This window comes from Ostrea edulis, chromosome 9, assembly GCF_947568905.1.
Source record: "Ostrea edulis chromosome 9, xbOstEdul1.1, whole genome shotgun sequence".
In the NCBI taxonomy this organism is placed as follows: domain Eukaryota; kingdom Metazoa; phylum Mollusca; class Bivalvia; order Ostreida; family Ostreidae; genus Ostrea; species Ostrea edulis.
In genome coordinates this window covers 28,537,368-28,609,456 of record NC_079172.1, presented here as the reverse complement: position 1 = coordinate 28,609,456, position 72,089 = coordinate 28,537,368, and the positions used below count along the sequence as shown (strand labels likewise).

The following is a 72,089-nucleotide window of genomic DNA, read 5'->3' as shown; positions in this document are numbered from 1 at the left end:
GTTTGGTTGAAATTGGCCCAGTGGTTATGGAGAAGTTGAAACGTGAAAAGTTTTACAGACAGACAGATGGGCTGGTGAACAGATGGATGATGGACAATGGGTGATCAGAAAAGCCCACTTGAGCTGAAAGCTCAGGTAAGCTAAAAATGGCTGCTTATGGTGTAACATGCTGATCCACAGAAGTCCATGACCTTATGTTTTGACCAATGAAATGCTCTGAAAAATAAGCTCCTCCCATCAATACAAGGGGCAGACAAATATTGATTGCATGTATATTGCTTAACGTCCCTTTCGAGAATTTTCACTCATATGGAGACGTCACCAAGACCGGTGAGGGACTTCAAATTTGGGCCTTTGCTCGGCGCTTACAGCCATTGAGCAGTGAGGTTTCTTTAGCGTGCCACACCTACTGTGACATGGGACATCCATCTTTAAGGCCATCTCCGAGGAACCGTGACATTCACACCCGATTCCGAGCGTTTGGCGATGGAACTGTAGTACCTGTTTTAACAACTTAGGTGACAAATATTGGACACCCGCCACAGAAATGTATCTACTCGTACTGTATGTACATATAATTCTGTATGAGGAATCTGTAAATCAGATATCAGGGATAGAGCCAAATTATTCATATCATTTTCCTAAACCAATGACAGACTTGCAGCTAGAAGTCTGTAATGCCTTGAATTGTCTTGTGTCACAGGCCTTAAAATCACTTACAGCCTTTGAGCAGGGAGGGATCTTTATCATGCCACACCTGCTGTGACACGGGACCTCGGTTTTTGCGGTCTCATCCAAAGGACTGCTCCATTTAGTCGCCTCTTACAACAAACAAAGGGTACGGAGGACTTATTCTAACCCGGATCCCCACGGTCTGGTATTTTATGTTGTATGTTGTTACATCATTATGGCATGTGTAAATATCATATTGTTATAATAAACTTTCAAGTGATCGAGATTTATACAGATCAAAAATGGTGCGCTCAAATTCAGTCGGTGTGATTTCAGAATTATCAAATGAAATTGAGCTGATTTGTGCCATTTTACAATTTGTCGTCTTTTTGTTACTTCGAGGCAAAAAGACAATGGGGAAAAAACAAGAGGTCCATGGGCCATATCGCTCACCTGAGTCACCTTGTCCTACATCTGAAGACTTTCCATATATATTTGCATGTAAAACCTTAGTCCCTATTGTGGCCCCAACCTACCCCTGGAGGCCATGATTTTTAGGACTTGAATCTGCACTATGTCAGAAAGCTTTCATGTAAATGTCAACTTCTTTGGCCCAATGGTTCTTGAGAAGAAAATCGATTTTTAAAGATTTTACCTATATATTTGTATGTAAAACTTTGATACCCTATTGTGGCCCCATCATACCCCCGAGGGCCATGATTTGAACAAACTTAAATCTGCACTATGTTAGGGATCTTTCATGTAAATCTCAGCTTTTCTGGCTCAGTGGTTCTTGAGAAGAACATTTTAAAAGATTTCCCCTATATATTAGTATGTAAAACTTTGCTCCCCTCCCCCTTGTGGCCCCATCCTACCCCCAGGGGCCATGATTTTAACAAACTGGAATCTGCACTATATCAGGAAGCTTTCATGTAAATCTCAGCTTTTCTGGCTCAGTGGTTCTTGAGAAGAACATTTTTAAAGATTTTTCCTATATATTTGTATGTAAAACTTTGATCCCTTATTGTGGCCCCATCCAACCCCTTGGGGCCATGAATTTAACAAACTTGAATCTGCACTATGTCAGGAAGTTTTCATGTAAATATCAGCTTTTCTGGCCCAGTGGCTCTTGAGAAGAATTTTTGTGATTATCTCTTCTTTGAAAGTGACATGGCCCTTCATTTGAGCAAACTTGAAAGCCCTTCACCCAGGGATACTTTTGGCCAAGTTTGGTTGAAATTGGCCCAGTGTTTCTTGAGAAGAAGTCGAAAATGTAAAATGTTTACAGACGGACAACACGTTACAGGCGATCAGAAAAGCTCACTTGAGCTTTCAGCTCAGGTGAGCTAAAATGAAAATTAGGAAGTATTCGCCTCAAAATAATGACAAAACGAAAAGTCAACAAAATACAGGTGAAAAGACAGCAAAAGAAACCTGCAAAACAGCGACCAATTTTGTAGCCTAAAAGTTTCGCTTGGCATTTTGTCATCTTTTCAAGACGAAAAAGTGAAAGACAACAAAACAATAATTAGCGACTTTTATTTGCACACCCCTAATCATTATTCATTATCATGAATAAATTACAAATTCGAGAAGATTCTTACCAATTGATGTGTCCCCATATCTGATGACTTCTTTACAAGGACAAGGGCATTCTTTCTTCTTTTTCATGCTATGGTTATCCAAAACATATGCTTCTGACAATGAAAGGGGTGAGAAAAAATGAATGGCAAGTTTTGCTGCCCAGTCGGTTTCATTTCTTCCTGTTCCTTCTGATTCTTGTGTCTCTACTTGAAGTGCCTTGCTTGCTTCTGAAATAAAAGTAACAATATGGTTTAGGTCTGAACTTAAAGAAACTAATAGAAAGCAATGAATATTATTTTTTTTTTTTACTCAGGGTTCTAGGGATAACATGCATTTTTTATAATCTACCAATTTAATATGTCTAAGGATGTGGAACATTAAAACTATTCTGAACATAACAGTATAAAACAAGATCTGTAATTCATATAACTTCAATGCCCTCAAAAGTGCATACACTGATGAAAGGCTTCACATAATATATATGTATTAACATTAAGGCCATAGTTTTTTAATTTATTGGTTTACGGATTTTTGTTTTAAGAATTAGGGTCGGTCGGGAGAAAAAAAAATTAAATTAAAATAAACATTTTTGATATCCAACGTTTTATTTTCAATAAATCATTAAAATCATTTCGTGAGTGTTCAACGAAGATTTTACATTTACAAATTGTAAATATAATGAAAAAAATTTAATATGCTAGGAAGCATTATTACAATTTTATGTACCAATTCCATTTTTAATTTCAGAATGTTCATACCCCATGAAATAATTTTAACCCCATTTTTCCCACATAGATATATGCGCTTAGAATATTCTCTACCACTTTTTTTGAAAAGTGTTTTCAGTTTTTCATTTTTATTTGGTACTCAAATTCTCTCCACCACTACACAAGGTATACTAATTTTCGGGAAATATGCATACCTTTCCGAGTTTCATCTGGGAATTGGTCATATTTTTTACGGGCATTCATTATAGTATCAAAAGCGTCTAACAATTTCTCACACTGTTGTATTCCCTGTTCGGATTTTTGACGGCAGAAATGCACGTACATGTATTCAAATACGTTTATTATGGCATGTACTGCTGTGGTATAAAGTCACTATAGTTTGAATAATCTAACTGTATCTCGGGACAGACCCTCACCACACTCAAACAGGGTCCGTAGGACATTATCACTTTAACGATAGAACATCCTATCTAGTAAAGTCGCTAATAACTGCACCTTTCCCTTGAATTCCCTCATCCTTAAACACCAAATAGTACTGCAAAAATACCGCCAATTGTATGAGAAATATTTATTTCTATCAATTCCCTTTTTTGGGGTGACGAAATGCCATCTGGCATATATTTTGTCGACAAGAACGATATACAGGTATCATTACTGTCATCGTGGCCATATTTGTTTACATGGTTTTTAAAAATACGGAATAAAGATATTTCGCAAAACGAATAGTGATTACCAAATACATATCAATAGGTTTGCGTTTCACGATTTTCTATTCGTAAAATTTAAAATGCATTTTATTTTTATTTTCTGTTTGACTCGTTGGGTAGAATCGACGGAATTTTAAAAAAGTAGAAATTTGCATTTTATTTTTCTCTCGATTTCCCAGAAATTAGGGTCGGCAGATCCGTAAACCAAGAAATAAAAAAACTGTGGCCTAAACAACATGACCCATCCTAGAGTTAAACTAAAGATTGTTGAAACCTCCTCCCCTTAATGTACTGAATGGAGCATAAGCGGGAACATAGCTAGATAATATGAACTCCGATAAACCACATAAGAGAAGTGTTCACAAACTATTTTACACTATCCAACCCTCAAATCCACTATAATATGACAACAATTGAATTCTCCTGTCCCTGCAATATGCACATCTGCAAATGGCATTGAAGTTTTAAGTCTATCTGACAAGCCATATAGGAGGAGAAGCATTAACAAGATTTTGCGACAGACAGACAGATGGAAAGTACAAAAACAGTATGTCTCCCCCCTGAAAGAGGGGAGACATAAACCCTGGGGTTGCAAAATTGACCATTTTTTGTCCATGTATCCTTTTCTGCTATTCCTAAATATACATTTTAGATTTTGTACGGTATGAAGTCCTTCAAATCATTATAATAATTTTGAAACCACCCTGGAACCAAACCCCTAGGGTCATGAAATTCACTGTTTTGGTAAATGATTACCTACTCCTTCTAAATATCCATTTAGTTTCAATTCAGTATCAATAGCATTAAAGCGGATATCATACATGTATATATGTTTTGCACATGTACACTATATATCATTATATATACCAAGTTTGATCAACCCTGGAGTCAGAAACCCTACCCCGGGATCATGAAATTTACAATTTACAATTTTGTTAGAGGCCATCCTGCTCTACATCACCATGATCACTATATGCATTTAGTTTTTCTTACACATGTGCGGTTGTACAGAAGATTTTTGAAAATTGGTAAATTTTTGGCAGTTTTTGCCCCACCCCTAGGTTCCCAATTTGAAAGGAATTGGAATAGTAGTTATCAAGAAGTTAAAAATGTTCAATTGGTAATGCACAACGGACGATAACGGATGAAAACCAATTGCAATAGCTAGGTCACCTAAGTTTACTCAGGTGACCTATTAAAGGACACTACGCATGTTTCTAAACTTTTTCATTTTTTTAGCAAAATTAATTCTTTTCATGCCTAAAACTACTTTAAATGTGTTTTAAACTGAAATATTCTGCATAGTTTTCAAGATTGAATTCAAATCTTGTGATATGCATATTTTCTTTTGCTATTTTACGCGCCATTATGTGTGACGTCATATGTGCCCTTGGGTTTGAAAACATCTATTAGCCATTTCATAAACATACAAGATTTAATCCACAAAAAAACAATTATCACGTTAATGGCTTGTAATTAATATTGCATTAAGATGTTTTGTGCCCTGCTCGGTTGTACTATTTGTCGGTAGAAATTAAGGATTTTTAATTTTTCGAAGGAAGGTAGGAGAAAAAAGATGTGGATGATTTTTTTTGTTAGAGCAAGAACTTTACCTTGAAAAACACACAGTCACCTTTTCAAAAACCACTTGGACAAAGACCCTGATAAAATGCGAGAAAATGGATAAATCGAATCTAAGCACTATATAATTCTGTTCTGGTCTTCAAATTCAATACACACTCGGATCAACTGACCTTCACCTTGTAACAATTAACATACCCAATATAACTTGTGCTTCCAGTTTCTACCAACTTGTAGATTTACAAAAATTTGAAAGATAAAATAATTGAACTTTTAATTATATGAATAATAGAATATTGTATTTCCAAACTTTAAATTGAATTATAAAATTATTTCCTCATTGAACTCGTAACATCTTGAGTGCGTCAGTAGAATCTATAACACCGTGCTCCCACTTCCTAACGACATGCAGATCACAATTCAAAAATAATAACATTGCTTTATCAAAATAAACTAATGTGATTTCCACTTTAAATTTGATTATGTTTATTGATTTATTGTTTTTTCTTTTCCTTTCTTTCCGAAATGCACCTATGACAGTAGCTAGACCTATAGTTGTCAACAATGTACGTATTATAATATGTCTAATCCAAAAATAGATAATAATTGCACTGTTTATTTTAGAAAAACAGCACCAATTACAGGTGTATAAAGGAATAGCATCACCCAATAGAGTGTAGACAGCAACCCACATAAATATTATTTACTCGCAATATTGCTGATTTCATACACACTTTCCTCGCTATATTTGGGTATTTACATTGCTATATGTCAATTGGATCACGCGCTCGTCCTTTTCCATAACCGGTAAGAAGACTCGGACGTGGATTGGCGCAAGGATTGCATCAAATCGATACATTTCTTCGTTGGAAGTGCGCCTGTGGATGAGATTAAAAAGCCAGAACTGAATCCCTGTATAATATGTTATTTATATTTTCGCCACAGATTCAGTTTTGGTATCATTAACGTCTTATTTAGTGTTGCAAAATCGGGAAAATTTCAAAATCGATCATAAGTGGAAGAACTGTTTCGATCAATGATCGATATAATCAGTATTTACATGTAGTTAATAATGTTTATTATTTTTGGAGTTATTTCTATTTAGTTTTATGGATATGTTCAGTAAATACACATTAGCTGGTGTCACTGAATTCCCAATTTTCAATGTGGAGTCCGATTCGTGTTAAAGTATGAAATAAAAAGACGTATCTTTATAGAGTTAAAAGTGTAAATTTTTGTACAATTACACACACCACACACAACAAAATGCACAATGAAAATAAAATGTGATAATATATTTATATATAATATTGGGGGGGCAAGTTGTCTCAAGAAAAGGGGCGACTTGTCCTGAGAGAGGGCGAATGAGGAACCGGAGTCGGTTATCTTATCTTGTATTGATAGAGAGCGCCACAGGCAAATCCGGCCCTGAACAAAAAAAAAAGATAAATGTTGAGAAGATGGGTTATCAGCAACCATTCTCGAATGCGATTTCAGAAAACACAAACACTACCTTTTACTTACGATGGCATCCAGTTGTGGTCATATGACAATACCTGAACTTAGGAAAGAGTTAGAAAAGTTTGGAGCAAAGAAATTGGGAAGAAAGTGGTAACTTGTAAGAAGGTAAATAAACATTCAATGTTTTTATGTTCATCCAAGTAAAATATGATTAACGCAGTAAATAACTATCAATGGTGTTTAGATATTATCTAAATATATTATAACAACGTATAATGAAACTAGGTGTTATCAGAAAGGAATGCTTGTAAAAGTTTGCAGATTTACCGAACTAAACTAAACTTGAATTTCCTCAGCAATTCCAACATCGTTGCTATATTGCTTCATGTCTGCAACAAAATAGAAACGCATTTTTATATTGAATAAAACGATACAGTGTTATAATCATTTGATTATTGCCACTATGTTTTACATTATAATGATCACCTGATAAGTATTATTTGATTACAGACTTAATTGAAGCATATAGAAGAAATGAACATCGTGCAAGGACCGATATTTCTGGACCTTAATTTATTATGATGTCACCCGATCCACAACTCTACAGGGACCTTCATTGTGATAAGAGCTTTTCAAATGAAAAGGAATGACAAATTCATTGACGAGATGAAGAGAAATTTTAATGAATTTTATGAAAGATATTTTAAGTCTGCTCTGTTAGAGAAAACGTTTTTCAAGACATACCATGGTAAATGTACATGGAATAAATGTTTAAAAAATTAAATAAAGGTTTATTCTTTAATCACATAAATTTTTAATGGTGAATTATGCATAAGACGGCACTATGCAATTCTTAAAATTGTACAACATGAAACAGACATAAATAATTTTACAGGAAAGCTTTGTTTCAGAGCTATTCATAGGTTCTGTCAGTATTTTGAAAGTTTTGGCAAGTCCAAAAATTCTTTCAATGTGTACACGTTTGCTGGATATCTTTCTGTCCTCTATCACATTAGCACAGGAGTCATTCCTAAAAATTGTATGAATTGTATCAATGATGCTTTGAATCAATTACTGAATTAGTAAGGGTTATACATACATGTACTAAAATATGTTTTAGAACTTGCAGTATAATTTATCAAAGAGTAGCAAATAATATAACTACAAACATCTGCATCATTATGAACTTAATATATATATACAAAAGGATCGCATTTGTTTTTTGATTTAACTGAAACCTGTAAAACTTGTAAACTATGTTTTAAGTAGACATCAATGTCAAAACACAGAATCCCATGATAGCAGGTATATGCATAAATTATCAACAGGGTGGATACTTTTGGACATATTTTGTGATTATATAGTAGTTATGAAATTGATCACTGTTCTTTATCTTCACTTTTTCATTATGGTGTTAAGAGATAATGGGTAGTAATAGTGGGGATTCCTCGTGTGAGAGTGTTTGTAACCTTATCAGATTATTTTGCATGTGTAGTAAATTGCCGATCCCATTAGCGGGTTTTTCTCAGTAAATGCGATATAAGTACTACACAAAATACTATATATCAACATTACTTTGTATATGTATATTATAAACAAAAATTCAAGATAAGCAATAGTTACCATGTTCAGTTTCAGTCAAATAGTCGTCCGATATAAAATGCGCTCTGCAAACAAGTTGACGGAGTACAGCTTTGAAAACGAGTTTCACCACGTTGAATTGCGCGAATCCAGGCTTTTCTTCTTAACGAGTCTGATGGAAATACATGATGATCACCCCTATTACAACAATACGGCACACAACAGCAAGTTCCGAGCATGTTTCAAAAGGATGTGTTTGACAGCAGATTGTTTACGTTTTTCTTCGATCGGTAACTACAGATAAAGCGCGAGGGTATTCCGATTCAGGGCCGAGTTTGTCTGTGGCGCCCCCTAATGAAAAGATAACCGGAGCCGGTTACTCAATGTCCTAAGACGGGGCGAGTTGTCTTGGGGGCAAGTTGTCCAGCATTCCCATCAACAGGTGTTTTGGTGTTCCCAAGAGAATGCGCCTACTAGCCTAACAAAAACCCAAGGTTACGTTCTCTTACCTTCAATACGAGATATAAACGACAACAAAGCATCCAAAGCCCGTAGTTCAGGTCCATTTGGTTTTTTCCCCAATTTTATATAATCCATCAAAATTGAGTTTCCTTTCTCGAATATGTCAGTAAATCCGTATTCTTTACTGAAAGTATACCCTTCCGTATGATACTTGAAGTCAACGAGCACACTTGCTTGGCTAAAACTAATTCCTTCTCCGACCCCTCCGTTGCATACTTTTAGATTCATACTTGAAAGCGCATGATTTATATTTTTCAAAATAGAAAGAGAAAGCGCTAGTTCTTTTCTGGTGGTCGAAGCGCCCGCCATCGCCATTTTGCAGGGAATAACTGCTTATCGTCCCGATTCGCCCCAAAGACGTTTCGCACCTGCTAAAAATTATCTATGGTGTGGCTTACAATGACGCCGTAACCACATGTACACACAATATTTTCCATATTGGTAAAATTGCAAACGTATGTTCAATCACAGGTTTATATCTGAATTTTGATTAATAAATTCAATTAAATATTGATTCACCAAACATGTTGGCATACAATCACGTTAAACAATGAGATATATGATAATACAAGTACAAACAGTTCATATATATACATATTTGAATATATATACATACACACACATTCATATACATATACACATACATACCCCACATGTACATGTGACATATATTTTAAAAACTGTATGTCATTGGATGCAATTTAGTATTGTATATATTAAATTATAATATTAGTAATATAATTATAGCTAGGACTCGGTCTACTTTTCTTGCGCAATTCAAAACATTCAAATAAAAATTCACATAACCTTCTAGCATGAACAGCATTGACAGGGTTGCATAGTATTTTACAACTGTTTTCCTTTGATATATATATATTATCATCATGCATTTGAATTATAGATGCTTAATTAAAGGGTAATATTTCTTTCTTATATCTTCATATGGATCAACCATTTTAGAAATTTGCACTCTAATACTGATAACACATTTCAGAATCGACTTAATGAGCTAGAACATATTCTACAGGGAAAAGAAAAGAAAACCATATTTAATGAACTTGATTTTGAAATTAAAGATAAAGAAATAATAAATGCACTTGCAAACACAGGTGTTTGTGGACAGGACTTCCGGTACCCCCCTTCTTTTATTTTTGAATGTTCAATTCCTTGGGTATTTCGGACGTATTTTGGATAAAATATGTAACTTCAGAGTTTATCTATTTATGATCGGTGATATGACATTTTTAAAAACGGTTTCTATGCGAGATTTGTGTATTCCATTGAAATAGATAAACTCTGAAGTTACATATTTTATCCAAAATACGTCGGAAATACCCAAGGAATTGAACATTTAAAAATAAAAGAAGGGGGGTACCGGAAGTCCTGTCCACAAGCACCTGTGCTTGCAAAGCTCAAGTTAGGTAAAGCAGTTGGGCTTGATCTAATTTCAAATGAAATGCTAAAATGTAGTCAAAATTACTTAATCCCATGTTTGAGAAAACTATTCAATACCTGTTTTAAAAATGGGGTTTACCCAAAGATATGGGCCGATGGCTATATCTCTCCAATTTATAAATCCGAGGACCCCAACGACCCAGCAAACTACAGAGGCATAACTATAACAAGCTGCATTGGTAAATTATTTAACTCTATACTTAATAACAGATTAGATTTGTACTTGTGGAAGAATAATATAATTCATAATTCCCAAATAGGATTTACAAAACATGCATAAACTGCCGATCATGTCTTTATCTTAAAAAACCTTGATAGATAAATATTGCAATACCAAAGAAGGTAGGCTTTATACATGTTTCATTGACTTTCGTAAGGCTTTTGATAGTGTAATACACACTGGTTTGAAACTAAAACTGTTGAATATGAATATTGGCAGTTATTTTTACAACATTATCAAGGATATGTACAGGAATTCTAAAGCATGTGTTAGAATTGGAGATAGTCTTACTGATCCATTTTTGATTAACCTTGGTGTAAGACAGGGGAACAATTTAAGTCCCTCTCTGTTCAAAATCATCATTAATGACTTTCCATTATATCTCGAAAAATGTATAGATACTGTATCACTTCAAAAAGAAAATTTAAATTGTTTAATGTATGCAGACGATATAGTAATAATGTCAACATCAGCAGAGGGTTTACAACAGAGAATAGATATTTTAGAAACATACTGTAATGATTGGTGTTTGAATGTCAATGTTAAGAAAACAAAAGTTATTGTCTTTAACAAGGCTGGGAGAATACTGCAGTGTAAATTTAAATTTCAGAACAAACATATTGAATGTACACCTTATTATAAATACTTGGGTACCTTTTTTCTGCATCTGGCAGTTTTAGTACCGCTAAATCTGAACTATATAACACAGCCCTCAAAGGATTTTATAAATTGAAAAAAGACTTTTTATGTTTAGCACCAGGAATTAAAACAAGTACTCATCTCTTTGACCACACAATAAAACCAATTTTATTATATAATTCTGAAATATGGGGTGGATACATAGGTTCATGGAATAAATTAAAATCATCACCATTTGATCCAGACAAACTTTTTAAATCACTTCACTGTGAGAAGCTTCATCATAAATATTCTAAATGTATTTTTTGTGTACATAAGAAAAGTGCTGTACTATTAGAATTGGGGAGATTTCCTCTACATCATGATATTTTGAAATCAATCATTTGTTATTGGTACAGGCTTGAAAACCAAAATGAATTTAAACTACTTAAGGATGCTTATCTATGTAGTAAATCTTTACATTTAAACAGCAAATTGTCATGGTACTCACTAGTAGAAAAAGCTTTAGAATATATTAAAATTGGATATCCGTTAAGAGATTTTAGTCAGTATAGATTTAAGAAAATTGTAAAGAAATTACTCTGTGATAAATACACTGAAACCTGGTACAATAATCGAAATAAATTAATTGATGGGAAACTGTGCACTTATTTTAAGCTTAAGGAACACTTTGGTTTTGAGAACTATCTTAATAAAATTAAAAATTTTGATATTAGACGATCTATTTGTAATTAAGTTACGGATATCAGCTCATAAATTAATGATTGAAGTTGGTAGATATTCTGGTATTACTAGGAATGAACGAATATGTAACTCCGGTTTATTAGGTGATGAGATCCATTTTTTGATTAAATGTGAAAAGTTTGCTGATAAAAGAAAATCTTTGTGTGGTGCTATAGAAAAAACAGTTAAATTTTTTACCAAACTCAATGATGAACAAAAATTCATTTACATACTATGTTCTGAAGAGCCATCCATTCTAAATATAACTGGAAAATTTATTTTGAACAATATATGACACTGTGTTTGTATATAACTATGTGTTATGTAATCACTTCTTTCTTTACTTGTATATGTATATGTACATTATTTGCATGTATTTTCATGCTGCCCCTTGAGGGCCCTTGATTGGAAATAAATATAGTTATAGTTATATGGAGAAATTCTTACCATTTGGCTAATTTGCATGCCGCCATCTTGGAATTCGAACTATCAGTCATTACGTAAAGCAATTAATAGAGAAAAATATGTAAAATCACGATTGTAAACTAACCTCTGCATAAACACACGGTTCCAGCATCATACCCCATTCTTCATGTTCGTATCTTTTCAATGAAACAACTTTCAATGTATAACTGATACAAAATTCGGAGTTCCATTTATAGTTAAAGTTTTGAATCGAAGAGCCCCATTTAATCCATTATAAGCATTTCAAGAATTTCTGTGTATTGTTAATTCTTTATTATTGTTTGTGTACTGCTGTCATTGTACATTTGTCTGTGTATTGTTAATTGTTTCTTACTGTTTGTGTACTGCTGTCTTTGTACAGTTGTTTGTGTATTGTTGATTGTTTATTATTGTTTGTGTACTGCTGTCATTGTACCATTATCTATGTATTGTTAATTATTTATTACTGTCTTTGTACAGTTGTTTGTGTATTGTTACTTCTTTATTATTGTTTGTGTACTGCTGTTTTTGTACAGTTGTTTGTGTATTGTTGATTGTTTATTATTGTTTGTGTACTGCTGTCATTGTACCATTATCTATGTATTGTTAATTGTTTATTACTGTTTGTGTACTGCTGTCTTTGTACAGTTGTTTGTGTATTGTTGATTGTTTATTATTGTTTGTGTACTGCTGTCATTGTACCATTATCTATGTATTGTTAATTGTTTATTACTGATTGTGTACAGCTGTCTTTGTACAGTTGTTTGTGTATTGTTAATTCTTTATTATTGTTTGTGTACTACTGTCATTTTACATTTGTCTGTGTATTGTTAATTGTTTATTACTGTTTGTGTACAGCTGTCTTTGTACAGTTATTTGTGTATTGTTGATTGTTTATTATTGTTTGTGTACTGCTGTCATTGTACCATTATCTATCTATTGTTAATTGTTTATTACTGTTTGTGTACTGCTGTCTTTGTACAGTTGTTTGTGTATTGTTGAATGTTTATTATTGTCTGTGTACTGCTGTCATTGTACCATTATCTATCTATTGTTAATTGTTTTTTACTGTTTATGTACAGCTGTCTTTGTACAGTTGTTTGTGTATTGTTAATTCTTTATTATTGTTTGTGTACTGCTGTCATTGTACATTTGTCTGTGTATTGTTAATTGTTTATTACTGTTTGTGCACTGCTGTCATTGTACTGTTGTTTGTGTATTGTTAATTGTTTATAACTGTTTGTGTACTGCTGTCATTGTACCATTGTCTGTGTATTGTTAATTGTGTATTACTGTTTGTGTACTGATGTCATTGTACCATAGTCTGTGTATTGTCAATTGTTCATTACTGTTTGTGTACTGCTATCATTGTACCATTGTCTGTGTACTGTTAATTGTTTATTACTGTTTGTGTACTGCTGTCATTGTACCATTGTCTGTGTATTGTTCATTGCTTATTACTGTTTGTGTAGAGCTGTCTTTGTACAGTTGTTTGTTTATTGTTAATTGTTTATTATTGTTTGTGTACTGTTGTCATTGTACATTTGTCTGTGTATTGTTAATTGCATGTTTATTACTGCTTGTGTACTGCTGTCATTGTACATTTGTCTATGTATTGTGAGTTCCTTATTACTGTTTGTGTACTGTTGTCATTGTGCCATTGTCTGTATATTGTTAATTGTTTATTACTGTTTGTGTACAGCTGTCAATGTACATGTGTTTGTATTGTGAATTGTTTATTAATGTTTGTGCACTGCTGTCATTGTACAGTTGTTTCTGTATTATTAATTGTTTATTACTGATTGTGCACTGATGTCATTGTACAGTTGTCTGTGTATTGTTAATTGTTTATTATTGTTTGTGTACTGCTGTAATTGTACAGTTGTCTGTGTATTGTTAATTACTGTTTGTGTACTGCTGTCATTGTACCATTGCCTGTGTATTGTTAATTGTTTATTACTGTTTGTGTACAGCTGTCATTGTACAGTTGTCTGTGTATTGTTAATTACTGTTTGTGTACTGCTATCATTGTACCATTGCCTGTGTATTGTTAATTGTTTATTACTGTTTGTGTACAGCTGTCATTGTACAAGTGTGTGTATTATGAATTGTTTATTACTGTTTGTGCACTGCTGTCATTGTTCAGTTGTTTGTGTATTGTTGATTGTTTATTACTGTTTATATACTACTGTCATTGTACAGTTGTCTGTGTATTGTTAATTGTTTATTAATATTTGTGTACTGCTGTAATTGTACAGTAGGTTGTGTATTTTTAATTGTTTATTATTGGTTGTGTACAGCTGGCATAGTACAGTTGTCTGTGTATTATTAATTGTTTATTTCTCTTTGTGTACTGCTGTCATTGAACCATTGTCAGTGTATTATTAATTGTTTATAATTGTTTGTTTACTGCTGTAATTGTACAGTTGTTTGTGTATTGTTAATTGTATATTATTGTTTGTGTACTGCTGTCGTTGTATCATTCGCTGTGTATTGTTAATTATTGTTTGTGTAGTGCGGTAATTGTACAGTTGTCTGTGTATTGTTAATTTTATATTAATGTTTGTGTACTGCTGTCATTGTACCATTATCTGTGTATTGTTAATCGTTTATTATTGTTTGTGTACTGCTATCATTGTACTGTTGTCTGTGTATTGTTATTTGTTTATTACTGTTTGTGTACTGCTGTCTTTGTACAGTTGTTTGTGTATTGTTGATTGTTTATTATTGTTTGTGTACTGCTGTCATTGTACCATTATCTATGTATTGTTAATTGTTTATTACTGTTTGTGTACTGCTGTCTTTGTACAGTTGTTTGTGTATTGTTGATTGTTTATTATTGTTTGTGTACTGCTGTCATTGTACCATTATCTATGTATTGTTAATTGTTTATTACTGATTGTGTACAGCTGTCTTTGTACAGTTGTTTGTGTATTGTTAATTCTTTATTATTGTTTGTGTACTACTGTCATTTTACATTTGTCTGTGTATTGTTAATTGTTTATTACTGTTTGTGTACAGCTGTCTTTATACAGTTGTTTGTGTATTGTTGATTGTTTATTATTGTTTGTGTACTGCTGTCATTGTACCATTATCTATCTATTGTTAATTGTTTATTACTGTTTGTGTACTGCTGTCTTTGTACAGTTGTTTGTGTATTGTTGATTGTTTATTATTGTTTGTATACTGCTGTCATTGTACCATTATCTATCTATTGTTAATTGTTTTTTACTGTTTGTGTACAGCTGTCTTTGTACAGTTGTTTGTGTATTGTTAATTCTTTATTATTGTTTGTGTACTGCTGTCATTGTACATTTGTATGTGTATTGTTAATTGTTTATTATTGTTTGTGTACTGCTGTCATTGCACTGTTGTCTGTGTATTGTTAATTGTTGATCACTGTTTTTGTATTGTTAATTGTTTATTATTGTTTGTGTACTGCTTTCATTGTACTACTGTCTGTGTATTTTTAATTGTTTATCACTGTTTGTGTATTATTAATTGTTTATTATTGTTTGTGTACTGTTGTCATTGTACAGTTGTCTGTGTATAACAATTAACAATACATAAACAACAGTACAATGCCAGCAGTACACAAACAGTAATAAACAATTAACAATGCACAGAGAACTGTACAATGCCAGCAGTACACAAACAGCAATGAACAATTAACAATACACAAACAAGTGTACAATGACAGCAATATACAAACTGTGATAGTGTACTGCTGTCATTGTACAGTTATCTGTGTATTGTTAATTGTTTACTACTGTTTGTATACTGCTGTCATTGTGCTGTTGTCTGTGTATTGTTAATTCTTTAGTAATGTTTGCGTACTTCTGTCATTGAACTGTTGTCTGGGTAATTTTTATTACTGTTTCTGTACTGCTGTCGTTTTACTGTTGTCTGTGTATTGTTAATTGTTTAGTAATGTTTATCTACTGCTGTCATTGTACAGTTGTCTGTGTATTGTTAATTGTTTATTACTGTTTGTGTATTGTTAATTGTTTATTACTGTTTGTGTATTGTTAATTGTTTATTATTGTTTGTGTATTGCTGTCATTGTACAGTTGTCTGTGTATTGTTAATTCTTTATTACTATTTGTATACTGCTGTCATTATACAGTTGTCTGTGTATTGTTAATTGTTTATTATTGTTTGTGTACTGCTGTCATTTTACAGTTGTCTGTGTGTTGTTAATTGTTTATCACTGCTTGTGTATTGTTAATTATTTATTACTGTTTGTGTACTGCTATCATTGTAATGTTGCCTGTGTGTTGTTAATTGTTCATCATTGTTTGTGTATTGTTAATTGTTTATTATTGTTTGTGTACTGCTGTCATTGTACAGTTGTCTGTGTATTGTTAATTGTTTATTACTGTTTGTGTACTGCTGGCATTGTACCGTTGTCTGTGTATTGTTAATTACTGTTTGTGTACAGCTGTCTTTGTACCGTTGTCTGTGTATTGTTAATTGTTTATCACTGTTTGTATACTGCTGTCATTGTACTGTTGTCTGTGTATTGTTAATTGTTTATTACTGTTTGTATACTGCTGTCATTGTAGTATTGTCTGTGTATTGTTAATTGTTTATTAATGTTTGTGTTTTGTTAATTGTTTATTGCTGTTTGTATACTGCTGTCATTGTACTGTTGTCTGTGTATTGTTAATTGTTTATTACTGTTTGTGTATTGTCAATTGTTTATTACTGTTTGTGTACTGCTGTCATTGTAGAGTTGTCTGTGTATTGTTAATTATGTATTACTGTTTGTGTACTGCTGTCATTGTACTGTTGTCTATGTGTTGTTAATTGTTTATTATTGTTTGGGTACTGCTGTTATTGTACTGTTGTCTGTGTATATATATTGTTTATTACTGTTCGTATACCGCTGTCATTGTACAGTTGTTTGTATGTTATTAATTGTTTATTACTGTTTGTATACTGCTGTCATTCTACTGTTGTCTCTCACCCAAAGTCAATAAAAGCGTGCAATTGAGGGTTTCAAAATCATAGTTTATCGACCATTCAATATATATATATGGTAACATGCGTTTATTAATGGTAAATATCTGTTGAACACTCACCTCAAATTGTTTCAAGTTAAGTATGACAGATTTTTTTTTTACAGTCGGTCAAAGTATGGTATATTTTTCGAGATTTTTCTCACATGTAACCTTCGTTACCGAGTCCTTGACATGATAATATATAAGATAAACATTAATTTTCCATGTATTATTCCATAACTTGTATTGGAATTGACTGAGCATATATTTTTCTAATTTGCGAAAGACAATAAATACAGGTTTTCAAAGAAAATATTTTATCAACACAACAAGAAATTATCTGCTGTAAAAGTCAGCAATAAGATTTTAAGAGCGCAAAATAAACAACTAGATGTCACTTTCAATATCTTTGAAATGGCAAAAAATAAAATTGATTAACAAATATTCTCGAACAGTTCAATATGTATGAAACATGAAAACAAAAGACTAGCAATAGATATAGAACGATAGCTTTTTTGTATGTAAATGAAGTAGCGCTATAATTATGTAACGTATGTTTCAACACTTACACAACAGTACATCCATGAAAATATTATGCCAAACGATGTCACCATCAGTTATTCTTTACGATTGATGTTGCAAAATCATAACGACATCACTTAATTCAATGGAAATACCAATTTTAATAGAAATATAACGTAGACAAGCAATTTTTTTTTTTACCAAATGTGTCTTTTCTTCTGAATTTATTAATTTGCAATAAATGTGCGATTAAAACAAAGTGATAGATTGATGTTTCGCTATATAAATGCCCATGATTCTTATAGAAATAACAGACACATATTTTGAAACCTGGATTGCTCTTTGTTATAATAAACAATGAAAGTAACGTATGTTTCTTATTTTTCCTTTCATTACTATAAACACATCATTTCTATTCAAAAAATGGAAAGAATCATATGTACCCATTTCTAACAATCTGTTTACAATAATAATATAAAGAAAATGTTTAATTTCCCAACATTTTGATTAAATGTATACCGAATCTCATGTTTTTGTTGCTTATTTTGGAATACCTTTCCATAGAAACTGTCAGTATAATCCACCACGCGGTGTTATGAATGAATATTTAACGTGAACCTTAAGACATAGATGTCCCCTATTAATTTTGAGGTCAAAAGGACAACGGTTAAACTACTCTGGACATACGCTATTGTCCGTTGAGAAATCTTTCCTTGATAGACATCAAACTTGAAACACTGGTGCCCCTTATGAATAGATGACCCCCATTGGATTCCAAGTCACAAGGTCAAAGGTCATACAAAATTACTCAAATGACCAGTTGCTTATAAGTATTTTGAGAGACAAAACTTACATGTATCATTATGGTAGCCTTTGACCGGTAGTTAAACCTTTATTTTCACTGTCTATACAGACATTCTACCTTTTCAGTATTGCCACAAGGGGAGGATATAATATTATTTCTAAATCATTTTTTCATGGTTCTTATGTTTTAATACATTTTTTTCATGGTAGTTAGTCTGTACTTCTACTCTCACAAGCGCCATTTCTGAAAAAAATAAATTAAAAACAAGTAGAATAATATTACGTAACGGAATTTCTGGTAACATATGTTACACTCAGATAAAATATTTTTGAATGATTTCTCTATAAGATTGCATAGAACAATCATCAGAGATTAGTTCCTCCATTTCTAAGATATATTATGAAAAGATGCTGAATTCTAGCAAATTGATAAATGTAGAGTTGCATAGTTACATGTATCACAAATAGGACAGTAGCAGAGGAAAACATGGCCTGTATTTCTTGCAGAGGATATCTGTATATGCTAGTGAATACGGGAACAATAACACATTTGTTTCTTCATAACATAGTTGATATTCAACAAACATATCATTAATGATGATATTTTGTCAATATGTAGTTCAATATTTGATGTCTAATCAAGCATTTCATTAAGTAGCATACGTTACTTTGAGTAACGTATGTTACCAGCATTCTACTCAATGTAATTCTTACACCAGAAGAATTTCGAGATATTTGGAATACGATATACATTCTTTGATATCAGAAGAACAAATTCAGACCAAAACATTCCATCTGCTTAATCAATATTGTATATCAAACATTGCAGTTGTTGTAACAGTACTTACCGTAAGAGAAAATTAATCCTAATTCTCAAAGTTTAACACGTATTGACTTTCAAACTCAAATGTTCATAGTAGACGTTCATGTCGTATACAACACCATGCAGAGAGAAAGCAAAAATACGCCGGAAATTGTTCTATCATTCCCTTTAATTAATTTCTCGGTAACGAATGTTACATCACGAATGTTACATCTTGACAGGTTTGTCAAATTTCAGACCAACCAATGACTTCTGCAAAGAAATGTTTATATTTTCATTCTCTGTACACTACGAGATTTTCATAAAAGGGGTAACATTTGCTCTGCAAATACGTTTTCATAAAAAGTTTATTGTATCGTATGTTACATTTCTAAAATCAGAATGCAAAATTTTGAGAATATGATGACTTCTTCTCAATGCCATATCCAAATATCGCTTGATGAATATTTTTCCACAGTTTTTGAATATTTTAGCGCCAAAATAGATCAAAAACATAAAGATAATACGAAATCTTTGTCCATACATTGGGTGTTTAATTGACCCTATGATCACATAATATAATCTGGCGACATGGAGTAATATATACACCACTGCTTAAAATCATAGGCAAAAGTTGTTTAACGTTTATTGAATGAAAATTTAGGAAATACAAATGATATTAACGCAAAGAAAATTTAAAAACACGCTCTCAGATTTTTATATTTGCTTGTTCAATTTTAAAAATTGAGTCGGCGACAGTCACGTACGTTACAAAATTAGGGTATCTACGCTTCCTACCAAGTTTATAAGTAAAGGGGAAATAAAACGTATACCATGTCTAGGGGGGCTATGCGTCCATGAATGTATAGCACGCAAAATATATGATTTGGTATAGCTTATTTTCTAATAAAGTGCCGGCGACATCGATTGCACGCTTTTATTGACTTTGAGTGTCTGTATTGTTAATTGTTTATCTCTGTTTGTGTATTGTTAATTGTTTATTATTGTTTGTGTACTGCTGTCATTGCAATGTTGTCTGTGTATTGTTAATTGTTGATCACTGTTTTTGTATTGTAAATTGTTTATTTTTGTTTGTGTACTGCTTTCATTGTACTGTTGTCTGTGTATTTTTAATTGTTTATCACTGTTTGTGTATTATTAATTGTTTATTATTGTTTGTGTACTGTTGTCATTGTACAGTTGTCTGTGTATAACAATTAACAATACATAAACAACAGTACAATGCCAGCAGTACACAAACAGTAATAAACAATTAACAATGCACAGAGAATTGTACAATGCCAGCAGTACACAAACAGCAATGAACAATTAACAATACACAAACAAGTGTACAATGACAGCAATATACAAACTGTGATAGTGTACTGCTGTCATTGTACAGTTATCTGTGTATTGTTAATTGTTTATTACTGTTTGTATACTGCTGTCATTGTAGAGTTGTTTGTGTATTGTTAATTGTTTATCACTATTTGTGTATTGTTAATTGTTTATTATTGTTTGTGTATTGTTAATTGTTTATTATTGTTTGTGTACTGTTGTCATTGTACAGTTATCTGTGTATTGTTGATTGTTTATTACTGTTTGTATACTGCTGTCATTGTGCTGTTCTCTGTGTATTGTTAATTCTTAAGTAATGTTTGCGGACTTCTGTCATTGAACTGTTGTCTGGGTAATTTTCATTACTGTTTCTGTACTGCTGTTGTTTTACTGTTGTCTATGTGTTGTTAATTGTTGAGTAATGTTTATCTACTGCTGTCATTGTACAGTTGTCTGTGTATTGTTAATTGTTTATTACTGTTTGTGTATTGTTAATTGTTTATTACTGCTGTCATTATACTGTTGTCTGTGTATTGTTAATTGTTTACCATTGTTTGTGTACTACAATTATTGTACTGTTTTCTCTGTACTTTTAATTGTCTATCACTGTTTGTGTATTGTTAATTTTTTATTATTGTTTGTGTACTGTTGTCATTGTACAATTGTCTGTGTATTGTTGTTTATTACTGTTTGTGTACTGCTGTCATTGTACAGTTGTCTGTGTATAGTTGATTGTTGATTACTGTTTGTATACTGCTGTCATTGTACCATTGTCTGTGTATTGTTAATTGTTTATTATTGTTTGTGTACTGCTGTCATTGTACAGTTGTCTGTGTGTTGTTAATTGTTTATCACTGCTTGTGTATTGTTAATTATTTATTACTGTTTGTGTACTGCTATCATTGTACTGTTGCCTGTGTGTTGTTAATTGTTCATCATTGTTTGTGTATTCTTAATTGTTTATTATTGTTTGTGTACTGCTGTCATTGTACAGTTGTCGGTGTATTGTTAATTGTTTATTACTGTTTGTGTAGTGCTGGCATTGTACCGTTGTCTGTGTATTGTTAATTACTGTTTGTGTACAGTTGTCTTTGTACCGTTGTCTGTGTATTGTTAATTGTTTATCACTATTTGTATACTGCTGTCATTGTACTGTTGTTTGTGTATTGTTAATTGTTTATTACTGTTTGTATACTGATGTCATTGTAGTATTGTCTGTGTATTGTTAATTGTTTATTACTGTTTGTGTTTTGTTAATTGTTTATTACTGTTTGTATATTGTTAATTGTTTATTACTGTTTGTATACTGCTGTCATTGTACAGTTGTCTGTGTATTGTTAATTGTTTATTATTGTTTGTGTACTGCTATAATTGTACAGTTTTCTGTGTACTTTATTTGTTTATCACTGTTTGTGTGTTGTTAATTGTTTATTATTGTTTGTGTATTGTTGTCATTGTACAGTTGTCTGTGTATTGTTGATTGTTGATTACTGTTTGTATACTGCTGTCATTGTACCATTGTCTGTGTATTGTTAATTATTGTTTGTGTACTGCTGTCATTGTACAGTTGTGTGTGTATTAATGATTATTTAATACTGGTTGTGTACTGCTATAATTGTACAGTTGTCTGTGTATTGTTAATTGTTTATTATTGTTTGTGTACTGCTGTCACTGTACAGTTATCTGTGTAATGTTAATTGTTTATTACTGTTTGTGTATTGTTAATTGTTTATTACTGTTTGTGTACTGCTGTCATTGTCCAGTTGTCTGTGTATTGTTAATTGTTTATTATTGTTTGTGTACTGCTGTCATTGTACATTTGTCTATGTATTGTTAATTGTTTATCACTGTTTGTGTACTTCTGTCAATGTACAGTTATCTGTGTAATGTTAATTGTTTATTACTGTTTGTGTACTGCTGTCATTCTACAGTTTTCTGTGTAATGTTAATTGTTTATTACTGTTTGTGTATTGTTAATTGTTTATTACTGTTTGTGTACTGCTGTCATTGTACAGTTATCTGTGTAATGTTAATTGTTTTTTACTGTTTGTGTATTGTTAATTGTTTATTACTGTTTGTGTACTGCTGTCATTGTACCATTGTCTGTGTATTGTTAATTGTATATTACTGTTTGTGTACTGCTGTCATTGTACAGTTATCTGCGTAATGTTAATTGTTTATTACTGTTTGTGTATTGTTAATTGTTTATTAGTGTTTGTGTACTGCTGCCATTGTACCATTGTCTGTGTATTGTTAATTGTTTATCACTGTTTGTATACTGCTGTCATTGTAGTATTGTCTGTGTATTGTTAATTGTTTATTACTGTTTGTGTTTTGTTAATTGTTCATTACTGTTTGTATGTTGCTAATTGTTTATTCCTGTTTGTATACTGCTGTTATTGTACAGTTGTCTGTGTATTGTTTTTTATTGTTTGTGTACTGCTATAATTGTACAGTTTTCTGTGTACTTTTAATTGTTTATCACTGTTTGTGTATTGTTAATTGTTTATTATTGTGTGTGTACTGTTGTCATTGTACATTTGTCTGTGTATTGTTAATTGTTTATTATTGTTTGTGTACTGCTGTCATTGTACAGTTGTGTGTGTATTAATAATTATTTAATACTGCTTGTGTACTGCTATCATTGTACAGTTGTCTGTGTATTGTTAATTGTTTATTATTGTTTGTGTACTGCTGTCATTGTACAGTTGTCTGTGTATTGTTAATTTTTATTATTGTTTGTGTACTGCTGTCATTGTGCAGTTGTCTGTGTATTGTTAATTGTTTATTACTGTTTGTGTACTGCTATTATTGTACTGTTTTTTGTGTTTTGTTAATTGTTCATTACTGTTTGTATGTTGCTAATTGTTTATTCCTGTTTGTATACTGCTGTTATTGTACAGTTGTCTGTGTATTGTTTTTTATTGTTTGTGTACTGCTATAATTGTACAGTTTTCTGTGTACTTTTAATTGTTTATCACTGTTTGTGTATTGTTAATTGTTTATTATTGTGTGTGTACTGTTGTCATTGTACATTTGTCTGTGTATTGTTAATTGTTTATTATTGTTTGTGTACTGTTGTCATTGTACAGTTGTGTGTGTATTAATAATTATTTAATACTGCTTGTGTACTGCTATCATTGTACAATTGTCTGTGTATTGTTAATTGTTTATTATTGTTTGTGTACTGCTGTCATTGTACAGTTGTCTGTGTATTGTTAATTTTTATTATTGTTTGTGTACTGCTGTCATTGTACAGTTGTCTGTGTATTGTTAATTGTTTATTACTGTTTGTGTACTGCTATTATTGTACTGTTTTTTGTGTATTGTTAATTGTTTATTACTGATTGTGTATTGTTAATTGTTTATTACTGTTTGGGTACTGCTATAATTATACTGTTGTTTGTGTATTGTTAATTGTTTAATACTGTTTGTGTACTGCTGTCATTGCACTGTTGTCTGTGTATTGTTAATTGTTGATCACTGTTTGTGTATTGTTAATTGTTTATTATTATTTGTGTACTGTTGTCATTGTACAGTTATCTGTGTATAAAAATTAAGAATACATAGACAATAGTAGAAAGACAGACAAAGGTCAAAATTAAACGTTTTTAAAATGGATTCGTGTCATGGCCATAACTTCTTTGTTCTTTGACATAAGCATACCATATTTGACACATGAATGTATCACAATGAGACGATGTGTCATGTACCTTCATGACCTCCATATGACCTTGACCTCAAGGTCAAAATTAAACGTTTTTACAATGGATTCGTGTCAGGGCAATAACTTCTTTGTTCTTTGACATAGGTATACCATATTTAACACATGAGTGTATCACCATGAGACGATGTGTCATGTACCTTCATGACCTCCATATGACCTTGACCCCAAGGTGAAAATTAAAGGTTTTTACAATGGATTTGTGTCAGGGCCATGGCTTCTTTGTTCTTTGACATAGGCATACCATATTTGACACATGAATGTATCACCATGAGACAATGTGTCAGGTACGTTCATTACCTCTATATGACCTTGAAGTTTGACCTCAAGGTCAAAATTGATTATAAGGTTTTGACATAATAGTCATACCATAAGACATGGGTGTATCACCATGAGACTATGTGTCATGTACAGTCATGACCTCTTTATGACCTTGACCTTTGATCTCAAGGTCAAAATTATAGGTTTATACCATGGATTTGTGTTCGGACTATATCTTCCATTTTCTTCTACAAAGGCATACTATATTTTTACACGCAGGAAAGAGGTAATTTATGCCTATTAACAACACCCTTTGGAAGATTGGGGGTAAGCCGGGGGTATTCTTAGTGAGCATTGCTCACAGTACCTCTTGTTAATTTTAATTTCTTCTTCACCAAGTGTATATTTATTCTCATACTATTTTACTACCCATTCAATGATTTTTTTTATCAATGTGCAAACATCATCTGCTTGAGATGAAACACCATCAATCTTAAAAGTTTCTAGTCATCTTCAATCGCTTTGCACCCTCTTATTTCAATCAGTTAGATGAACGGCTATTGGTACTTTGCGGAACGGAACGGAACCGATTGTGGGGTACCCTAAGGGGGAATTCACTGTAAAAAGAAGTTGGTTGTAAAAATAAAATACCGGACTTTAAATTTCTAGTTATATACATAATTGTGTCCACTGATGCTGGCCTATGAAAAGTAGAGAGTTGTAAAGGAGAATACCGGGCTTTAAAGTTTTATTTTTTTAAATATACAATTGTGTTCAATTATTTGAGCTTTACTTCTGCGTTGATATCTGTAGTTAATGTATAAACTATGTTTAATTTTCGATTTGCATTTATTACTGATATAAAATGGATATTTTCTTCGCTGGTTCCGTTCCGTTCCGCAAAATACCAATATCCGTGTGGATATTAGTATTTAACGGAACGGAACGAAACATCGAAATTCAAGTGTTATTCTACAAGTGCAAGTAGTCTGTTATTATTCAAGTGTTCTCATTCTTTTTAATCGTATCTTAAGACACCGAATTCTCTCCTTTTTCTTCTTTTTTTTCGGGAGTAGGGGTGGTTTTTTTTTTGTAAATTAATGCCACGTTATTTCTTCTTGTTTTTGCTGAAGCTTGTTTTTGAACATGCCCGAAATTTTTAATTGAAATTTGTTTCGGTTTTGAAGACGCATTTTCACACGTGTTCAATCGCATCTTAATACACCAAATTCTCTCTTTTCTTTTGTGTTTATATATATATATATATATATATATATATATATATATATATATATATATATATATTATTCTGCCCTTTCGTTCGCAGATAGTATAACCATAATACTGTACATGTATAAAACTTCACAAAAATCTCGGTGGAATTCTGTAGACTTTATTCCTTTCTAAGTGGTACTAGTCCTAAACCATGTACATATATGCGTGTGAGTGTGTGTGGTAAAAGACTGAAACAAAGAAACATGTTCTAATTACTAATTGATTCACAGAACATAAATAATAGCTATTGAATACAATGAAACATATGACAAATTGGTAATTGTAATAATAAAGGCTGAAGGACTATCAAAAGTAACAATATAAGTCCAAACTATGTATTTATAACACAAATGGCTTTCCATAGAAAATTGTTAGAACCGTACTTTTATACATATAAAGTTTATGACAATAATGGTTTTCCATACTTTTAAGAGTGAATGAGAGAATTACTGATACAGTCTAAATTCCTAATTATAGCAAATAATAAACATTGTAATGATATATACAACAATAAATATGCACAAATATCACAATGTACTTCCACTGTGTGCCTGCATACGGATGAAAATCTGAGGAGCTCAGAGTGAACGGTGAGTGGTGTGGGTCACACCCAAAACAAGTAAACAGGAAGTAAGGAACATTAACTCTTTTAAAAAAGAAAAATAACTAATTCACATTATCAGGGAAAATAACTCTTGTAGATGTAAAGTAAAATAACTCTAAGGAAAACTTAGCATAAAAATGTAAATAAATACAAGAACAGTACAATATATATATATATATATATATATATATATATATATATATATATATATATATATATATATGTATATATATATATATATATATAAGATATAATATATATATATATATATATATATATATATATATATATATATATATAAAGCACTAAATAATCACAACTAGGTACTGAAAATTTTCGCCCCAGCTCGGGGTCGAACCAGCGACGTACGGCACCCCCGAGTGGACTTACGCACTGGTTTGACAATCTTGCTAGGCGGTGGGTGCTGTACGTCGCTGGTTCGACCCCGGGCTGGGGCGAACATTTTCAGTACCTAGTTGTGATTATTTAGTGCTTCACATATTAATTAATTGATTATGTGTGTGTGTGTTGTTATTTTTGTTGTTTAGTAATTTGCGTGGGAGTTTTATTACCAATATAGAAAAAGAAGCCTATTTTGGACTTGCAAGCTTTCAAACCCTGTATTATTTCATATTCAGAAGATAGTGCTATTTCATATCGTATTGAATAAGTTGAAGTTGATCTTTTTGTGATAGAATAATGAAGACTCCTTTATATTTTACTGGTTTATCTAATCAGAAATAATGGACAGCATTGAAAATGAGAAATAATTGCTGGCCTTTAAAAACACATCCAGTGTTGATTTAAAACCACAGCGACAATCACCAAAGAAATCATCTTCATAGATGTAATCATTTCATTTTTATGTTAATCTAAATACCACTGAATGATTTATCGTCATGGAATTCACTGTTCAGTTGACTAAAAAAGACTTAATACTTTAAAAATAAGATTAAGGCATAATCTTGGGAAATTTAGTGTAATGCGCTGGTACTTTATATACATATGTAGTTAAATTTGATTGGGATCAAACGGTAAACTGTAATTCAAAATATTTTCTAAATATAATGAAAACAAACACAATATATTCCAGATATATATTTATAAGGTTAAACTAAAGTAAGAACACCTACAAACAGCAGTTAAATTGCATTAAATTATGAAATTTTACCAGCGTACTCTAAAGTACTCTAACGTACTCTGTTTAGTAGGACCGCGTAAAAGGCGACTAAATGGAGTGGGGATCCTTCGGATGAGACTACAAAAACTGAGGCCTCTGTATCACAGCGGGTGTGTCACGTTAAAGGCCATACACGCCGAGCGTAGGCCTAAATTGTGTAGCCCTTCATCAGCAATGGTCAGGTTACTATCAGTGAAAATCTTCGAGCGGGACGTTAAATATCTCGCTTATTTCGTGTTGAAATTCTGTGGATTGTCAGTAGGCATGCTTTTCTTAAAATATGCGCTAGGAGAGTTTTAAAAATATATCAAAATCTTACTAAGTATTTCCTAACTATCATCTTAATGCCATTTGGGTAAAAACTAAAACATTTTCCATTTAACATTGTTCAAGATACACACTTTTTAAAATACAATAAATAGTCGTGTTTTTCATTACTTTTTCAGATATTAGTGGGATCATTTTCATGTCATCCGGTCTGAGGGCACATGATTTGAAGGCTCGTGTTCACATAAAAATCAATTGAATTAATACAATATGTGCATTACAGTATCTAGCCAAGATTTCCCTTTTGTAGCCAAAGCTTTTGAATACATTAAGTTAATGTATTTTTGTACCCCAGACCTGGAAGTTTTTCACTTCACTTTGAAAGTGCTCAGTAAGCGACTGATTAGATGAGTCCACTTTTCGTTATGACAGAACACAATCCAGTACTACATTTTAAGGGTTAAACTAGAACAACTAGAACAACTAGAGCGCATGCTCACTGCAAATTATTTTATGAGGGTTTTTTGTCTGTATTTTACAGAGACAGGCATGGTAATTGTCTCATTTTCTACTAACGATGAGACGGTTCCCTTTATATCTTTCCTGTCATCCAAATTGCACGCACTTGATTTGATAGCTGATGTTCTCTTTCAACTCAAAACGTCTTCCCTGAGAATAGATTTCGATCTGTCTCATGTGATAGACAACCAGGATACCGTTAAATAAAAACAAAGACGTAAATTATTTTCATGAATCAGGTATCTTTTGCGTATACACAGTTCTTAAAATAATTGTTAAAAGAAGAATTTGCTCTCTAAATTGTGTACCGCGAAACGAGCTATTCTAACATTTTAAAAATATCCCAATACTAAGTCTGGATATGTATAACATGATGATAATCCAGAAAAAAGTGAGACGTGATTACATTAGTATTTTTTGTCAAGATGTCCCTGTTATCAGTGGAAGTGACTACGTAACGTATCTATCTTGTCGATGTTTATACTTGAATTCATAGATAGTGAAAGGTAAAAAAGTGTCAGTTTCTTGATTAGATCTAGTTAATCAACATGATAAAGTCTTTTCAGTGTTGTTTATCCATTGGATACAAACAGTGTTTCCACGCCGCCCATTTCTTCGATTTCGAGGTACTCTATTCAATTCCGTTTGTAAAGTAATAATTGTTTGATCTTGCAAATCTTTCAGCCATAACCATAGTATCCACACTGTTGTTGAGATTTTCGGCGTCATAGCGTGGGACTGCTTTTATCTTGCTTTGGGTGGTAAATATTTCGCTAGTAGTTTCGGTTTGATTAATACCACGCTCACACGTGATATGTGTTTAATATTTTGGTTTGAGTTTTGCACGTAATTGATTGTGATTGTATCATATTAATTATCTAAAATTTATCTGTCTCATCGTATCGGTCACTGACAATCAAGTGTTATTTGACCGAATTTGAATTATACAGCATCGATAAAAATAATGGGTTACAAATAATACCTTCAATTGTTCCTGTATCGTGGAATATGATAAGGAAGCGGAGTTGCACATGTTTTTTCTTTCTTATAACAAGACATTTGAAGACAATCTAGTGTAATTAAGAAAATCGCAGTGCTAGGCACAGACAATTCACAATTATCTTCACATCCGAAATTCCTCTCAGTGAAAATGTGATCTGAAATTCGAGGATATAATCGGACTCGGACAAACATTTGTGTCAAGACACGCCATTCGACGTATGGAAAAGAACGAAACGCCATCAAAAGCAACATCCATACTAATTATCGAATTAAGAAATATTAATCGAAGGTAGAGTACTATGGATTTTACTTGACGTACAGTCGTTTACAAACATAACGGAGTTATAGAACTTGTCGTGAATGGGGTAGTATATATATGTGTTCTATCTAATGTTTCTTGTGAGGAGAAAACAGGAAGGGTAGCCATGACATGGGTTTCATAACGTGACGAAAGATATATCCACATAACTAATGGATGTTCGTGATTTCAGATCTTGACCTAAAATGCCATAATACAACTTCATAGAAATACATAACTTAAACATTATATTATAGAAGTATTTGTTAATCACCAATCTTAAATTGTCCTCTCCGACTTCCAAAACGTTACTGATACAAATTTATCTCAGGAACTTTTAAAACTTTGTCAATTTCAATTTTAAACATTTCAACGTATACATTTCGTAACTTTTACAAATATTCGACTACTTGATAACCTTAAACCCATCAACAAACTATGCTTAAATCGATAGTTTGTAACAGATGGAATACTGAACACATGGCAGTGGGTGGACACGAGGTCGTATTTGGATGTTGCAAAATGTCTGTGGGGGAAAATCTGTATTGAAGTCAAAATATATGAATCAAAATATATATCGATATTACACATTCACATTTATGGGGATGTCTTTCAATGCACATCGCCATTTATATAAATCTAGTACGTATTATATTGCACTTAAAAGCAATACGTCGATTAATGTTAATGAATAATATAAAATTTATTATGTTTGTAGTGACCTATGGTATCTATAATCCACAGTTCAGTATACTGATTTTCATTAAAAAAAAAAAAGATCAAAGAATCAATCTGTATTTTAAATTTTATCATCATCTGTACTATGCCTGGATCTGATGGAGTATGTATTTTTAAATACTTAATTCAGTTTAGCTAGTGCGTGTTACATGTAGATCATATCTCACATTAAGTGTTTGAAGAGAGGATGATGTAAAATAAAAACATTCAAACTTACGATCAAATATTGTAGGAGTCAAACAAACATACTTTACATGGGCGGATCCAGAAAATTCGAATTTGGAGTGGCAGGTGCAATTTTTTGGGTACTATCAGTGATAGCTTAGGTAAAGTCACTCTATTGATTCTCCTGAAAGTTCTTGATTTGAAATATTAACTATGAACAGTTTATACGATAATATCAAGAAAAAAAGGTTCAGTAAAACATATTATATTGCTGCTAAACATATGAAACTTTGAATTACAATGCAAATCAGCTGTATATTTTGATTTACTATGGTAAAGATTTTAAGCCTATAGCACAAACATTAATACCCTGATTGTGTGTTGGTTTAAACTATATTTATTAAATGAAGCATTATATAAAACATACAAACAGATGCAAAATGAATTGGATTCGGAAACAAGTGCTAGCACTAAATCCGTCTCCTATTTTACATTAATAAATCAGAATCGTGTTATGGTTATAGCATAAACATATATGCGATTCGTCATTTACATGTACATACAAAATAATGATAAAACAATGGTGATGATAATGTGTGATGGGGTTGTGTGAATATTTCAACATCATTATTGTGTGTTGTGAAACGTGTTTATGTTGATTCGCTGTAGTAAAACTATTGTTGTTTTGACCTACTATGGATGTAACTTTCATACTGTGATATGTGTGTCTAAAAATAATAAGGGTAGCTATATTTTCACCATATATCTCGCTTAGTTTTGGAGTATAAATTTCCTTATTTTATATTGATATTCTGAAACCGTCTTCAGATGGGTTCAGAAGCCTCCCTATGGTTGTTTAGCGTCATCATATCATTAATAATTGTATTGTAGTATTGGATACAAATCACTAGCAAAAGGGATCTAAGAAGAAAATCCCTGTGTAGAGTCTTGAGTGTAGCAAAGGAACCTATGACAAGGAATTAATTATTTGTATTTCGTGCTTTCAGAAGACTTTTGGCACTATGAATGTCATTGCTTAGCATTATAAAGGTCACGTTGAAAATCTCTATTCGTCATTTTTTATAACAAATGGTTTTCCACTAAACTTTATCAAATCCTTTTTGATACAAGTTTTGAAGAAGTTGATTGATTTGATTATTGTTTAACACCCTCTCGAGAATATTTCACTCATGGAGACGTCATCATTGCCGGTAAAGGGCTGCAAAACCCAGGCCTATGCTCGGCACCTATGACCTTTGATCAGGGATGGATCTTTATCGTGCCACACCTGCTGTCACACGATACCTCGGGTTTAGTAGTCTCATTACAAGGACCGCCCCATTTAGTCGCCTCTCATGACAAGCAAGGGGTACTGAGGACCTATTCTAACCCGCATCACCACATAATTTGAAGAAGGTGATATAAAAAGCAGTTCACATCAAAAGGTCGATTCTTGACCTGTGACTCAAGGGCAAATATTTGGCCTAAGGGCTATGGAGGGTAATAGTGTTCAAGTATTGTTTGAATTAGACACTAGATTTTGTAGCTTAATATATCATATTCAATCATATCTTGAGCTGATCAAAATAAATCAAAATAGATATACTTTTTTCAGTATATATGCAAGAAAGTTGTCAGACATTTGACTGAACATCATATTTGTATCACATAAAACTGAAAAAGAGTATCAATTACATATCATAGCTTTTCTGAGGTGTCGGATCAGAGAGGAAATCGTCTAAAATTCTTGACAATCAAACAAAAATAAATAAACAGGACCCAAGAAAATCCAAACTAAAAGCACAGGCTGAGGGGTTGGGGTGGTAAACATCCTCCTTCAATTCATTATTTACTAAAATATACATGATGGTGGGGTAAACAATTTTACTTTGCATGGGAAACTAACTCTGCACGTAAAAATAGCGAAAATCAACTTTATGAAAAATTAAAAGTGCCCCCTCTCTGGTTTAACATGCCTGACTTGGACGAAATCAAATATATCAAATGTAAATAACCATTAAAAAGCTTCTCATATACTAATAACATCTTTCTTTTAAGTCATGTTATGTGGTTGTATGGAAGGGGAATATAACGAATGGTGATAAATGTCATAACTCGTAAATAAAGAGTTGGGCAAACAAGGTCTACTGGACATACCAGAGGTGGGATCAGGTGTCCAGGAGGAGTAAGTGTCCAATTTCAAAGAAAAATGCTCAACAGTTAAATGAAAGAGTGCAGATACCATGAATTAAATATGTACATAAGTAAAAAAAAAATAATCAAAATTAAGAGGCACTCTTGAAAACACCAGATGTGGGATCTCGTGCCTAGGAGAAGTAAGAATTTCCTGTTAACCGGTCCCATAGTTAATTAGGTAAATGGAGTAATTTTTCGTCCACATCAGTGTGTAAAGAACCGACTAACAATTAGTATATGACAAGTCAGATAGCATAAAACCCAATGACAGGTTATTTCCTTAATTACATCAGTGCAGCCCCAAGGAAATATCACATTGCTTTAAAAGGTAACTTAGCAAAATATGTAATGAAATGCAGAAATCATGTGCTACTTTCAGAAACATAATGTAGCTATTGCTATTGAAATAGAAAGTTAAACATGCGGGTTTATTTTACTTTCTCAGTGAAAATGACTGCTGCAGTTTCATTTGCACCAGGACAATTGCCTGCCTCTAATCAAAGAAACCGGGAAAATAGAGCTTTTTAGCAATTTTAAAGTATTTCAATATCAATCCTATTTGAGGAATGAAATATCTACTTCGTAGTTCTCTTTGTTTCGTAACAGTTTTGGAACATATCATCACCCGTATATCAACAATGTCACAAAATGATTATTACCAAGATAGAAAAAGAATTCAGAATCATTGACATGAGTGTCATCGCATTTGACACTTGTAAATCAAGAAAAGACCGTAAACGGTATATTTGTGTTTCAGTTTACATGTACGTGTGTATATATATGCTACCAGACAAGACTCTTGTCAAAAAGAAATCAACGAATCAGGTTAATATCATTACATGTTCTGTCATTCATCTCTACAGAGCAGAGATTCACTGCAAAAAAATCAATTCAATCGGGTTAGTTACATGTACAAAGACAAATATATATTAGAAAAATGAAGTTATTATGTGCATTTAAAAGTGATGAAAACAGACGGTGATCGTATATACTAATGTTGGTACCTAGTAACATTTTAATGATATTACTCTGTCACGTACTATATATATGAAATACGCCATATTGTTTTTTTTAAACATCTATTCTAAAACCTTTTTATTGATACTGGTGCATGTGTAATGAAAGTCTGATTTCTTGATTCCGGAAACTATCTCAAGATGTAAGTGTTTAGATAGTACGTTCTTTATATGCAATTGTCCATAATTTAGAAAGTACAAGAAAAAAAAACCCCACCCATATCCGATAACTTCTCGAGAACAACTCAGTTTATTGATTTGATTATGGAACGTGTAATGTCTGTTAAATTCAGAAAGTTGTTACCCATACTGGGAAGACATTTGTATCATACTGTAGAGACAACTATGTGTTGCAATATGATTTGCTTTGTTTGTTCATTTTATGTTCTTTAGATATTTTTTTTATTCATATCGAGACATAACGAGCTTAAGGTAAGTAGGACTTCAAACCAGTCTATTGCGATCAGAACTAAGTTGCACGGCGGTTAATTAACTGTAAAAGACATGTAACTCTTACATTTATATAACATTAGCTAGACGCTAACTCTCAGTTAAACTCAACTTATCTTCGTGCAACTGGGCCTAGGGTCGTACCATAAAGAGTTTCGTAACATGCAAACGAATGCCACCACAAGGGACATTTGTGTTTAAGGCCTACTTTGAGAGACCCACTATTCTCAATTCCAAATTCTGAGCGTATAGTGATGGGGGTATTTTAAAGGTTTAGGTGTGATACGACCAAGGAATAAACGGGTCATGGTGTTCCGAACACCTATATCCTTGGAAAGACATTTTAAAATTACAAGACTCCTGTAGATTGTTACGTCTTCCAAAAGAAAATCATTGTAAACATTTTCGCATGACACATTTTCAATGTCTTACACTTATTTACACATGTGATTCGTTTTACAGCAAAATTCTGCTAAACACAAGATCCTACTATAAAAATTAGCAAGCCAGAAAAACTTTATCACGTAATACCCTTGAAATCAATAGAGCGTGATTTATTTTTTGATTTGCAATAATGGAATAATTTGGTACTTTGAATTCCTATAAAAGTATGTTATCCTTTTGATTTATTAAAGTGCAATGGTTGATATTTTGATTTTTGTTTGAAAACGCTTTGACACTTTGGTATTCTTGAATGTAAAACTTATACGGTACCAATTTTGATGCACCATATGCGCATTTTGACAAATAATGTATCTTCAGTGATGCTGAAGTCAACATTTTGGAAATCTGAAATAACAGTAAACTTGTAAGAGCTAAACGGAAAACTAGAGTGTCAAAATAACTAGAGCCAAATTCGTTCAAGGATAGAGCTATGAGATATGATAATCTTGAATTTGTTGAATGCAATTTTTTGATTACAGCGGATAGTGCACCATAATAGACATTGAAAATGTTAATGCAATATAGCATAGTAAAACTGTTTTCTGTAGTAAGCTTTAGTTATAAAATAAGATATACAGTTAGGGATACAAGGCCTTTTAGCTAAGACATTAAACCCAAAGGCACGTGTCACTATATGTTGACGCGTTAGATAACACTCACTGATGAAGCTCTAAGCGACCTGCATAGGTCTAAATTCGTGGCACTTCACCTATAGATGGCGACTTCTCCATATGAACGAAAAATTCTAGAAGGGACGTAACTCAAATAAACAAACCTTGAAAAAACTTGGATCAATCAAACATGTGCAAGCTCGATGAGCTAGGCCCCCCTCTAGAATGCAACCTATGAATTTTCAAAATCCTGTTCAAAATACAAGTGTTTAATTTGACAGAAAGATTCGTAAGCTTATTTTGTATAAGCTTAATTTTAATTCATGATACCACTCTAGACTTTTTAAGATACATTTTCTGAGATAATTACAGTGAACTTTTGCAAGTATTTTCATGTTTTTCTTTTCGAAAAAGAAAACCCAAATCCAGATAAGCCCTAAAAATTGCCTTCTCTTTTGACAATCTGGATCCACGACTATGTATGCGTTGTAAACAGTGAAGTAAAGGACTAAGACCATGTTTATCAAAATTCGGCCTAACGTCCAAAGTGAATAATTTTTTGCTAGAAATATTCTCTAACATGTTCTTTTGCTATAATGTACTGGTTTTTATATGTAGGGTTGGTGAAAGAACACTATTTTTAGGTTTACATTACTAGTATAAATCCTATAATTTGCTCTACTTTTTAAGACTGCGTCATACAACGTCGCTATGATTATTAGAAGTGGTAACGTATTGTAAAACATAATTATGCAATGAGTGGTTTAATATATAATAAGATCTTGAAAAAGAAATTTTCTTTCCCAATACGCAATAAGGTTATTTTACTTATAGCCCGAATGGCACACCATATTTTTCAATCCTTCATTCGGCCATTTTCACACGCCGCGCCGTTAGCCTATTTGCGCTGTTCGTGGAAGTTGCAGAGGATGTACTCATCGCATTTCAACGGAAGTTTTAGAAATATGAATATACTTCACCTCTACTCGTTAAACTCTGTAACCAAATAGGTGGACCAATTGCTCTTAATAATAATAAACAAGTCGCATGGAACGAATAGTATGGTGCGCCTGTGGTGTGTTGACATAAACTCATAATATTCACGCATTGAGCTGTTGGAAATCCCACAACAAATCTGTTAACTGTTGTCAACATATATTTATTGTTTATCTATTATAATTATATATTGTTAAGATTTAAAATTGTATGTATATCAGCTGATCAGAAAAATCAGCTGTTTCACGATCATGCCATTTTCAATTCCGAGTGCATGACCTTCTCGGGTCTATTTGAATTTTCTTACATGATGTTTGACTCACTTTACACTTTGAACTTTCCATGTATCATTGTATGGTCTAAAAAGTATTTGTATAGGTTAAAAAGACATATAATTGTATATAGATGTATATTTCCATAATGGTATATGTCTCTGGGGTAACGTAGGCCAGTGGGGGGTTATAGGTTGAATAATTTTCGAATGATTTGGTATTCTAGTATTCTACTATGTTTAAACTTAACTTAGTTATTATTTAGTAATCAAATAAAAGTTATATGATGAATCGATACATTTCTTCAATTTACTGTAAACGAAAACTGTTTCTGTGTTTTGGAATCTGTCTGGTATTAGTGCATAATGAATAGCTTCATAAGTCAATAAATATATTCTTGTTGTAGTGATGACATTTGCAAAATCTGTGAGAATAGAAAAAAATGTGTTAGGGCAACAGAATTTTTAATTAGGGTAGGTCGGGAAAGTGGAAACCAATTATCATATATATAATTTTTTTGGCCTTACGATGGCCATTTATGATATAGTTTTGATAATGATATAATACTGGAGTAATTTGAATTTCAGGATGATATAATATGTACAGCAAAAATTTATGGCAAGGGTGACAAGAATCAGATTGACAAGAATCCATATTCCTACTCCTCAATAATGCTATCATCACTGCCATCAGATTCATCAATGATAGTGGCATCAGTGACACATGCGGATAAGTGTTGGACATCATTGTAGGAATAGCTTCCTTGTTGTGGCTGCCAATAGCAAGGTACCAAATTATACAGCAGTTATGTGGAAACAGATTCCCACAATAGGGGGACCAGATTGAGTCCTACATTGTACAGTATCAGGCAGTTATATCAGAACTGGAAAAACTGGATCCAAACAAGACTATATTGCTTGGAAGAAACATGTCGACTCTGAAGTTTAACCCTTATTAACCCATGGCACTTCCAGAGACATCCTGATACCATGGTTCTATGTCATTTGAAATATACCTGTGGAAGTTTTTAAAGTGTTTGTTTTTTTGGGGGGACATCTTATTCTATAACATATTTTAGTCTACCTAACGTATGAGTTTGAAATGATTGAGGAACTGCGTTGATACTGGGAATTATCTCACCTATGTCGTGTTGAAATGTTGTGGAGTGCCAGTAAGCATGCTTTTTCCTAAAATATGCGCTAGGAGTGTTTTAGAAATATATCAAATTCTTACTAAGTATGTCTTAAATGTCATCTTAATGTCATTTGGGGAAAAACTGAAACACTTTCTATTTGACTTTGTTCAAGATACACACATTTTAAAATACAATAAATAGTCGTGTTTTTCATTACTTTTTCAGATATTAGTGGGTTCATTGCCATGTCGGTGGGCACATGATTTGAAGGCTCATGTTCACATAAAAAGCAATTGAATCAACACTTGCCTTACAGTATCTAGACAATATTTCCCTTTTGTAGCCAAAGCTTTTAATACATTAAGTTGATGTATTTTCGTGCCCCAGACCTGGAAGTTCTTCCACTTCATTTTGAAATTATTCAGTAAACGACTGATTAGTTGAGTCCACTTTTCGTTATGGCAGAACACAATCTAGTTAATTAAGGGTTAAACTAGAGCAACTCAAGTTCATTCTCAAGTTAATCCGCTTAAGCTCATGATCACCGCAAATGGTTTTATGAGTTTTTCGTCTGTATTTTACCGAGACGGGCATGGTAATTGTCTCATTTTCTACCAAGTATGAAACCATTCTTTTTGTATATTTCCTGTCATCCAAATTGCACCCACTTGATTTGAAAGCTTATGTTCTCTTTCAACTTAAAACGTCTTCCCTAAAAATAGATTTCGATCTGTCTCATATGATAGACAATCAGGATACCGTTAAATAAAAACAAAGAACTATATTATTTTCATCAACCAGGTATCGTTTGCATACACACAGTTCTCGAAAAAAAATTGTTAAAAGATGAATTTGCTATCTAAATTGTGTACCGTGAAACGAGCAATTCTAACATTTTGAAAATATCCCAATACTAAGTCTGGATATGTATAACATGATGATAATCCAGAAAAAAGTGAGACGTGATTACATTAGTATTTTTAGTCAAGATGTCACTGTTATCAGTGGAAGTGACTACGTAACGTATCTATCTTGCCGATGTTTATACTTGAATTCATAGATAGTGAAAGGTAAAAAAGTGTCAGTTTCTTGATTAGATCTAGTTAATCAACATGTTAAAGTTTTTTCAGTGTTGTTTATCCATTGGATACAAACAGTGTTTCCACGCCGCCCATTTCTTCGATTTCGAGGTACTCTATTCAATTCCGTTTGTAAAGTAATAATTGTTTGATCTTGCAAATCTTTCAGCCATAACCATAGTATCCACACTGTTGTTGAGAATTTCGGCATCATAACGTGGGACTGCTTTTATCTTGCTTTGGGTGGTAAATATTTCGCTAGTAGTTTCGGTTTGATTAATACCACGCTCACACGTGATATGTGTTTAATATTTTGGTTTGAGTTTTGCACGTAATTGATTGTGATTGTATTATATTAAATATCTAAAATTTATCTGTCTCATCGTATCGGTCACTGACAATCAAGTGTTATTTGACCGAATTTGAATTATACAGCATCGATAAAAATAATGGGTTACAAATAATACCTTCAATTGTTCCTGTATCGTGGAATATGATAAGGAAGCGGAGTTGCACATGTTTTTTCTTTCTTATAACAAGAAAATTGAAGACAATCGAGAGTACTTGAGAAAATCGCAGTGCTAGGCACAGACAATTCACAATTATCTTCACATCCGAAATTCCTCTCATTGAAGATGTGATCTAAAATTCGAGGATATAATCGGACTTGGACAAACATTTGTTTCAAGACACGCCATTCGACGTATGGAAAAGAACGAAACGCCATCAAAAACAACATCCATACTAATTATCGAATTAAGAAATATTAATCGAAGGTAGAGTACTATGGATTTTACTTGACGTTCAGTGGTTTACAAACATAACGGAGTTATAGAACTTGTCGTGAATGGGGTAGTACATATATGTGTTCTATCTAATGTTTCTTGAGAGGAGAAAACAGGAAGGGTAGCCATGACATGGGTTTCATAACGTGACGAAAGATATATCCACATAACTAATGGATGTTCGTGATTTCAGATCTTGACCTAAAATGCCATAATACAACTTCATAGAAATACATAACTTAAACATTATATTATAGAAGTATTTGTTAATCACCAATCTTAAATTGTCCTCTCCAACTTCCCAAACGTTATTGATACAAATTTATCTCAAGAACTTTTAAAACTTTGTCAATTTCAATTTTAAACATTTCAACGTATACATTTCGTAACTTTTACAAATATTCGACTACTTGATAACCTTAAACCCATCAACAAACTATGCTTAAATCGATAGTTTGTAACAGATGGAATACTGAACACATGGCAGTGGGTGGACACGAGGTCGTATTTGGATGTTGCAAAATGTCTGTGGGGGAAAATCTGTATTGAAGTCAAAATATATGAATCAAAATATATATCGATTTCACGCATTCATATTTATGAAGATGTCTTTCAATGCACATCGCCATTTATATAAATCTATTACGTATTATATTGCACTTAAAAGCAATACGTCGATTAATGTTAATGAATAACATAAAATTTATTATGTTTGTAGTGACCTATGGTATCTATAATCCACTGTCCTGCATACTGATTTTCATAAAAAAAAAAAGATCAAAGAATCAATCTGTATTTTAAATTTTATCATCATCTGTACTATGCCTGGATCTGATGGAGTATGTATTTTTAAATGCTTAATTCAGTTTAGCTAGTGCGTGTTACATGTAGATCATATCTCACATTAAGTGTTTAAAGAGAGGATAATGTAAAATAAAAACATTCAGACTTACGGTCAAATATTGTAGTAGTCAAACAAACATATTTTACATGGTCGGATCCAGAAAATTCGAATTTAGAGTGGCAGGTGCAATTTTTTGGGTACTATCAGTGATAGCCTAGGCAAAGTCACTCTATTGATTCTCCTGAAAGTTCTTGATTTGAAATATTAACTATGAACAGTTTATACAATAATATCAAGAAAAAGGTTTAGTAAAACATTATATTGCTGTTAAACATATGAAACTTTGAATTACATTACAAATCAGCTGTATATTTTGATTTACTATGGTAAAGATAGTACGCCTATACATGACTTTTTTCAGTTACTTCCCGTAGTAAAATTTCACCCCGAGAGGTGTCGTTTCTAACGTAGCCGCCATTACATTTGTGACGCTGGTTAATCGAACTCCGTAGCAACCATTCACCGATAACATATACAACTGTAATAACAAGCTCACTACCACAGTATACTATATGAAACTCTATCAGATCTTTTGTTTACGTAAAATATGAATCAACATCAATGTAAAAATGACATGGATCGATTGATTTCGTCCCCAAAAGACGTCAAACACCAAGAATGGAAGGATGATATTCGCGAATGGCCGCAAGTAGAGTACGGCGATATTTACAATTATTTGATTTTGAGTAGATCTTGTGACGGCGAAGAAATGAAAAATTACAAATCGTTGGACAGTTATAATTATTTTAAGAGCGGTTCCGTTGGGAAAATTCTTCATTTCGCCATCAATGATAGGGCTGTTCTAAAATCAGAAGTGCGCCCGTCACAAAAAGTAAACTCAGACTTTCACAATGCATGGGTACTCTGTGACATGGTTGGCACGATTTTAACTGGTGGCTGTTCATGCATGGCGGGGAACAGTAAAACGTGTAGCCATGTAGGTGCACTTCTCTGGAAAATTGAATATGCTGTGAAGCTGGGTCTAACAGGAAAGTCCTGTACCGATGAGCATATGCAATGGAACAAGGGTTCAACGAGAAACCTGGAACCGGGTGTACTGGAGGAGATGGACTTTAAAAGACCGAAATATGGCAGTAACATTAACAATAATGCTGAAAAACCACAGAACATAAAATCAGTATTTCCAATGTTTGTGTCTCACCAATCTCTAAAATATTTTGTGGAAAATTCTGAACTTAAAGAATTATTTTCTTTAAAAAATTCACTTTTAAGTAAATCTGTGCATGCAAAATTAGACACAACTCTATTTGAGCCTTCCTCTGAACCCCATACTGAGCATGTTGGTGATCTATCATGTAAAAAGTGTAGTCAATTTTATAATAAGTACATAAAACTCACTGATGCTCAAATCAAGTCATTATCAATGGCAACTATTTCAGAAAGTGAATCAGAATTGTGGCACAACAGTAGAAAAATTAGAATAACTGGCAGTAGTGCGAACAAGGTTCCCATCCGCGACACTACAAACAGTGATAACTTCATTAGAGAACACTTATATCCTTCCTTCAAAGGAAACAAATTCACCAAGCATGGCCAGGAAGGTGCAATTCTTGCCAAACAACAATTGCGTTCATCAGGATTGCATATAGAAGATGCAGGTACTATAGTTTCATTTGAAGAGCCCTGGTTAAGTGTTTTCCCAGATGGAATAATAACTGGTGTTGGTGGTTCACAGTGTCTTTTAGAAATAAAATGCCCAATACTTAAGGATGACCAGACACTTGACAGTTTATTTACAGTTGGTAGATATGATGTTGTGAAATCCTTGGAAAATGGTACAATGTATGTTAAACATAATAGTTCATGGGGGTATTACCTACAAATACAATTAACTTTGCATGTAACACATATGCAGTTGTGCAAACTTGTTATATGGACAACTAATGAATACAAGGTCATTGAAGTAAAACATGACCAACAGTTTTGTGAATCGGCAATTTCAAGACTACGCTTATTTTACTTCAACAAACTTTTACCGAGAGTAGTTGATGACTTTGAATCTGGCAGATTGACGATTAGTAAAAAATATATTAAATTTTCAAATTGAATACATGCATATTGATAAGGATTGTGTTTTTGATAACATGATTGCTGAAATTATAGTCAAATGTCTTTTCAATCTGTGTTAGTTATTCATTACTGAGCATGTATTAAGTCTTTTTAAACTTAAAATGTTCAATAATAAAAAGGCTAAAAGGAGCAGCCTAATGATATTTGAAACAAGTGATAAAACCACACACAGTATTTACAGTATTAACTTTAATCATACACAAATATCTTGATAATAAATATGATAGCTCTCAATCTGAAAGTTTTATTTTGTTGTAAATATGTGCTATTATGTTAGTTTTGTATGCAACTTTAACCATAGTCATTGATAAAATCAAAATTAAGTTCAAGATTTCATCAAAATAAGGATTTTGGTTCTATTGAATATAAAGCATTATATATAGAAATCAATTTTTGTTCGGGAAGACAATAATGTAATTTTGCTTCATTAAAAGCCTATGCAATTTTGCAACAAAAAAATTCTACACCAAAAACTTATAGCTAGTATTACTATAATGTACAGTATATCATATCAATGATACTGAATTTCCAAATATGGTTGTAATTTACAAAGATTAATCAAATATATGTCCAAAATACATTGGCATTTAAGACATTTCAAGGCTGTGAAAAAATAAAACATTATGAACTTGTATAGGATTAAACATTCTTTTTGAAGAATTTATCGATGTGTAAACTCCGGACATTTTACTCACAAACTGAATAAAAGTGTGAAGCACTTTTATGTTAAGTTTGTGAGTAAAATGTCCGGAGTTTACACATCGATAAATTCTTTTAAAAGATTGTTTGATTCTTATAATTCCAATTTATTCACTTTAGTAACAATTGAAAACATTTGAATAGTTTCCCCGCACTATGTTATTTGTTTTCAGGCGTGTATGAATACATCGCGTTTTCGGATTTATTGATGTGTAAACAATCGTTCAGCTTTATTTTTGTCCAATCAAAACAGTTTTAACTTATAACATTGGAATTATTACATAATATCATATTACAATATGTTAATGCATGCATCATTAACATTAGTGAAGCTGACTAGAGTTTAAAATTTTAGCATAACTATCAGTTATCATCTTTATCTTTGATAAGGTCAGATCTCAGATTAACGAATGCAGCACAAACAATCAAGTAGTCACTGAGTTTCTTAACAGAGGTAACAGGAACTACCTGACTAAGTATGCGGAACACTTTTAAACGTCTAATAGCCCGTTCCACATGAATCCGTACAGTGGCAATTCGTCTCGTCTCTGTTACATCCTCTTCTGAAAGTTGGTCTTTACCTTTCGTAAAAGCTGGAATATTAAGTTTCACTTTGAAGGGAAAGAGTAAGTCATCAATGGTAAAACCTCGATCCGCCATAATTTCATCCCCAGGAAGAAGGTAATTTAAAATGCCAGACTCTTCCACAATTGCTTTTTCACTAGATCTTCCTACAAAGCCTTTAGATATAAACATAATCTGTCCATGTGGTGCAATACCAACCAAATACTTTCCTGTGTTGTTGGACTTGTAGTGGCTGTATGTTTCTCCTCTTGTCTTCAAGTTTTTTGCTCGTTGGATGAAAGTTTCAGCGCAATCAATTATGACTATGGTTTTTGGATAGTTCTCACGAAAAGATTTTGGCATGGTGGCTCTAATTGTTTCACGTGACCCCACCCTATTTTTGCATTTTTGTGATTATTTCCCCTTTGAAAGGGAGAGGCCCTTCATTTGAAAAAAAAACTTGAAAGCTCTTTACCCAAGGATGTTTTGTGGCAAGTTTGGTTGAAATAGACCCAGCGGTTCTTGAGAAGAAGTCGAAAATGTGAAAAGTTTATGATGACGTCAGACAAATTTTGATCAGAAAAGCTCACTTGAGCCTTTGGCTCAGGTGAGCTAATAACATATATATATATATTTTCAACCTCTAATATATTTTCATCAATGACAGTTCAAAAATTTGCTTTACTTGACATAAAATTGGCTTATATCTGCTCTATGATCAATTGGAGTCAAAAAATAATACATACCCATCTGTTCCCACCATCTCTAATTTCTGTGCAACAAACTTTCTCTTCAGAAGTCGACGGCCAACTTTGACGAGAGCTTTATAACCTACAATGCATTCTTAAAATATAAATATATAAAAGTTTACACAGATATAGTAAATACAGCTAGAATAGAATTACATTCATGATTATTTTTTTTAATAAAAAAAGTAACAGTCTTGGAATACATACTTCTTTGTTACACTTTAATTAAGGCCAATTCAACTGAATTAGTAGATTATCATCTGGGGTCACAAAAAATATGGGATGGGTTGGAGGATTTTATTTTTTTGAAAAAAAAAATCGAGGTGGACCCTTTTTTGAGGGGCTGGTGGGGATAATTTTAATTGGCCTAATGTAAAATACTTAATCTGATTGCCAAAGAAACAACTGACAAAACATGTTTCACCTTGAGAGTAAAAAGCATGTGATCCAGGGTAATATTTATCTTGCAACAGGAAACATTACTTGACAGGTGATATTGTAAAAATGATAACATGAGTCAAATTTGAGCGTGTACGGTTCACTGTAGATTTGTAAAATATGCCATTTGAGCGCTTTGAAAAATTGAAATATGATATTATACATGTAGTTGATTGAAAATTTCATCCCTCGAAAACCATTGTCAATCTCAGATCAATCTAATTAAAATCAGCTCTTCTCTAACCGTTCCAGTGTAACAGTTAGAGAAGATCTGAGACTGATTTTAATTAGATTGATCTCATATGTGTCTCAATTGACAACAGTCTGATTGACAATGGTTTTCTCAGGGTAAAATGTTACCCTCAAGTTGCTCAACTATATGCAGTATGACCCTAATTAGAATTACCAACCTTCAGATGTGTTATTTTTACTCAGAATGATTGTAATATTTGTATGATGTTTAAATATTTATACAAACACAAGTTAAAATTGTCCTACTAACTCAATGGTCTTAGTATACAACCTTATAATAACAAAGACAAATTTTGAAAATAAACCCTATCTGTCAAGCTCTTGGTAGTCTTTGAGTTATGATCCAAATTTTGCTTTTTCGAAAATAGTTCAAATTACACATAACCTTTCATAATTGCGGTTAAATTTCTTTCATATTAAAACATAATTAACCAAGTTCTTATGCATGTGTACACACTGAAGAGATATATGTCAAACTCTAAAAAAAAAATTATACTGAAACGTGGTGGGTCATAACATTAACAGGCCTACATGCAGCGGGGTGAATGTGTAGACAGGCCTGGTCTTCTGTACTTTCTATTTTAAAACTATATCATACAGCGAAGTTGTAAACAAACCTAAATTAAGACTGGGTGTTGGGTTTTGTGCTGTTGGTCGCCCGTCAATAAAATACGTTGAACACACCAACACATTCTTTGGCAAATCGTGTCGATGTAATGCCCGCACCCATTTCAGTTTCTCTTCTTCTATTTTCGGCATCGTGTGTAGGCTGTATGGCACGACGCAGGGGCAATCTTTGTGAGGAATATCACCATGTTCTTGGCATATAGATTGCTTCCATAAATACAGTTTCTTTCTGTTATTAGTGCAGTTAAAAACCGCACGCGATTCTCCACCTCCACCTGTGTACATTTCTAAGGACGCTCACGGTTTCACGGTTGTAATGACGGATGCGTCACGTGACCGATAATGTCTGCACTCAGCAACTGTGACGTAATTGCGGGGAAAAGTTGTGTATAGCACAAACATTAATGCCCTGATTGTGTGTTGGTTTAAACTATATTTATTAAATGAAGCATTATATGAAAAATACAAACATATGCAAAATGAATAGGATTCGGAAACAAGTGCTAGCACTAAATCCATCTCCTATTTTACATTAATAAATCAGAATCGTGTTATGGTTATGGCATAAACATATATATGAGATTCGTCATTTACATGTACATACAAAATAATGATAAAACAATGGTGATGATAATGTGTGATGGGGTTGTGTGGATATTTCAATATCATTATTGTGTGTTGTGAAACGTGTTTATGTTGATTCGCTGTAGTAAAACTATTGTTGTTTTGACCTACTATGGATGTAACTTTCATACTGTGATATGTGTGTCTAAAAATAATAAGGGTAGCTATATTTTCACCATATATCTCGCTTAGTTTTGGAGTATAAATTTCCTTATTTTATATTGATATTCTGAAACCGTCTTCAGATGGGTTCAGAAGCCTCCCTATGGTCGTTTAGCGTCATCATATCATTAATAATTGTATTGTAGTATTGCATACAAATCACTAGCAAAAGGGATCTAAAAAGAAAATCCCTGTGTAGAGTCTTGAGTGTAGCAAAGGAACCTATGACAAGGAATTAATTATTTGTATTTTGTGCTTTCAGAAGACTTTTGGCACTATGAATATTATTGCTTAGCATTATAAAGGTCACGTTGAAAATCTCTATTCGTCATTTGTTATAACAAATGGTTTTCCACTAAACTTTATCAAATCCTTTTTGATACAAGTTTTGAAGAAGTTGATTGATTTGATTATTGTTTAACGCCCTCTCGAGAATATTTCACTCATATGGAGACGTCATCATTGCCGGTGAAGGGCTGCAAAACCCAGGCCTATGCTCGGCACCTATGACCTTTGATCAGGGAAGGATCTTTATCGTGCCACACCTGCTGTCACACGATACCTCGGGTTTAGTAGTCTCATTCCAAGGACCGTCCCATTTAGTCGCCTCTCATGACAAGCAAGGGGTACTGAGGACCTATTCTAACCCGCATCACCACATAATTTGAAGAAGGTGATATAAAAAGCAGTTCACATCAAAAGGTCGATTCTTGACCTGTGACTCAAGGGCAAATATTTGGCCTAAGGGCTATGGAGGGTAACAGTGTTCAAGTATTGTTTGAATTAGACACCAGATTTTGTAGCTTAATATATCATATTCAATCATATCTTGAGCTGATCAAAATAAATCAAAATAGATATACTTTTTTTCAGTATATATGCAAGAAAGTTGTCAGACATTTGACTGAACATCATATTTGTATCACATAAAACTGAAAAAGAGTATCAATTACATATCATAGCTTTTCTGAGGTGTCGGAGCAGAGAGGAAATCGTCTAAAATTCTGGACAATCAAACAAAAATAAATAAACAGGACCCAAGAAAATCCAAACTAAAAGCACAGGCTGAGGGGTTGGGGTGGTAAACTTCCTCCTTCAATTCATTATTTATTAAAATGTACATGATGGTGGGGTAAACAATTTTATCTTGCATGAGAAAATAACTCTGCACGTAGAAATAGCGAAAATCAACTTTATGAAAAATTAAAAGTGCCCCCTCTCTGGTTTAACATGCCTGACTTGGACGAAATCAAATATATCAAATGTAAATAACCAGTAAAAGGCTTCTCATATACTAATAACATCTTTCTTTTAAGTCATGTTATGTGGTTGTATGGAAGGCGAATATAACGAATGGTGACAAATGTCATAACTCACAAATAAAGAGTTGGGCAAAATCAAAGTTTAGGGCACAGCAAGACATGTTTTCCTCACATTGACATTTTTGAATAAATTCTGCTTGATATGAATATAAAAACAGGTCAGCTAACAAAGGAGCAGAATTCAAGCCAGACTGTTGCAAGGCCTTATCACCAAAAACTACGAAAATGTTGTCGATGAGGAACTCCAGCATATTTTGTATTTCGACTTTAGATGACTTGTACGTGGAATCAGAGTGGTGTTTCAATTTTTTGAATGACTGGTCACTGGATATGAATCTTTCCGTTTTCCACTTTTGTTGAAGAAGTAACAGTACATATGTCAAGAAGTGTAGTATTTAATCCATCGAGAGGAATGGTCTTGTAAATTGTTATAAAGTCATACGTTTTGGTGTTATTGATTTAAGAAAAGTTTTTCGATTTCAAGTTTACTAAAAGTTCTTTAGATTTTTCTTTAGAATCCCCATTTGATTTACACCACTTCTGGCATATATAGTGACACAGTACGTTTGAAGTTACTCCTTCAAAGCTGTTGATGTTTTCGTGAGGAGCAAAGAGGCCTTGGTAGAACACATACTGGTTCCAGCAATATATCTTTGTTTGTAAGGGTGTTTCTGAAGCTTAGGAATCCAGTATAAGTATCCGATCCATTGACTGGGATAATTCAGTATCTCGCTAGTGTTCATCTAAAAAAAACTTACAGGAAGCAAAACCTGGCATTAGAATGACTTTTGAAGTTGATTGACGGGTTAATCACATATTATGAAGATATTATTTGTTCTACTATTTTCATTTGGGTAGACATGGGGATCTATGTACGGAAGATCTATACACACTATCCGCACTAATACATTACTCCTGACACCATATACATGAAAGACTGCATGAAATATAATAGCAGTCATGTCACGAAGGAACTATGGTGTCCATCTGCATGGAGTTGGGCACAAGACTGTGCCATGGATATTCTACTTTGACATGGAGATAGTGAGAAAGATTCGTCATATTGTTATCTATGCAAATGACCATCGGAATGACATCAATGACTTAACTTCAGCTACTGATTTCCAGGGGCTAATTACTATCCTGCTTTTAATATGGTGTCTTCGAGCATGGAAAAAATAGTTTTCATCTCCAACGAAATGTATGGAGAGGAAAACTTTAATAGAGATGGGAGGCCCCTCACTAACAATGGAAACAACTGTTTCAACTGTTTTTTCTACAGCATTCCTTTAGCCTTTCCTCTGCCGCTGTGAAGTAAAGTATCACATGATCTCTACCCTTTTGTGATTTTACCACAATTTCTTATAGCAAAGATTCTTTTGAGCTAGAACTTTTAATGATATGCATTGAATTTTGATACTCCTAACAAACTCTATAGCGCATGACAATAAACTTACTTTTGTCACAAGAACAGTTACTACTGAATAAGGTTCGGCGAATTTTGATACCAGCGTCCAGTGTTTTGTATTCGAGGGTAATGTAAGTGTCCCTTTGCCACTAAAGTAATTCCCTGGCCGAACAACATTAAAATCAGATCACTTAAAGTATAGATGAGTAGATTGGAAAATACGCAACAGACGAATGAGAAGTTACAAAAATGTTCTTGGCAGTTAACACACGACCTTTTCTATTTCACTACACCCTCATTTTGTTGAGGAATGTTACAGTAGAAAGACACAGTGTTGAAAACTACACATAATTAGTTATGTACATGTAGATACTTAGAGGGGTAATACGGGAATATATAGGGTCCTTGAAAAAAATCGTATTCGGCAAGACGAAAGCCGAGATAATTTTCAACAGGTTTACAAAAATAGCATCTAACCCTGTAGACTTAGAATTTGACATAGCATTTATTTAATTTCTGACACCATATGAATTGCGAAATGCTGATTTTTAAACAAGATTGTTGAAATCCCATTAACATCAACTTCATGTCAACAGACTGACTGGATTTAAAACTGATCATACCCAGAACATGCTCTTACGTATAGAATCAGTTGAAATACAAACAACATGTTTACATGACAATGACATATATTGGTACATATGACATATATGGGAAGTTGACGATGGAGAAACTGAAGTCATCTAGTTTGTCACAAAATTGAGTTGTTAGTTTGCCGTAAACATTAATGTTCAATAACATATCCAAAAGAAGAAGGAACATATTGTCTATGGGTATTCCAGAAGACTGTTGGAAGACCGTATCATTAAAGACTGCAGAGATGTTGTGAAACGGGGAACTCCAACATATTTTCATTATCAACTTCAGAGTGCGTATACTCAGAGTGGTGTTTGAGAAAATTATGGTTTAGTTGAATGAGTACAAGATAGGAATAGTTTTTTGTGTGCTGCTGACTGTGCTGTTAAAACATCTAGTCTTTCATTTATCGTGATGAATTGTCGTCTGAAGTGCTGAAGTCATACGTTTTGATGCTGTTGATTTACACAAAAGTACTCTGTAATGGATAGTACAAAGATGCTGGAGTTCCTTATAGACGATAACTTAGGAGTCTTTGGTGAGCTGGTCTTCCACCTGTCTATTGGAATTCCCATGAACGCGAATTGTGCCCCTTTATTAGCTGACCTATTTTATATTTGAACGAGGCAGAATTTATTCAAATGCTTTTACATGCGAAGAAAAATTCCCACCCCTTCTGTGACTTTCAACTGAGATAACGACAAACTAACACCTCAACTTTTGACAAAGGCATTGACTTCAGCATCTCCATCGTTAATTACCCATATTTCTGTAGTAATATCTCATTCTAACCTGCATATAGTGTGAATGTCTCTCAGATAATTCGATACACAAGAGCGTGTTCTGCGTATGATGAGTTTTCAAATGGAGGGAAGCTACTGACATGTACCGGGTAGGCTGATGTTACGGCAGTTTTAACAGTCTTATTTAAGCATTTTTCAAACTCTGTTGTCGTAATAACGATCTAATTTAGAACTACAAACTGTCATTGGGTGAAATGCTGTCTGACGTATTTCATACCACTTGTTAAGCCGTTCTTTACATATGATTTTGACCACGGATTGATCCCTTTATCTGATCAAGATATAGGGATCACGACAGGTATGGATAGTCGACAGCGGTGCTTACTCCTCCTAGGTGCGTACCCCATTTATGGTATGTCGAGGAGCCCATGCTTACCATAATCTTTCATAGTCTTTGTTGGATTAAGAGATTGAACACTCTTCCTTATCTTCAGCTTTTCCTAATAGAAATGAAGTTCTGTCGCCAATTGAAAAACGAATGCAGATTCATTGACTTGAGAGTCATTGCATCTAATTCTTTTCCAAACCAAGAAAGATCCAGCAAGAATATTTGTGTTTCAGATGACATGTACGTATGTATATGTATGTCAACAAAGAAGGCTTTGTCTTTACAAAATCAACGAATCAGTTTGATAACATTCATGTTATGTCATTTATTTGTAGAGAGCAGAAGTTCACTATAAAAGAATATTTCAATCAAGTAAGTTACCAAGAAAACGTATCATTAATTAGTACATGGACAAGTGATGAAAATAAACAATGGTCGTAAATACTAATGTAGGTATCTAGTTACATTTTAATGAGATTACTCTGTCACGTACCATATATATGAAATGCAACATATTGTTCTTTAAACATATATACTAAAACTTTTTCATTGCTACTGCTGTATGTGTAATGACTGTTTGATTTCCTGATTCTGGAAAATAAATCAAAATGTAAGTGTTTATAAAGATTACTTTTTTGTCAATACAAACGAACCATACTGGGTGCACTTGTGTAGGATGCGATTCGATCTGATTGGCTTGGTTTGTTTATTTTAAGTCCTTTAGAACTGTTGTATACGTATTGATACATCAGAAGCTGTGAATGAAGTGCGACAAATTTAGATCTATCCATGACAGTCAGAGAGGGTTCCTTAACATGCAAACGCATGCCACTACAAGGGACATTTATTTTCAAGGTCTCGTCTGAAAAATCTACGATTCTCAAATTTAAATGCCGAGTGTATTACTAAGGATGGATTTACTACCTATTTCAGGGTTTTCTGTGTGAAACGATAAATGCATGGACGGGCCTGGAACCCAATATATGCAGATCAACGATATTAGCACAAACATTTAAACCTGCTGTAGATTGCCACTACTACTAGATTTTCGCACGAAGCGTTCTAAATAGCTTAATTCATTTCCACGCGTAATAGTTTTTTATTAGAAAATTTTGCTGAACACAACATTGTATCACACAAATTAGCTAGTCAAGAATAGTGTATTTCATGAAACCTTTCAAATCAGTAGAGAGTGTGATATTTTGATTTGCTATAGTAGGGTATTTTTGTTACTTAGATTTCTAAAACAATGTAAGCTTTTCTTTGATTTCTTACAATACAATGGTGAATATTTTTGTTTTCTTTTGAAAACGCGTTGACACTGATTTGCGTAAGCAGAATATTCAACATGTTCAATGTGATATTTTGAGAATCGATCAGAGCGGATATTGCACCATTGAATTTGAATTTGTTACAGTATAACGCAAGGTGAAGATAACGAACAGTGATCAATCTCATAACTCCTATAAGCAATACAAAATAGATAGTTGGGCAAACACGGACCCCTGGACACACCAGAGGTGGGATCAGGTGCCTAGGAGGAGTAAGCATTCCCTGTTGATCGGTCACATCCGCCGTGAGCCCTATATCCTGATCAGGTAAACGGAGTGATCTGCAGTCAAAATCAGTGTGCCAAGAACGGCTTAACAATCGGTATGAAACACGTCAGACAGCATTTGACCCAATGCGAAGTTGTATTGACAAACTAGATCGTTATAACGACCATAGAATTTGCAAAATGCTGACTTCAATCGAGGCTGTTGAAATCCCTGTACCATCAACTTGTTTGTAAGTGGCTTACTTTGATTTAAACACTGACTATACGCAGAGCAAGCTGTTGCATATGGAATCAGTTGAGATATATAAACACCATATACAGGTGATAATGGAATATTACTACATAAATATGAGAAGTTGACGATCGAGAAACTGAAATCATCCCGTTTGTCATACTGTTGAGTTGTCAGTTTGCCGTTAATGTCTACTTTCAATAAAATATCTAAGTATGAAGCAGAAGTGGACGACTCTGTGGTGTCCTTTATTTCGAGCTCACAGGGATAACATATAATATTATATTTTAAGATTTCTAAAAGGTTTCTACTATTTACTATTGTTAACTATAGTTATAAAAACAAAATGAGCTATTAGGGGTACAAGTTGCCGTTTAGATGATCCCTTAAAACAGAGGTATTGTGTTGCTACAGTTGTTGACACTTTAAAGAAACATTTCCTGTTGTGGTACTAAGCGGCCTGTATTGGTCTAAATTTGTAACACATCACCTACAGTTGATAAAAGAAAATGATCTGAAAAGGACGAAAAACAAATAAACAAAACGTGAAATCACTTTTAACAGTTAAGTATGTGCAAGTTTTCTGAGCCAGGCTCCTTTTCAAATGTATATTTTCGAATTTCTTACTTGAATAAATACTGAACTTTTAAAAATTATTTGAGTTTACATGAAGGTTCGTAATCTTCTTTTTGAAAACCTTAAATGCAATTCAGGGTGATAATGTGAACTTGTGTTCCCCTTTTTGATACACCGGTACATTTACTTAGTTAATCAGAGAACTTTCACAAATCTTTTAATGTTTTTATTTTCGAAAAATAAAACCAAGATGCATATCTTCCCTCAACATTGTCTTCTCTATTGAAAAGCTGAATCCAATTGGTGTTCTAATCAATGCAGGAATTGTTTTAAAGTCAATAAAATTGCATTGAACGATTTGATGCGCTTTTGCGTGTCAGAATATAAGCACTATTTATTATTTAAGATATTGATCATATACTTATTTTGATTCCCCTCATTGATAGCTTACATAAAAATGATGCCTTTACTCACCTTCCTACTGATGGTCCATGTTTCACAAGCTGAAACACAAACTGGAAGCTGCAAAGACATCTTACATGGCTTCCTGTCTGGACAATTGTCGTCAGTTCTTGGGGATTATCAGATTAAAGCTTTAAAACAGGAGTTCCTAAGGTTCACAAATACCATGCAGCGATCTATGAACGTATTCAAGGAACAAATGAAAGCTGATTTTGAGAAAAAAGGTACATGACTATATCTTTTTACAAAGTATTTTATATCAGCTGTAAAGAGTGTTTCACATACCCTTTGACAATAAAGATTTCTAACTCATGAGAAAGAGCATAATTCATTAATCAATTGAAGTGAAAAAAGGATTGTCTGTTCAAGTTTGGTATTTGACAAAACGTGACCAGATGCAAATTCATTTCTTTGTTCCGATCATACATTAATTATGTATGATGCAAAACTTATACGGTACCAATTTTGATACACCAGATGCGCATTTCGACAAATTAGATCTCTTCAGTGATGCTCAACCGAAATGTTTGAAATCCGAAATAACAATGAAGTTTTAAAGCTATTATAGGGAAAAAAGGCGTGCCAGAAAAAGTGGTGTCAAATTCGTCTAAGGATAAGATCTTCAAAACCATGCTTCAGTTTTAGACACATTTAATATTCCAGTCAATGGGTCGAATGAATATGAGTTACCGTACCTATACTGGATTCCTAAACTACATAAAAACCCTTACAAACAAAGATACATTGCTGGATCCAGTAAGTGCTCTACCAAGCCCCTATCTTTGCTCCTCACAAAAACGTTAACAGCTGTGAAGGAGAAACTTCAAACTTACTGTGCGACTACATATGCCAGAAGTGGTGTTAATCAAATGTGGATTCTAAAAAATTCTAAAGAACTTTTAGTAAACTTGAAATCACAGAATTTTTCCCAAATCAATAGCATTAAAACCTATGACTTTTCAACACGACCATTCCTCACGTTAAATTAAAGACTAGACTTTTTGACATCATAGACAGTTGCTTCTTCAACACAAACGGAAAACGGAAATATTCATATCTAGTGATCAGTCATTCAAAAACTTACTTTGTTAAACACCACTCTGATTCCACGCACAAGTACTCTGAAGTTGAAATAAAAAATATGATAGAGTTACGCATTGACAATATCTTCGTGGTCTTTGGTGATCAGGTCTTCCAACAGTCTGTTGGAATTCCCATGGGCACGAATTGTGCTCCTTTGTTAGCTGACCTATTTTTATATTCATATGAAGCAGAATTTATTCAAAAACTTCTACGTGAGAAGAAAAAATCTCTCGCTGTGACCTTCAATTCGACTTTTAAATATATCGATGACGTTTTGTCTATTAACAATAATAGCTTTCATTCATATGTCGATTTGATATTTCCATGTGAGCTGGAAATAAAGGACACTACAGAGTCGTCCACTTCTGCTTCATACTTAGATATTTTATTGAAAGTAGACATTAACGGCAAACTAACAACTCAACTGCATGACAAACGGGATGATTTCAGCTTCTCCATCGTCAACTTCCCACATTTATGTAGCAATATTCCATTATCACCTGCATATGGTGTTTATATATCTCAACTGATTCGATATGCAACAGCTTGTTCTGGGTATAGTCAGTTTTTAAATCGAGGTAAGCTACTTACAAACAAGTTGATGGTACAGGGATTTCAACAGTCTCGATTGAAGTCAGCATTTTGCAAATTCTATGGTCGTTATAACGATCTAGTTTGTCAATACAATCTCGCATTGGGTCAAATGCTGTCTGACGTGTTTCATACCGATTGTTAAGCCGTTCTTGGTACACTGATTTTGACTGTGGATAACTCCGTTTACCTGATCAGGATATGGGGCTCACGGCGGGTGTGACCGGTCAGCAGGAGATGCTTACTCCTCCTAGGCACCTGATCCCACCTCTGGTGTGTCCAGGGATCCGTGTTTGCCCAACTATCTATTTTGTATTGCTTGTAGGAGTTATGAGATTGATCACTGTTCGTTATCTTCACCTTGCATGAGGGAAATAATCCTCAATTTTGAATGAATTTCTAAATTTTATAACGGCAATTAAATATACATCCGTATTTTCAAGCTAGTAACGAAGTACGTAGCTACTGGGCTATAGAGGCCCTCGGGGACTAACAGTCCACCAGCAGAGGCCTCGACCCAGGGGTCATAATGTAAAACTTATACGGTACCAATTTTGATACACCAGATGCGGATTTCGACAAATAATGTCTCTTCAGTGATGCTCAACCAAAATGTTTAAAAATCCGAAATAACAATGAAATGTTAGAGCTATTATAGGGAAAAACAGAGTGCCTAAAAATGGTGTCATTCGTCTAAGGATAAGGTCTACACATGAGGGAGATAATCCTTAATTTTGAATGAAGTTCTAGATTTTATAACAGCAATTTAAATATACATCCGTATTTTCAAGCAGATGATGAAATTTCATTTGATGAAAATATGAAGAATTAATCTTATCATAACTATTTTTCAGGTGTATATAATTTTTTTTCTAATATCTTATGATCATGAGTGCTATTTTCTTAACTAAAAGGCAAAAGTTTAATGAATTTTGTTGAAAAATATTATTCATAAGTTCTAATTCTTTTTCATATAATTCCCCATTGAATAATGTACCTGTTAAAGATACAACATAACTTCTCTTCTAAATTACTTAAAGAAAATGTTAAACTTTGCACTGTTTTATTTCCCTGCAATGCCTTTGTATCATTTTGAGCCTTGTGGGTTGCTTGACAAGAAGAAAACCCGTCTATAATGTATTATGGGCCGATTTTGACACACTGATTTTGACTACGGATAACTCCGTTTACCTGATCAGGATATAGGGCTCACGGCGGGTGTGGCCGGTCGATAGGGGATACTCACTCCTCCTAAGCACCTGATCCCACCTCTGGTGTATCCAGGGGTCAGTGTTTGCCCTACTATATATTTTGTATTGCTTATGGGAGTTGTGAGATTGCTTACTCTTCGTTATCTTCACCTTTCATGTAAGAAATCTTAGAAAATGGAGGTTTCAAACCACTTAATAAGTCGCTGATTAGTAAATAATAGCATGTTTGTAAGAATACTTTTTTACTGCTTATTTTGAATAAAAAATCTCAATAGTAGAAGTTGCATATCAATTTGATCAAAATGGACGTGGTCGTAATATATTTGAGGTTTTTTTTGCTTGTCAGAAAGCCCGAGAACACGTGATTGACAAAAATGTAATCCATTAACTATTGCAAATATATATAAGAGAAAAACAAAGTGATTATCTTCAATACCATAAATGAAAATATTCACCATCATGTTTAAGTGATCTGAGAGAAGCTTGATTTTTCTTTGGTGGAATACAATTTGAAAATGACTTCCTAAAGTATCCACTGTTTTCAATCATGAAAGTATGTGATATTGAGTCCATTGTCTTTGTACACTGCAGGTAAAATAAACAAAAGCGTTGTCTATACAAGATGGGGAAAGAAGACATGTCCATCGAATGCTGAGCTGGTTCTTTCTGGTAAGTGTCAATGTAGATGTAAAAAAGAACTGATTTTCTGTCATGAAGTGATATTTTACAATGCAACAATATTCATATGTCAAACTTATCCCGTTTTGAAAGGATTTACTGGTGGGTCATATTATACTCACTCGGGAGCGGCCGTTGATCCCCTTTGTTTACCAAGAGATCCCGAATGGGGCAGGTACAAAGATGGAACCCAAGGCAGTAAAGCTTATGTATATGGAGCAGAATACGAAACTGGTAATTCACTGAGTAACTTGCGCAGTCTCCATGAACATGACGTACCGTGCTCTGTTTGCCTGGTCCATAATAGATCTGTTCTAAGAGTATTCCCTGGTACGTTTGAACATTTTCATGCATCTATTGATATTTCAAATATCATTAAAAATGATATACGAGATAATTTCCAAAATACTTAAAAACCTAACTGTTGTTTCTCATTACTGTAGCAAGGAAAACATGTTACAAAGGTTGGAAATTGGAATACGATGGATATCTAATGGCGGGATATCATAATCATGCTGCTGCCACAACCTACAAATGTGTGGATAGGAACCCCGATACTATCACTGGGGGACATTCTAACCAAGAAGGTTATCTTTTCTATTCAGTGGAAGCAAAATGTGGCTCATTGAAATGCCCACCATATGTAGACGGGCGGGAGCTTGTATGTGCTGTCTGCTCAAAGGCGTAGAGCTATAGTACAAATGTAAATGTTTCCAAACAATAAAGAGTGGTTTCAGAATTAATATTGAGTGATTTCCTTTTCAAAAGTGATTGATTATGAATTATGGCATTTTCTGTTTTGTTTAAATGTCTTATTATGTTTTTGTTTGATTGTAACTCTCACAATTCGTCTGAAACAACAATGTGTTGGCTGATGTAAAAGAAAATATTGTGCTACTTTTATTTTGTTGTTCATTGGTACCTTATACCGTTTAATGAAAGTAACACAATATGTACCTGTAGGCTGTAAAATTGTACAAAAGATATATTGTTTCATTCTCTGTAAACATCAAACAATATATGTCTGTAGCTATACAGAGGGGATTTGATAATTTGCAACTCATATTGGAAATCTACATTGTGAAATTACAATGCTTTAGGTGCAAGGATTCGGCAAATCGTAGAGAATTGTACAGACGCATACATACACAGTCAGTTTTGTCCTTTCGTTATCTTGTTTGTAAACCAATCGACTGATATGCACACAGTTTGGAATACTAGTTCCAATAGTACAAGGATTAGCAGTTGTTGAATAGATCAAAATAAAATACTAACTATCATTGAAAAGTTCGAAGAAAATCGTAAATTCGGTACAGGAGCCAAAAATCAATAGAGATAACTTATGAACACAATCTGTACACAATGTTGAATTTTCTTGTACCTTATTTCAAATCAATAATGAAGGTAATCGACATCTTTATAAACAGTTCAGTTTCATGGACCATTCCAGTCTTGTCCATATGATATAACAATAGCATCATACTAAGAGTCCAACGTTGCTTACCGTTCTTGTAGACACTGGGGAGATTATTGGATTAGGACACCATGCACTTGTTTTCGATATGGATGAAATTATAATGTAGAGAATGTGGAGTATCATAAAAAACTGAACAAGGGAATATTGTGAATGTGATGGGATTTTTTTTCACAATAGACACTGAATTTAGCGCACTCACGGATATTGTTAATACATAGAACTAAATACACAAAACGTCTCATTTTATCAACGTTTACTCTATGTTGATAATTCATTGTGTCTATATATTCACGCAAAAACTATACTCTTCTACTTTTAATGTTTTAAATAGATATTTAAATAAGCTTAATCAAACACGTACTTTTATTTCACTCCCTCTTTTGAAGGTCAAACATATCAAAGCCGCAATCCTGAAATTCTAATATCAAAACAGAGAGCTATATGAATCAATACTTATAAATGTTTCTAATAATGTTTTATCATAGTTCAGAAGTTTAAAGATGGCATAATGGTTTTCAAGGTCAATACATTTTTCTTTATTTTCTCTTGTTAAGGTCAAACGAATTCTAATCGCAATCTTGAGACCAGAATATGAAAAAGGTAGAACTATATAAATCCATACTTGTAATGATATCTAATAATGTTTTAACATAATTTTGAAAGTTTTGAAGGTCAAATAATAGTCGCACTTTGGGAATCCAAAAATAAGGAATTCAAGGTCAGAGCCTTGCAACAAGGGCTCACTGTAGTGTTATGAGCAAAGAAGATTATATAGGAGAAGCAAACCAACAGTTGTCAACTCAATTAGTTTATCAAAAATTTATTTTGATTCAACATAAACAATGCCAATGCTATCATCTATACGCCACCAAAAAATGAAACACGATGAAGAAATAATTTAAGAAACTGTCACATGTCTCGTTCCTTCTAAAGACACCAGACCTGGGCAATTCTACCTTCTACCAAAAATGCACAAAGAGGGTGTTTCAGGTCGTCCAATTGTAAGCGCTGTTGGTCATCCAAATAAGAAAATTTTCACAGTTTTTGGATATGCACCTACGACTTCATGTAGATACCTTAAAGACTACATAAAAAACCCAACTTCGAACTTGCCAGACAACACCCTTCTCGCGACTATGGATGTTGCATCATTATGCACGAATTTTCCTCACGCTGAAGACTTTAAGGCATGTAAGGAAGTATGGAACAGTAGAAAACACCAAAAATCAAATTCTCATTAACATAATCTTTGAAAATTCCATATCGATTGAGGTAGTAACAAGATTGATATCAGTATAATCTGTCAATTATAAAGTCTTTCATACAAATCACTGGATGTATGTAAAACTTATACGGTACCGATTTTGATGCACCAGATGCGCATTTCGACAAATAATGTCTCTTCAGTGATGCTCAACCGAAATTTTTGAAATCCGAAATAACAATGAAGTTTTAGAGCTATTATAGCCAAAAACAGCGTGCCAAAAAAGTGGAGTCAAATTCGTCTAAGAATAAGAGCTATGCATGAGGGAGATGATCCTTAATTTTGAAATGAATTTCTAAATTTTATAACAGCAATTAAATATACATCCGTATTTTCAAGCTAGTAACGAAGTACTTAGCTACTCGGCTGTAGAGACCCTCGGGGACTAACAGTCCACCAGCAGAGGCCTCGACCCAGGGGTCATAATGTAAAACTTATACGGTGCCAATTTTGTATAAATGTATTATTCGCAATCAATGTAAAAGGATTATATTCAAGGTTAAGAAATACATCTAATTGTTTGAAAATCCATCCTTTATTCAATTTTACACTTTATGACTATCTTCATGCCTCGGAATAGACATCATATGCACGTTCCCGTTCGTTTCAATGAGCCACATCTTTCTTGCATGAAATAGAATAGATAACTATTGTGATTAGAATTACCAAGTTTTTAGTATCAGCATCCACACACGTCTAAGATGGGACAACTTATAATTTGATATTCATTGTATTCCGATTCCCGACGTTTATAAGGAGTCTTTCGTGCTACAGAAATGAGAAAACAGTTAGATTTCAAAGTATTATGGAAATAATTTTGTACATCAAACAGCTGTAATGCCTGTGTAAATACATTAAAGTTTATAAAATTATGATATTTGGAATATTAAAAAAAATGCATGAAATGATTTTAAGTGTACCCGGGAATACTCATAAGCCAGGACAGCAAGGCATATTGATAATGAAGTTTCCCAGTGATGTGCAGATTCAAGATTGGTAAAATCATAACGCAATGGAGTTAGATTGGGGTCATAATATGGAGTCAAATTTTTGTAATGTGACCAAAGAGGATAAAATCTGATGAAGAACAACAGGGCATACTGACTCAGGTGAGGATCGTTAGCCATAACCTTGTTAAAAGTTTGATCCATGGCTGGCTGTTGAATGTAAACAAAACAGAAAGGAAAGCATGAAATGGTTACATTGAATTTTAAGATATCTATTTTGATTGTGAACGTGATTTATCAATGAACTACATCCTGCATCATAAGGAAGTGCTTAATTTGCATCAGATACAAATTTCACGAGGCCAGAATTCCAGAACATTCTCAATGATTTCAACTCATCATATTCCATTATCATGATCATCACTTTAAAGTGTTTGGTGTCGTGCAATACTTATTTCAGAATTGATGATTTTAGAGATAGCAAGTATATCGTTTCCCTTAACTTGAACTTTGAGTTTCCATATGGGTTGACTTTAAAGGAACCATAAACTTCCTATTACCCTAATAACTGGTGAATAAGTATATATATGACAATGTGCATGGGAAAGTAAAATACTGAAATGAAATCAAATTCGTGTATATGAACATGTATATCCACTGTAATTCTACACAGTAAACTAAAATATATTTAGCGATGTGCATGGTGTAGCGAGCAATGCTATCTTCGTATTGAAAAACACTTAACAATCTGAAAACATTCAATTTGTTTCCTATATATTCAAGTACTGGGGTAACATATTTTCAGAGTAGCATTATGCATCTTAAAATGCAATATTTTGTCCTCAGCAAAGTTGAGTTCAGTAGAATTTCTATATATAAATAAACCAGTTTAACACCAAAGGAATCTAAAGAGAACAAACATGGCTCAATGACCATAAAATGAAAATAGATATAAATCAATTATCATCTTCGCAAGCCAAGTGTCCGATTCGCTTACTCTTATCTCTCAGAGATCAACGTAAGCGAATCGGACAATTGGCTTGCTAAGATGGTCAAATATATGTTGTGTACTATTTGCACTCAATTGACACCTGCGACCTAGATTGTTCTAGAGCTCGATGCCTACTTCTTTAGTAGAAAATTATGTAATGGTTGCATCATTGTCTTTCAAGATTGTACTAGAAAATTAATTCTTACTGTAAATACACGTACTTTTTTATGATAAAAAGCTCTGGTAAGACACTTTGGATTTGTATTAATTATAACTGGGAACTAGGATTTGGAATTAATTATTTTGTGTGTGTAGATTCGGCAAGGATTTTTCATATTTATTGTTCAACTAAAATGAGTTAGTATTTTGCTATTGTTACAGTTTCAATTTTTAATTGTAAATAAATATCTTATTAATTGTTTAATCATCTGCTGTTTGTAAATTCTGCTGCGTCATTATAAGGGTTTGTTCTGACTCAAAATATATAAGATTTGTAAACACCATTGGATTGGTGAAACCACACAATGCCTTATGTACATTTTGAATTTTATTTTTAAATTGTAATCAGTGACCATTGGCGTATAGATATCTATGTTTCATGCATTAGATGAATTTGAAAATTAGGCTTAAATCTATTCTCACTATGCCCGAACTCATTCCTATGACGGAATCTTTATGCAGGTGCTCTACCAACAGAGCTTTAATTCAGTAATTAATTGCCCATTACATTCCTCCCCTATTGATGTCCTCACATGATTTTACGGGTTCAGTTAAAGGAACACGTGGAATGGGAACATACTGGGATTTAACATAGACCCCCAACAAATGTATAGTCAAGCGCTCAACCAACTGATCTATGAGACACTCGTAATCCATGTAGTCTTGGATAGATATTCCTGACATTTTATGTAAGACTTTTCTGGAATTGCAGAGACAAAACATAGATACATGTACCCAAGAAACTTGACCATTCCTCCAAGAAGCTGCCCGAAGATTATGATCACATGGATAAGATATCCACTCAGATTGACATGTGGCTTAGCCAAGTTCTTAGGAAGTCGGTTGGTAGAATGAGTGTAAAGAAAATTAGTGTCTTCATAATAGAGACAGTGTTCTATAATATACGCAATATTCTTAACAGAGGCAGGTTTTGTTTTTTTTTTTTTTTTTTTTTTTTTTTTTACAACAGAGGGAATATCTTATAACAGTGGCAATATTTTATAATAGAGGGATATTCTGTAACAGGAAATATTTCATAACAGCCAATATTTTATAAAAGGCATTTTTTATAACAGGATATCTTAACATATACATTTTTTTTTTTACAACAGAGGGAATATCTTATAACAGTGGCAATATTTTATACCAGAGGAAATATTTTATAACAGGCAATATTTCATAAAAGGCACTATAAAAGTCAACTTCCCATATCTATGTAGGAATATTCTGATTTAACTGGGATATATAGAATCGACATACAAATTAAATAAGTAAAATGTCGTCTATGAAAGGTGAAGATAACGAACAGTGACCAATCACATAACTCCTACAAGCAATACAAAATAGATAGTTGGGCAAACACGGACCCCCGGACACACCAGAGGTGGGATCAGGTGCCTAGCAGGAGTAAGCATCCCCTGTCGACCCGTCACACCCGCCGTGAGCCCTATATCCTGTTTAGGTAAACGGAGTTATCCGCCGTCAAAATCAGTGTGCCAAGAACGGCTTAACAATCGGTATGAAACACGTCAGACAACTTTTGACCCAATGCGAGGTTGTATTGACGAATTAGATCGTTATAACGACCATAAAATTTGCTAAATGCTGGCTTCAATCGAGACTGTTGAAACCCCTGTACCATCAACTTGTTTGTCAGTAGCTTACCTCGATTTAAAAACTGAATATATGCAGAACAAGCTCTTGTATATTGAATCAGTTGAGATATATAAACACCATATGCAGGTGATAATGGAATATTCCTACATAAATATGGGAAGTTGACGATGGAGAAGCTGAAATCATCTATATATACATAAGTCGAGGATGCATTGAAAGTAATTCTGAATAGCGTATAAAGGATCCTTAGTATGTTTAAAATCATTTCCACGAATATCTAGATTGAATATCTAGATTCAATCATTAACAATTGTGATTATAGCGGGAATCTATATTTCATTGGTTGGCCTGTATTTGGAAACTATGCAAGGAAACTGAACATTAAGTGGATGGACTATTTAGAGCTGTGGTAATCACTGTACAGTGTAAAACAACATTGTAGAATGCAAAAGAGTTTGGGTACACACTGAAGCTTCCAAAAATGTCTGTTTGGACTTGGTGGACATTGAACATGCTACTCCACACTGTGATGTACAGCTGTGTGGCAGAGGACTGTCCTGTCCAGTGTAGTTGTTACCATTCGTTTGGATGTAGTGGGATTAGCGTGTATTGTCATGGAGATCTGACCAATGTGCCGACTGCTTTTCCCAATCATACTTGCTCCATGTAAATATTTAGTGAAAGTAAATAACAGATCCAAGATGAAAGCCATTGCATCATATAGAGCTATAATACAAAAGTATTCATAAGCAATATATGTACAGGTACTTCTTGTAAAACTGATATGCATTTGATACAGTTTATCTAGAAAGTTTATTTCAAACGACCAACATCTGTTAGTTGTGTCTGTAGTGTTGTAGCTAACCTTGAATTTGACAATATTGGGAGGGTATTTCTAAACCAAACGCTAATTAACAGTCCAATCAAGAACCAAGCACTGTTGGGAATACGTGGTCCATCCTCAAAGGCCTATATACATGTGATGAAAAGGTGAAAATAACGAACAGTGATCTATGTCATAACTCTTAAAAGGAATACAAAATAGAGAGTTGAGCAAACACGGACTCCTGGACACACTAGAGGTGGGATCAGGTGCATAGAAGGAGTAAGCATCCCCTGTGCATCGGTCAAACTCGCCGTGAGCTATATATCTTGACAAGGTAAACGGAGAAATCCGTTTCAGATTTGATGGTGTAGATATCCGGTACACTATGATGATCTATTGTCATGTGAAATGGATTTCCAGATAATGCCTTAAAGAAGTAAAATGTTATTATAATTTTATGGATTCATTTGTAATCTAGTTCATCCTTCAAGGTTTTAGCAAGGATATAATATCGATGTAGTATTTTGATTAGAAGATTTTTTTTTATCATCCATGCATATACTCCACTTCATTACATATCAATCTAATTGAATGATTTGCGTCGGTACATGATCATGGTATTCAATTTGTATGCTTCATTATGCTAATATTTCATCTCTAAAAAGCCAAGCCCCATTTTTCTGTTGTATCCCCAAGAAACCCCCTTCCTGGGAAAATCTACCCTTTCAACACGGTTTAGAATGTTGCGTCTGTATATACAGTACCAACAGAATGGCCTACATTTTTCATAATGCTATGCGAGTTATTTCCCCCTGATTACAGAGGGCGCGCAGCAATTGCGGTCCTCAATTGACTGTGTCATATAAGGAATAAATAGAAGATTTACAATTTTTGATTGCAATCAATTGCCAGTTAAGGAATTTTTCTAAGAATTAAGAGTAATGACATTAAAATGGTATAATTGAACCAATTATTTTACTAATTACATTTATATGTGTCCCTTGTGAGGTTTCCTAGCAAGCAATGTATGGTCATGATATAATAAAGTATGTAAATATTACCTAGTCCTCGATTTCTTTAGATCAGAATCATGATGTCCTTAGTATATCAGCAATTCTTCATTATTAATTTTTATCAATATTTTCGGCAACCAATACACACACTCAACCCCCCCCCCCCAACCCACATGCATTTACGATATGCCTAAAACACATGTTAAACCAACGCATACATGTACATTATCAATTTATCGTTTCACGCTGAACAAAACTACTTATTACTAAATGTACACTAGGTGCCAATAAATAACGCATGTTGATTATCTTGACATTGGTATCTCTAGTGTAATATATTAGTTAATTTTATTTTCTTATCGCGTGTGTTTAAATCTTTTGAAAGTTAGATTTTGTGTACATCAACTTACACCTCTTCTTTCACTTCAATTACTCAAATGAGCACAAAAACAATCAGCAGGCTTGTAGCAACAATGGGTATGCCTCCTAGATCTATAGTTGGATACCCCCCTCTTTAGAAAAACAGCATTGTCGTGAATGGTGGTGGAAATGTAATATTTAGCCAATGAATGGAACTGAAAGATCAACCCTTGCCGCCTTCCTTCTTGAGGTTTTGATTACCATTAATATTATCTTTTTTTCTCTTTTTCTTTTTGAAATTTATTTGTCAAAATTTTTTATGCATTATTGATGAAGTCAATTTCTCCCCCCCCCCCCCTATAAACGATGCCACGTGCCTGATTGTATCACATGCTTTCATTGTGCTTTTAATTCTAGGTGTCTGTTGTTTTCAAAACAGATTACTATTGAAATCCTCGGTATTGATTGCATAATTTGAACAGAAATAAACGTCAAATACATATATAACACCCCCTCCACCTTCCCCAACTCTACAATTTGACGAAGTGTCAACTTTAAGAAAGTTTTCTCCATGAAATCGAAGAAATTAAACCTTGTTTTTGTCATAGATATATTACAACCTGTTAAAACTTGGTATACTATAGAATTTGGTATCGTAACCTTTACTATAAACTATTTGTTAATACTATTTTTGTGAAGCTTAGGACCGCAATCGTAAGCGCCCCCCCCAACTTCCGGTGTAAGGGGAGTAACTGAAAAAATGTAGGCCATTGTTTGTAGTTTTTCCACATAATTTTAAAATAAGTTTATCTGTAGGCGTCGTGGTGATATTACCTGTGAAATACGAAGTTGAAATTTTACGGCACAAATTCGGAAAGGAATTGTATTATTTTGAGTTTAGAAAACTTGCCTTGATGATTTCATACATTATTCTCAATAATCAATTTATCTCGATAATAATAAGGTGTGAACAATTATGCAAAATTAAGTTAAAAATCATAGAAATCGGATTGATATTGACCTCACAATTGAAATTGGAATTTATGAAATTTGATTTCTCAATGAAAAATATAGTGGGGGGGGGGGGGGGGTGATATGGTGGCTTATTTATGGCCATATAGTGTAGATATACATGTATACTCATGTTATTCAATTTGCTCTTTTTTATAATCCAGACTTACATTTTTGCTCTGCTTTATTATGAATTTTGCATAGATATCAATGAAAGTAATTGTTTTTGCATCGGTAGATAATGATGTTAATTGATTTGCTTGCTTCATTTTTCTAAATAAAAAAATATATGTAAAACTGGAAAATCTATCATTATAATCCGGCTTTGATAATATAGTTCAGATTGGGTTTGACGTGTCATAGAAAACAAAATTGAATGATGAAATCTGATTAAGAAAACATACTAATACCTCTTAATGTATATATTGACGTTAACATCTGTAATGCAAAAATCACCGATCCGGGAATCGAATAACATGATAAGATAATATCAAGGCATTATGTTTATTGGTTTTGTTTTTAGTGAATTGTCTGGGAATCCTATAACTAACATAGGAAAGGAAGCCTTTATTGGACTGGGAAGCTTAGAAATACTGTAAGTATTTTTGTATTCAGAATTCAATAGTTTTTATTGTATTAAAAGGTTGAGACCGATCTTCTTGTGATACAATAAGGAAGATTTAATGTTAGCTTGCTTGTTTATCTAATCAGTGAAAGGTAAGGAATGGCAGTATTGGAAAACTGATCAGAAAAGAGACATTTCTACGTGTAGGTTTGTGGTATTCTTAAATAATAAAGGTAGAAAGATGCATTCTAAATCAAACTAAATATTTGAAATTTATTTCTCTTGATTGTAGAAACAGTTTTGCTGATTAGTATTGATTGATTACCGATAACATTGGTGACAATCCCAGTGATATTAATTAGCATTGACTTAGATTTAAGCAGGGACATTTTCATTGAATATAATCAAGATAGATTAAATTTGTGCCGTATTCAAATTAACGAACACTGCTATACTATCCGAAACCAGAGATAAAACTATTTTTAAAAAACCCTTCAGGATTATTTTTATCAGAACAGTTTTTATACGCCCGTCTTTACAGCGATGTCTGTACGTTCGTCCGTCCGTCCGTCTGTCCGTCCGTCCATCCGTACGCCCGTTTGGGGTTTTCTCTTTATAATTTCATTTCTCTTTCACATATCATGCTGAAACTTGCTATGTAGCTTCTTTGTGGGTCACTCTAGGTCATACTGCAATTTTGATCCATTTCGACCTTTTTCCCAGGAGTTTTGCCCCTTTATTTGGAAATAAATATTATATGGAGTGTACATAATTTGTTCGCCCTTCTCCTACCACAGTTTTCAAGTGATAGCCTTCTTATTTTGTGGAGTGTTTTTATGGGTATTGAAAATGTGCATGTGGGATGGATTTTGAATTTCTACAATTTTTGAGAAAATTGCAGGTTGTTGAACTTAGTCTACTTGGAAATTAATATTCTATGAAGGGTACATAATTTGTCTGCCCAACTCATCCCACAGTTTTCAAGTGAGGACCTTCTTATTTTGTGGAGTGTTTGTATAGGTACTGAAGATGTGCATGTGGGATTGATTTTGATTTTCTACAATTTTTGAGAAAATTACAGGTTGATGAACTTAGTCTCTTTGGAAATTAATATTCTATGGAGGGTTCACAATTTGTCCGCCCAACTCCTCCCACAGTTTTTAAGTGAGGACCATCTTATTTTGTGGAGTGTTAGTATGGGTATTGAAGATGTGCATCTGGGGAAGGAGTTTGATTTTCTTCCATTTTTGAAAAAAAATACAGGTTGTTGAACTTGGTCCATTTTGAGGAAATCGCGATTTTTAAGCTATGACCCTTTGTTCGTATGAAAGTTTGTCACAGTCTCATGATGACTGGTACTACCTGAAGCAAAGTTGTGCAAATTATAACACGAGAAAAACACCCTATGCAAGCATTTCACGGGCGTATTATGTACCGTTTGTGGTACTCTTGTTAAATCGAGACAGGCTACTGACAAACAAGTTGATGATGCAAAGGTTTCAACAGTCTCGTTTAAAATCAGTAATTTTTGCAAATTCTATGGTCGTTATAAAAATCTAGTTTGCCAATACAACCTATCATTGGGTTAAATGCTGTATGAGGTGTTTCATACAGATTGTTAAACCGTTCTTGGCACACTGATTTTGACCACGGATAACCCCATTTACCTGATCAAGATATAGTGTTCACAGTGGGTGTGACCGGTTGACAGGGAATGCTTACTCCTCCTTGGCACCTGATCCAACCTCTGGTGTGTCCAGGGGTCCGTGTTTCCCCAAATCTTTATTTTGTATTGCTTATAGGAGTTATGAGATTCATCAGTGTTATCTTCACCTTTCATTAAGTTTCTGTTATGAAATATCTATTGATTTGAGAGAAAGAATATGTTATAAGAGGTGGGTAAGATAGGATTTAATTTCAAAACCCCTGCAATAAAATCCCAATAGAAACACAAACAAAACAATACATAAAGGAAAAAATCGTACCCTTGCTTCTTTTCCCACTGGTAAATTTTTATTTGAAGATTTTGGATATATCAACACTAATTCATTTCTGATCCTCCAAAATATCCATGGCTTACATCAATCAGAGACGTATCAGAGAGGAATATCTATGAAGGTTCCTAAAACACTGATAGTTAATACATAATTATATTTCAGAATTGACATGTATTGTAATTTAGAAAGGAAATGACATAAATATATAATGTAACTGACAAACTAAAACTGAATTTTCATTCAATGTACGGGGCTCCTGTCAGTCTTCGTAATGTTTGTTGTCTTGATTGTTTAGTGATTTGGGTTGGAATCGTATAAGCAGTGTAGAAAAGGAAGCTTTATTGGACTGGGAAGCTTAGACCAACTGTAAGTAGTTTTGTATTCAGGAGATAGCGATTGTTATATTGTATTTAAGAAGTTTATGTTTATATCCTTGTGATCCAATAATGAAGGCTCACTAATAAATTACTTCATTATTTAATCTGTAAAGATTTGGCAGCATTGAAAATCTTATTAGAAGAGAGACTGCTAGTTTTGTTATATTCTTAAATGATAGATACAGGAAGATACATTCAAAATTAAACTAAAGAATTAAAAATTCGTTTCTCTTGCCTGAAGAGATAGTTTGCTAATTAACGTACTGTTAGCATAATTTACTAACGATAACATTGATGATAATCCCAGTGATATCAACTCGTATTGGCCTAGATTTAAGCAGAGATGTTGGCATTGAATGTGATCAAGATAGGTTAAATTTGTATTGTATGGAAATTACATATACCTTAAACCATTGAGAGAGAAAAATATTGAAAACAATGCAGGATCATTGATAGGTCCCGTAATGAAATATCTGTTGACCCGAGAGAAAGAAAATGTTTTGAAGGATAGGAGAAATATGATGTGATAAATAAAACCTCCAATACAATTCCATTAGCATCACAACCAAAACAATGCATACAGCATGGAAATCGTACACTGTCTTCTTTTGCTGCTGGTCGATTTTTATTCGAAATATTTTGGAGTACAAAACATTTGTGTATATATCAACAAAACTTCATTACTGATGCTTCGAAATGTTAATGGGTCACATCAATTAGAGAAGTTTACATCATATTTACCAATGATGGAGGTGATGCAAGCATCAGACTAAATTTACATAAAAATGAACGACAGTACAACACATTCTTTCCTATCGTTCAAATTGGTGACAAGTAATTTCTATTTGCAGCTTATGTTTATAGGGAAGTTAGCCATAGCATACCTATATACAAATGTGGGAAATTATGAATTAAATATTGACAGTTACTTTATTTCACATGTATGTGAAAGAAGAAGTCGGTCGGTTCAAATTGTCCCCTTGATATTAACTCAAGTATATTCCAATGAAATGAGGAGTAATTTCCTCTCTTTCGATAAAAATTTATTGATACTACAGAGCTGAGTCCCTGCAGAGCACTGAAATGATTGTCATATACGGTAGAATTGCAAATGCTCGCTCCTCTGCGTATAGCTGTAAATACACAACCCAGCTTACTTGTTTATGCTGACTGTTTTAATTTGGCGAACGTTCCTCATCCTTATCAAAAGTCAACATTTCTAACGCGTAATTTTTTTTCGATATACGGTCACTGACAGGCTAAAACTGAATTTTTATTCACTGTGTGGGGTTCCACTACGTTATCTTACTGTTTGCTATTTTCTTTATTTAGTGATTTGTCTCAGAATCGTATAACCAATATAGAAAAAGAAGTCTTTATTGAACTTACAACCTTACAAACACTGTAAGTATTTTTGTATTCAGAAAGCAGTAATAATAAGTATTGAAGGAGTTGAGATTTATATCACTGTGATACAATGATGAAGATGCAATGATACAATCATATGTAAACTGAAATGCATATATATTCAGTAAGGATTGACAACATTGCATATCAGCATTACTAACATTCCTAGAAAAAATCATCTGCGATACTAGCATTCATATCAATGATAATCAAATCA

General features: G+C 33.3%; 4 protein-coding genes and 1 long non-coding RNA gene across 6 annotated transcripts in view; 3 read left to right on the top strand and 2 right to left on the bottom strand.

The window, feature by feature from the left end:
* Nucleotides 1-9,397, bottom strand: part of LOC125672883 (uncharacterized) — a 15,030-nt gene extending 5,633 nt beyond the window's left edge. Inside the window, exons 1-2 of the mRNA XM_048909101.2 lie at nt 8,824-9,397; nt 2,277-2,483 (exon numbers count right to left, since the gene is read on the bottom strand). Of these exons, the coding sequence (XP_048765058.2) occupies nt 2,277-2,483; nt 8,824-9,151 (535 nt within the window). The 5' untranslated portion in view covers nt 9,152-9,397. The remainder of the gene's footprint in view (nt 1-2,276; nt 2,484-8,823) is intronic.
* On the top strand, nt 6,214-7,534 carry LOC130050328 (uncharacterized). The gene is made up of 2 exons (XR_008798756.1): nt 6,214-6,898; nt 7,244-7,534. It is a non-coding gene; the product is annotated as an uncharacterized LOC130050328 (long non-coding RNA).
* Nucleotides 9,398-34,156: 24,759 nt separating the features above from the next.
* LOC125660316 (short-chain collagen C4-like) lies at nt 34,157-58,708 on the top strand. Of its 2 annotated transcripts, XM_056150054.1 has the most exons (6): nt 34,157-34,174; nt 51,746-51,782; nt 54,223-54,462; nt 57,715-57,792; nt 57,895-58,131; nt 58,245-58,708. In XM_056150054.1, the coding sequence occupies exons 3-6, from the start codon at nt 54,234-54,236 to the stop codon at nt 58,487-58,489; spliced, it is 789 nt and encodes a 262-aa protein (XP_056006029.1). In that variant the 5' UTR covers nt 34,157-34,174; nt 51,746-51,782; nt 54,223-54,233; the 3' UTR covers nt 58,490-58,708. The 2 variants fall into 2 exon arrangements, with proteins under 2 accessions (XP_056006029.1, XP_056006030.1); XM_056150055.1 differs by lacking the exons at nt 34,157-34,174; nt 51,746-51,782 and adding an exon at nt 51,948-52,020.
* Nucleotides 42,978-47,000, bottom strand: LOC130050327 (uncharacterized). Its single transcript, XM_056150057.1, has 3 exons — nt 46,118-47,000; nt 44,808-44,892; nt 42,978-44,090 (listed from the first exon to the last, which is right to left on the bottom strand). Exons 1-3 carry the CDS (start codon nt 46,410-46,412, stop codon nt 44,075-44,077), a joined length of 396 nt encoding a protein of 131 aa, XP_056006032.1. The 5' UTR covers nt 46,413-47,000; the 3' UTR covers nt 42,978-44,074.
* Nucleotides 58,709-70,386: 11,678 nt separating the features above from the next.
* Nucleotides 70,387-72,089, top strand: part of LOC125657657 (slit homolog 2 protein-like) — a gene marked incomplete at its 5' end in the record, with an annotated part of 11,199 nt that continues 9,496 nt past the window's right edge. The window contains 2 exons of the mRNA XM_056150697.1: nt 70,387-70,454; nt 71,798-71,869. Of these exons, the coding sequence (XP_056006672.1) occupies nt 70,387-70,454; nt 71,798-71,869 (140 nt within the window). The remainder of the gene's footprint in view (nt 70,455-71,797; nt 71,870-72,089) is intronic.

Coding starts and splice junctions, on each gene's coding strand:
- LOC130050327 (XM_056150057.1), bottom strand. CDS start 46,412: ATGTACACAGGTGGAGGTGGAGAATCGCGTGCGGTTTTTAACTGCACT. Junction 44,893..46,117: donor AACACCCAGTCTTAATTTAG/GTTTGTTTACAA, acceptor AATGCATTGTAG/GTTATAAAGCTCTCGTCAAA.
- LOC125660316 (XM_056150054.1), top strand. CDS start 54,234: ATGATGCCTTTACTCACCTTCCTACTGATGGTCCATGTTTCACAAGCT. Junction 54,463..57,714: donor AGCTGATTTTGAGAAAAAAG/GTACATGACTAT, acceptor TGTACACTGCAG/GTAAAATAAACAAAAGCGTT. Junction 58,132..58,244: donor TGTTCTAAGAGTATTCCCTG/GTACGTTTGAAC, acceptor TCATTACTGTAG/CAAGGAAAACATGTTACAAA.